The 72089-nt window shown below is 46.8% G+C and overlaps 1 protein-coding gene across 1 annotated transcript; it reads right to left on the reverse strand.

Moving 5' to 3' along the window:
- Nucleotides 1-1213: 1213 nt before the first annotated feature.
- On the reverse strand, nt 1214-59807 carry LOC142578037 (RYamide receptor-like). The gene is made up of 2 exons (XM_075687489.1): nt 59714-59807; nt 1214-2017 (listed from the first exon to the last, which is right to left on the reverse strand). The coding sequence occupies exon 2, from the start codon at nt 1991-1993 to the stop codon at nt 1214-1216; it is 780 nt and encodes a 259-aa protein (XP_075543604.1). The 5' UTR covers nt 1994-2017; nt 59714-59807.
- Between the last annotated feature and the right edge of the window lie 12282 nt (nt 59808-72089).

Consider the following 72089-nt stretch of genomic DNA (forward strand, 5'->3'; position numbering starts at 1 on the left):
TAAACCTCTACATGTGCGGCAAAGCTTGTCGAACCGTATTCACAAAGCTTTTCATTCATAAGTACTCTTTGCAATTAGTCATCCACATTTGCTGATGATATGTACAGCATCAGCATTGTCTAAAAATTTCCTCTTCTGAATAATTTTAGCGCAAGAGACTTTTGTGAATACGGGCCCTCGTTCGTAAGTGCACATTGGTGCAAGATAACGCAGTAGAATATAGTATAACAAATATGTTTGGAACAGTCTTCGTAAAACGAAAACGAAGGACACGTTCTTACAAAAATGTTCTCACGCTAAAATTGTTTGTAAGATCAAATGCCGGCAAATATTGATGACAGACATATTAGCGCAAGCACTTACAAACAAAAAAGCTGTGTGCATTCGTCCGAACTTTCGCAGTGCAGAAGAGCGTAGAGTAAATTGGGCCGATATTCTGAAAAAGTTCTTACGCTTGAATTGTCCGTAAGATAAGATTCTGGCCAAACCTCACGCTGGACGTATTATTGGTACAGGTGGCCAGTCAACGGCAAAGCGCACTTACGAATGAAAAACTTTGTGAATTCGGCTCCTGACATTCGTCTAAACACTTGACGATTCTACTAAGGACGTCGTTTTGCTTAAAATTGAATTCTTCTTACTGCTCCTATCAGCTGATCGATCCCACGATGGATAGGCTGAAGTGATCACATATCACAGTTTGTAATGTTTGCCAAATTTACCATATTTTATAAGGCAGCAACTTGCCACCTAAACACTTGGAAACTGCTAGACCGTTAAGAAAGTTTGACGCCGCCTCCGCGCTGCATTCTTCCTATCTTTCAGGGATAAGGACAGCAGAGCTAGAGCATGAGAGCACGAGTGACAGCGACACCACTGGATCAAATGACAGTCATAGTTGTGCCGTTATTGTCATACTGTGCGCTGACGAGCGAAGCTCACATCAGGAGTACAGGGCGCCTATTAAAATTTAGTAAGTCAGCGCACGCGTTGCAAAGTGTTTTGCAGGGCAGCGTGCTGGGACCTCTGTGAATTATTCCGCAATTCGGAGCTCGAGACATTGCGAGAGATGGAGGTGCGCGCTTTCTCTGTGGAAATTGCGAGAGCCAGTGTTCTCGCGGTTCCCATCGAAAGACAGTCCTCGTCACTCGTGCAGTGGCTTTATCATATTTTGATAAACGTGGCTGCTACACGTGTGAGACAGCAGTGTTTCTTATACCTTTCGTTTGGAGGCAGCCATCCGCTGGTCGCGGGCGTCCTGGGCTTCGCCGGGAGTCTCCTTTCCCCAGACGACGACCGCGATGCGCGTGTACGTGAAGATGAGCACGAGCAGCGGGAAGAAGTACTGGAGTATCATGAGCGCCATGCTGTAGTAGGCGGTCTGCTCGGGCCGCCCCCACTGCTCGAGGCAGTAGTAAGTGCGGTTGGCGCACGGGTGCGGCACCAGCTGCGTCACGAGCGCCGTGGGCAGCGGCGTCACCAGCGCCACGAGCCAGACGAGCGCGATGATGAGCTTGGAGCGCAGCTTGGTCATGCGGGGCCGCAGCGGGTACACGATGGCCGTGTACCGGTCCACCGAGATAGCGATCAGAGTGTAGGCCGAGATGAAGACGGTCACGCATTGCGCGTACGTTACCAACACGCACATGACGCCGCCGAAAGGCCAGTAGCCCAGCAGAAGGTTGGACACGAAAGTGAATGGGATGCAAAGGCAGGCCATCAAAATGTCGCCGATGGCCAGGTTCATGATGAACATGTTCGTGACGGTGCGCATGCGCTGGTAGGCGATCACGATGTAGCAGACGATGCCGTTTCCACCAATGGCTGCCACCGATACGGCGATGTACATGAGGTACATGAGCGCCTGGATGCCCTCCGGCACCTGCGGGGACACGTCGCAGCTGGCCGCCGCCTCCGACTCGTTGCCGCCGCTCCAGTTACTGGACGCCGACGCCTCCTCCACGCTGGACGACAGCTCGCTCTCGGTGGTCATGCTCTCGCCGGAGTTGTGCAAGCCCTGCGAGAAAACAACCGGAAAGTCAGCTGGGCCAGTGACACACGCTTCGCAGGAAAGCTCTAGCCCAAGGAATAGATTTTTGGTTTAGGCGAACATGTTGATAATGCTTTTCTTTTCCTTCTTTTTCTTCTTGCCTTGCGTCACCATCTTTCTCTATTGCTTTGTCAAGCTATAAAGAGGTGCGGTAGAGAGAAGTTCAGAATGGTGATTGAGCCAATGTGCCAACACCAACTGCAGACTTGCAAGTCTTACTGCGATAGCAGCGCATCAGCTCATTCAGACACGTAACAATTATTGAATACATGTCCACGCTGCTGTTCAAACCGAAGCTCTGCTTGCGGATTAATATATATATATATATATATATATATATATATATATATATATATATATATATATATATATATATATAAACGAGAAGAAAGGGGGTTAACCGAGGGGCCCGATTTTTATTAGTCATATCATGAGAAGCCAACAAACACTGACACCAAGACAACATAGGGGAAATTACTTGTGCTGAATAAATGAAATAAAGGAACGATAAATTAGTGGAAATTCAAGTGGATGAAAAAACAACTTGCCGCAGGTGGGAGCCGAACCCACAACCTTCGCATTTCGCATGCGATGCTCTACCAATTGAGCTACCGCGGCGGCGTTTCCCCATCCACTTTTTTGGGTATTTATGTGTACTAGTAGAACCCTGGGAGTGTTAGCCAGCGCCACCACTCATAGACTTTGGCGGCGGACGTGGAACGTCGTTTTTGCCGCAGGCGTCACGAGAACGTGATCTTTTTGGGTGAAGGCAACTGGTCAATAAACCCACATATGCTACCTGAAGGCATCAATGTTGCCGGATTCGAGACCCTCGTTAAGTAATAAACGAGAAGAAAGGGGGTTAACCGAGGGGCCCGATTTTTATTAGTCATATCATGAGAAGCCAACAAACACTGACACCAAGACAACATAGGGGAAATTACTTGTGCTGAATAAATGAAATAAAGAAACGATAAATTAGTGGAAATTCAAGTGGATGAAAAAACAACTTGATATATATATATATATATATATATATATATATATATATATATATATATATATATATATATATATATATATATATATATATATATATGTAAGTTTGACGAACCGAAGCTCTGCTTGCGGATTGATATATATATATATATATATATATATATATATATATATATATATATATATATATATATATATATATAATATATATATCAATCCGCAAGCAGAGCTTCGGTTCGTCAAACTTACGTAACCACCAACGCAAGCAACGGGCGGTGGCCCGCTGCGTTGTCTGAACAGCCCAATCAAATGCCCGTTTATAGGACGCCACTTTTGTTTGCTTTCCAAACGAATAAAATGGCCTACATTGAGCGGTTTTTCTTATCTAATTGACTGACAAGGGTCTATGAGCACGCTCAAGTGGAGAGGGTTTCGAGGGGGCCGAGCCAGCGCAGTGAAAATAGATAATCGGAGTAGGAGGCTAGTGCCGGCGTCTCAGATTGGTCTGCTTACTCTTAGATTGCGGTGGCTGTTCGAAAATCGCGGCGGCGTGCAACAGAAGGTTACGAATGCCGCTAAAACGAGTCCTCAGCAAAGAAGAGTTGGCAGAATGATGCCCTATACGGGTCGAAAGAGCTCGATAACGTTACACCGCCACCCAAAGAGTTAATTATATTGGAATAAAGCCATGCCGTTGGTGAGACGCGAAGAGCCAGTGCCTGAGCGATCGGCGGGCAGCCATATTCTATTTCTTTTGGAACATGGCAGTCTCCGGCTATTCAGAAAAAAAATTCACTTTTCTTCGGCATATTAATAGATCTTTAACGCGTACACGTCACTTTGACGCGGTGCGTTTTTGCGGTTTTGTGACGTCGCGTGACAGGCAGGTGAAGTAGGTGCAGCCCGAAAATTTTTGACCAATAGCCGAGGGCTAATGGCAAAAAGGCGTCGAATCAGAAATAACTATTTTTCTTTTGTTCGGTCAAATCATGCGTAATCATTGTGTACACGTCATATCAGATGGGGAGCTAACGCGGTTTTCGTGACGTCGCTAGACAGGGACGTGAAGTGGGAGTGTTCCAAAAAAGCTTCTGACCAATCAGGGAGGGCTGATTGCAGAAATAGAATAGAAAAGTTTGGAATAGTTTTACGTTATAGCGCCCCAGATGGGGAGCTATCGCGGTTTTAGTGACGTCGCGTGACGGACAGGCGAACTGGGGGTATTGTATGGTATGAAGTGCTTTATTTAGGCTCTGAGGAAACAGTATCAAACAGATGCGGGCCAACCTCGGCACAGAGAGGCCGAGCCCGTCTGCCGTCACACAGCCCTGTACAGACCTGAGTTGGCCCGCCAGCGTTTCACTGTGCAGCATCCCCTGCCACCACTGCTCATGTTGAGAGTCATCACTGGCCAACGCCTCGCAGCACCAAAGCATGTGTTCTAAATCGAGGAAACCCCCACGCTTACTACAACGGACTGAAACCCTGCAGTCCGGATTAATTTTATTCATGACGACCGGGTTAGGGTACGTTCGTGTCTGCAAAAGCCTTAATGTAACCGCCTGTGTCCTATTTAATTTAGAATGTGGCAGAGGGAATGCCCTGCGCCCTAAGTAATAGTGCTTGGTGAACTCGTTGTAGGTTAACAGCTGATCCCTGAACTCAGGAGCGGGAGATCCAGTCCCTTCAGGGAGTACTGGCCTTAAAATTTTTGACGAGTCGTGGAGGGTAGATTGCAGACTTGGAAAAGAAAACTGTGGAATAGCTTTGCGTTATAGCACCCGTTTTAGGTTAAGAGCCCAAGGTCACTGGCTCTGACTACACTTTACATCATGGTCGCTCCTGCCGGGAAACTATCGAAATGAAGCAAAGCAGAATGTCCGAGAATCTGCGCACGTGTCTAGCGTCCCTGTACCAAACAAACACTTTGTTTACGGTCATTGTGAGGCGCCTCATGAAATGCACATGCGAGCCATTGCGTGCAACAAGCCATAGCCGCTCTGAAAACCTCGGTCCGTTTCATGACAATCGACGGACGCAAGACTGTTTCTATCTTTTATGAAGCGAACAAGTGAATGAAGTTTATTTTAAGAGAAGCGGCTCCGCATGGCCGCTTTGTATTCGTCGCGCACCGCGCCGTGAAAGACGAATGCGGCGCTAACGGCCTCTGCCGATACGTGGCTTGACAGCGAAACTGACAAGATACGTCGCGAAACGGGTTCAGCATTTCTTCACCAACGAAGGAGGCTGCGCGCCGAGGAGTTTCAACCCTCAGGAGCTTGAATAGAAGGTGATAAATATTTAATCGCGCCAAAAAGCAATTCGAGGGATTGACCATTGCCTCTCCTTATGCACCAGGATAAAGTGTGCGTGCCTTCATTCACGCAAAGGCGTTCGTTTTATACCTTGCTTGTTTTTATGTACGCCTAGCAAACAGAACAAAACCAAGAGGGCGTTCAAGAATACCACGCCATGCGCGCATGCTACGTCACCTGCCTGTCAGTGCTTCTTCTTCTTTCTCTCACAACGATTTCTCGCAAACATCGTCTCGCCGTGAAGTTGCGAAAACCTTTGGACACTGAATAACCCGGCGCTGCTCACACCCTTCTAATTCTTTATTACTTTCTTTTCCACCGAACAGGCCTTTCTTCTAGTACGCCCCATTGACCATGCGAGGCGAGGCTTCCCGAATATATTATTAATGAATGCTCAACTAAAGTTTACTTTGTGCTGTTGCGCGCCATCCTCGAGGCTTATTTTGTAGCTCTTTCGATTTGTGTGCTGTTTTTGAGATTTCCAAAGCTCAGCGCTTGGTCACTCTGCCAGTGTAGCGTGATGTTTGCCGAAGACGCCTTAATATTGATCTTTTGCCCTCTGTCCTGTGGCGTCGCAATAGCAAATGCACGTTCGCTTTTTTTTTTCTCTCTTTCGTTTGTTATCGACAAAGTTCCGCGCGAAACGCCGTGTTTGCTCGCGAAGTAGAATTTTCGCACTGTGAAAGTGTACAAATACGCGCAAACACCACGAATCTTTTCTTGTTCAACTTCCGCTCGTTGCTTCATCTTCCGTTTAGTTTCGCCTTTTATTCTACGCTATACAATACCATAACCCGTCCTCATCTAGCTAGAACTGGGCTTTCTTCTAAATAGCAAGCATATGAAAAGCGTATGCCTTCACAAATTTTTTAACGATATGTTTTCCTGACACCACTGTCATTTCAGGCATCCGCCCTGCTAATTAGAGTTCTTTCAAACAAACTGATTTTTGCGTTTTTTCCCTTTCCTTAAGTGTACGGAGACAAAGTGCCCATTTGGAAGATGAATCATATAAACAATACGAATACAGGAGAAAAGTCTCGGTATCATGATAGATGCTATAAAAGCTGTATTTACAAAACACTATAAATCGGATAAAATATATTTTATCAATACCCGCCGCGGTAGCACTATGGCTGTGGCTATGGCACTGAGCTGCTGCAGGAGCTTGAAGTCACGGGCGCGACCCCGGCCGCGGTGCCCGCATTACGATGGGGTGGAATGCAAAAACTCCCGTATACTTTGATTTAGGTGCCCGTTGAAGAGGCACAGGCCGTCACAATTATCTCGGAGTTCCGCGCTAATGTGTACCTTATAACGAGATCATGATTTTGGCATGGAAAGCCCCAGAATGTAATTTTATTTTTTTATAGCATTTATTATTATGGTATGCTTTCTTTGGCAAAAAGGGGCTCCTGCCTTCTTACCCTTGATTACGAATCAATTCTTCGGGAAATTAGACAAGGGCCGATATAACGTGACAATTCTTACTGTTCGATTCGCTAACTACAGTATTATAATTCAATATCCTCTAGCGTCGGATCCTGATGACAACTTTGGTAGAGCGCTGCTCGGCGCGGCAAAAGTATACGAAACGAGGTATAATTGAAGTATAATCATCGCGTTATCTCTGCCAGTTCGCCGACTCAATTATTTCTTTTTATTTGTTTTGGGGGGAGAACATGCATACGTAAAACAGTTGCAAGTTAAAGTCAAGTTCAGCAATGCTCACTTTTTAGTGGTAAACTTACTTGGCAGAATACGTGAAGTACTCAGGAAAAAAGACGTTAAATTTTTTATAAAACGCTTTATGACACTAGATGCACCACACGCAAGAAAAGTAGCAGAAGAATACGCGTTTACTGCTTACAATAATTGTGCAAAGGGAATTAAACTATTATCTCACACTTAGAACAACGAAGAACTGAAAAGTAAAGTATGGCGCATTTTGTGACCGACAATAGGATACGTTGCTAGCTCCAGGAGATAGCATGCTCAACGCTTGCAGAAGTGCCGTATTTGCCTAGCGCATGGTCATTGTGACAGGTCTTTCCGTGAACGGTCGTGGGCATGGAAGTAGTTAGTACTTCTGAGCTTAGCTTACGGGCATTTGGCTAAGCAACGTAGTGGCGTAGCTCATTACTAGGGAGGCCGTAGAAAGTTCAGGTTGCATTTTTTCTCAGCGCAAGTTGTTCTTCCTTTGAAAGTGAGCCGCCGGTTTGAGATGAAGCGGAAAGTTTAATTTTTGAGAGATTTTTTTCGCAGTTCCTCGCGGAAGATAGCATAGGTAATTGAATTCTGGGGTTTTGCGTCTCAGAACAACAATATTTGATTATGAGGCACGTCGTAGTGGGGACTCCGGATTATTTTTGACCGCTAGGGGATCTTCAACGTGCCCACAATGCACGGGACTCGGACTTTTTTTTTGCATTTCACCCCCATCGAAATGCGATCGTCGCGGCGGGGATTTAATCCCGCGACCTCGTGTTTAGCAGCGCAACACCATAGCTGCTAATCCCACGCGGTGGGTCAGCATAGGTAATCTCTGCAAGAGCGTTTATGCTGAATTCATTTCAGTCGGCACGCCTAGTTGTCCACACAATTAGGTGACTGCCGAACTAGTTGGCGCGCATGTTAAGCGCGTTGCAAATCATCATAGGCTCGGCTGATACTGGTTTGAGAGGGTGCGAGAGTTTAGGGAAAGGGTAAAGGCGAGGATGTTAGCGGTTTAAATTTTTGGCATCAGCTGGCTGAAAAATTTCTCTTTGACACCTCTCGTGAATAGACGGAGCTTCTAGTTCTACGACATGAACGAAAAGCGCTTCACCACCACCTTGAACGAAAAAAGAAAAACGATTTAGTTGGGGTACTGAGTTGCGTGTAGAAGACCTTAGCTCGGACAAGAAGGTGGGAGGAGTTTGGTGTCGAGGGGCTTCAAGGTCATCAGCAATGATTTCTAGTTGGCAAGCGATTTCCCCGTCGAGTTGTCTTGGGAGAACACATTTCACAGCTTCTCTTGATCGAATGAGCGGGTGTAGGTAGCGATGTGTTCAAGCTTCTCCGGCCATTCATCAGGCTCCTTGCGTGTGGACTTATCATTGCTTCTAGAGAGCGCTTCTTCCACGCCTCTCCATCGTAACGGTCAATGTTCGCACCGCTGATTTCTTTGGCTTCTCGATGTACCTCGCAGAGTCGTCGGACGTCACGTGTTGGTGACGTTAGGCTGGTACGTGGGGTGACGAAGCACAGTTGACAAAATCGCTTCCCAAAATTTGGTACATCAATCACCGGGTGCCATTGTCGGCGGCGGATGCCAAGCGGCCGCGTCAATAGGTGGCGAACGCCTCGTAAGAGTTGACTGCAGAGCAACGCACCTTAAGCACTCAAGTCATTGCACTTAAATGACTCATAGGATATTGCCTCACCATGTTCCAAGTCAGGCCTTATTCTGGAGACCCCTATAGTTTCTGCGGCCCTATTTATGTACCCGCTGAAATTTCTTAGGCGGCGTGTTTAGAAAGTTGATATCAGGGAAATGCATCTCCATCCGCTCAAATAATTTTACTGACGTAAACACTACGACTCACCCTCGGTGAAATTTCGTTCCAGTGCACAAAGTCGCTTAGGTGCAATCGACAAATTCATGACGCTGCAATCGACAAACTCATGAGTCTAGGGGTGCACAACACAATGGAAGAAATCGCGGAGGCACAACAGCTAGCGCAACACGAAAGATTAACAAAATCACGAGCTGGCAGGAACATATTACAGGCAATCGGTGTAGAACTGAATACATCAAGGAGCCCAATAGAGGCTGAAGTAGAATTAAGGACTGACGTTAGGCACAAGATCAGAACCAACCCTACCCCCAGAAACATGCACCCAGAATATAATGGCGAAAGGAGAAAGGCAAGAGCTAATCCCTCTTGCAGGAAATAGAGCAGCAGGACCAACTGGCCGCTATAGTTGATGCTGCCTGGGTGAAAGGTAAAGAAGCATATACAGCCATTGTCTCAAATTATCAAGGCTAAATGCGAAAACACCCTTGTACTTAGATTTAGGTGCACGTTAAAGAACCCCAGGTGGTCGAAATTTCCGGAGTCCTCCATTATGCCGTGCCTCATAATCAGAAAGTGGTTTTGGCACGTAAAACCCCATAATTAATTTTTTTTAAATTATCAAGGGAAGCTGTAAGACGGTATCACTATTTTTACCAAGGACCCCATGGTGGCGGAACAAACGGCAATTGCTCTAGCCATCAGGAGTAATAAGTGGGCCTGCATTTACAGTGATTCTAAATCCGCTATAAAGTGTTTTGATAAAGGCTACGTAGCTGGAGTTGCAGCTAAACTTTTCGAAAACATTGGGATTATGAGAACTGAAATCCAATGGTTTCCTGCGCATATGGGGAAAGTGGACGAGACTCGGGTAAACCTCAATGAGGTTGCTCATGACTTGGCACGGGGACTTGCTAACCGTGTCAGTCACAACCAAGCCGTTAACCATCAAGCCAGGGAATCTAGAGATCACTTAATAACATACAATGTCATTAGCAAACATTAATATTCAGGACGCAGGCAATTACCATTGCCACATTCAAAACTGAACAGGGCTCAGGCAGTCTCACTGCGCTTATTGCAAGCAGGTACATATCCCACACCGTACGCCATTAATAAAATATATCCAGAGAGGGAGATTAAGATGTACTGCAACGGTTGTAATGGCATCATTGGAATCAGCCATATGCTTGCGGGGTGTCCCGCGACTCTCCCCAACCTCGTTGAAGATGGACACAGTGGGAGAAAAGGATTCAATGCCCATTGTTTCAGGACCAACTAAGGGCCGTCCAGAGGGCTCATGATGTCGCTGAAAGGCTTGGCCTTTCAGCGACACACACACACACACACACACACACACACACACACACACACACACACACACACACACACACACACACACACACACACACACACACACACACACACACACACACACACACACACACACACACACACACACACACACACACACACACACACACACACACACACACACACACACACACACACACACACACACACACACACACACACACACACACACACACACACACACACACACACACACACACACACACACACACACACACACACACACACACACACACACACACACACACACACACACACACACACACACACACACACACACACACACACACACACACACACACACACACACACACACACACACACACACACACACACACACACACACACACACACACACACACACACACACACACACACACACACACACACACACACACACACACACACACACACACACACACACACACACACACACACACACACACACACACACACACACACACACACACACACACACACACACACACACACACACACACACACACACACACACACACACACACACACACACACACACACACACACACACACACACACACACACACACACACACACACACACACACACACACACACACACACACACACACACACACACACACACACACGCACGCACGCACGCACGCACGCACGCACGCACGCACGCACGCACGCACGCACGCACGCACGCACGCACGCACGCACGCACGCACGCACGCACGCACGCACACCAGAGACGGTGTCTTTTCTGATGTATAATGCCGCTCGCCGTTATGATCATCAAGAGACAAATAAGAGAAGCTGACTGTAGTAAAACTACGAATACTTTACAGGCAGAATGGTATTCTTCGTTCTCTCCGGCCAGTCACGCCCTTAAAGGTGAATTTTGAAGCTATTAACGAAACCTCACTTAGATCTGCCACATCGAAGTTCAGTGTCGCTTCTCCAGTGTAGTCTTCGTCTTTTCTTTGTGTCCGAGCGTCTTACTTCGCAGTAGCGAGCTGCAATTATTCAATAAAGTGCAAGTTTTCCATCGAAGCGCAAAGACTTGCAGTGGAAGCAACACACAGGGGCTACAAGCGAACTATCCAGGTGAAATGAGGTTCTAGTCAAATAACGAAATGATGAAATTAGGGTCGGAATAATGTAAAGGGTTCTATTCCAATTCTTTTTGTTTTTACGCTTCGTCAGGGGTTCGAACGACGCTCCGCCTACGTTGTCACCAGAACCGGCTGCTCCTTAGCTGTGGATGATAAAAATAGAAATAGAATCGAGTAAAATGAATCGCTGCAATATGCTGGCCTAGGCCGGTATAACGATTCTTCAGGAGCCTCAGTGAGTTTCAAGGGCGGGAGTCGGAGTGAGTCCCAGTGAACTGGAGCTAGCGTGAGTGCGAGTTTAAGTATGTCTGAATCACACGCGATTCCGTATGTATTTGAGTCCATGAAACTATACGCTAGGAGGAATCCACATCATCTCGAGTAAATTTGACTTTGTATTCAGGAGCGGCGTCCGTTAGAAACAGTGATCCTGACAGGAAATGAGAACAATGGGCTCACATATGTCTGATAATTCAATCAAGTGTAACGTGCCTAGAAAATGCGCAAGCCTATACTTTTCTGAAATACGAGCGTTTTGATTACGCTGCTCAGCTGGCATGGACAAGTACAGAACTTCAAGTATTTCTGCAGGGGGTCGCCGTTAGCGGCATATACCCTGCGTCTGTACCCCTTCCCGCCTAAGCCTGAAGAAATAAAGTTATTTCATGGCATGGTGAACGTCTTGACTGACCGTGTCGCCCTATATGATTGATTTGTTTCTTTCGGAACCGGTAACCATAATTTTTTGGCGGTGCAGCGCTGGCTCTGTTTCGGGTTCAGTACCAGCGAGAATCCCGGTTGCGCTACAGTTTTTGTTAAGAGTTCGGTTCTACACAGTGGTTGAAATTCTGCGTTACGCGTGCAGTTATTTCTCCCTCTGTCCTGGTTTATAGAGTGCCACCTACACCGATCGATGACTGCTTTAGGTTTGCAAGGCTCATGGAAAACAACTTCCTGACTGTGTGTTTGCTGAACACTACTTATTTTTTGAGCATGCATGTGAGTCCAATAAGCAAAGACGTTACTGGAGTTCGCTGCACCTAGCAAGTCACTTGGGCGTGGAAAATGACCGCTGACTACATTAGCTAAGAAACATTATCGGAACAGCATATGACTGTTATGGTACTGAGCAGAATGCGCCATCTCCATCTTCTCTCCACCCGACAACTTGCCCACACACGCTTGTTGCACCTGCAGTGAACATTAATCTCCGAGTGCGCGCACAATGACTCTCCTTCTTCTCTCCTTCTTATCTTTATTTTCCCTTTCCCCACGCATAGGGAATCCAACCAGGCGAGACCTTTGTTAACCTCCTCGCCTTGCCTTCTTGTCTCTCTCTCTCTCTCTGCAGTACGCCCATGTAACCCACGGATTATGAGGCCAGTAATCTCACTCTTCATCGAGCTCCGATTCGACTCTTACTATTCTTTCAGTGAGCAGCTTATTCGTAGTACGGGTGAGTTACGAAACTGAGATTCTGAGCGTGCGATTCACTGAATTTGGATTAGTCTGCGAACATGATTCCGTGAAACTATGTGAATTTTTCGGCAACCATTTATTTTGCGCTTTTCGAAAGCTAGTCTTACAGCAGCCATTCATTCTTGGAAAGTTTGTTTAAAAGAAGGCTCTAAATGTGTTGAAATGCTATTCGGGAAGTACATTTAATGAAAATTGGAGACCTTGTTTTTTAAAACTGATCCTTCGTGCTTGATTGCTGTCTTTCTTGCACTCGTCAGCAGAGGCATGGTACCTAATTTTACAGAAATAAATATTCCTGCTGTAAATATATGCGTCTCCGTTTGGCTATTCGACATTCGATACTTACTTTTCGTAATCAATTCGTATGCGAAGAAGTTGGTATTCGCCCACTCGTGCAAAATATGTATTTTTGAAGGAGTGTGATCTGAGTTTCATTTTTCCCAGTTATGGCGTACAACAGGGCGGCAGAAGAAAAGCTGATCTCGTTGAAAATTCTGAGTGGTTTTCGAATTAATTAACTACGACTTCGAACCACTTCAGCTCATGCTTGCTCGAGCAGTGGTGTGCAGCGACGGCTACACATGTAGTGCTCCTCTTTCAGCGGAAGAGAATGAAGATACCACTCGGCTTGTCTTGTCTGATCTTCATAATTGAGCCATGAACTCAAACGAAATAACTGCATGAAGAACACGCTTTCTACCACGCAATGCAGAAGTAAACTTTGACTGCCGGTAAGCTACGACGTAAAAGCGAAAGTTGACGCTGTCGCACCTCCACCTCACGCCATATATAGCTCCACAGTTTTTGCTCTGCGAGATATAGCTATGCCAAACTCGAGCGGTTAGCGTAGGCCCCGCGGCTCAAGACTGCAGCGTAATCACGTTTTGCGGTATAGCTGTTTGGATGGCACTGGTCAGCCATAACCAAGGCTTCGCCGCCCGCACATAACCTGTCGCCTAGGGCACGCTCTTGCCAACTCCTCGTTATAGGAGCAGTACGCGCGCACCTGTTGACAAACACAAGCAACAAAAGGTGCGCCTACGGAAGAAGACCCGCGGCAACTTCTTCAGTGCCGAAGTATGGTCCAGTGCGATTTGCGCGCCTTTATTTATTTATTTATTTATTTGTTCTATTGTTCTTTCCTGGTGGCTCTTTACTCGATCCAGCTGTTCCTGTTCGCCTGGCATATTTCGCTGGGGTTTGATGCAGTTGAGCTGGTGTAAAAAACAAATTCTGCCAGGACGGTGCGGCGTTGCGCTAATTCACAGGAAAAATTACAGCGTGTCTATAGACGGCGACTGGAGCCCGTTGAGTTCAGGTATCTCCTATAGAACATGTGTAGCTGTCTGGACCAATGTGGGAGAAGGTCACGCTTCCAGGTCCTTTGCCTGCGAAAAAGGCGAACCGTCCAATTGGCTGGACACGGACCTGAGAGACTGAAAGTGGGGTCATGACGTAGCCGAGAAGGTGCTCGACTGTAGCTTGACATGTTCAATGTAAGACCAGAGGGCAGCCGACCATTTTAATTGTGTGTTTCCCATGCACCTTCAAGTGTGCGTGTAACTAGTGCTCTCTCTCTCTTCCCTTGTTTGCCTCCCTTTGCGTCCTTCTAGCCTTTTTCCACAGGGCAGCAAACCAGACATACGCCTGGTTAAACCCCCCACCCTTTCTAGCTTCTTTCTCCTTCTTTTCTCGCGAAAACGGCGATTTAAATGGTTTCCAATCCATAAAAGAAGACCAAGATCTCGTCTGAGGAGTGGAAGTGTCACATGCTTATGGTAAAAGAATGAGAATATATTACAGCTGAAATTACGATTTTCTAGCTGTCCTAAAGTGACTGCAGTTGGCGACGCGTACATTGCTTGACCTTGCCGGTGACGATTTTAGCCGATTAATCACTTGCATCATGTTATTGCTCTCGCGGAAGATGCACTTTCTGTGAGCAAAACATCGCGAAGGTAAGTGCCACTCCGACAGTGATGCATGCGGTTCTTTATAATCAGATTGCATGCGCGCTGCCAGTGTTGCGTAGTGCATTATCGAACATAGGGGCACCACCGGCGACTGAATGCACGATGTCACGTATATATTATATGCGTCGAATTGCACCTTTCGACTTGACGACGACTAATCGTGCTGTCAGCATTGCCGCTGTTGCTGTCCAGTTGAACTTTCCACTGCGGGCACAAGTTCGGCTCAGAAAGGTTTCCGTACGTTCATCCTTGCCTGCATTCACTGCCTGCGCCCGTCACATCCTCATGAGAACAGAGGAACATAATATTGTACGGTCCCCGCTGGTAAACGAGAGCGTTTAGTCGACGACTAGTACGAGAGAAGCGTATAGAGCGCAATCCGTTTAATAAACTATAGCGAAAATAACAGCAAAATTAGCCATATGTATTTGTGTGCACTTTGTTCCTAAAGCTAATCTTGGCATTAAGGTATAGCGGTAATATATAGTATATATTTATTGGAACGTAGCACGGACTTTCCTTAACTTTGTAGACAGGTAGTGCTTAATACTGCGAATTCCTTGCTTTTACTGTGCCACCTCCAACATGTTTGTGCTGAACGAATTGGGGAAGTGATTATGATTACAACTTGGGCGCCCAGTGGACCAGTGAAGGAAATGCACATACCAGCAGCTAGCGATTAAAATCATGTACGGATGTGCTTTCTAGAAAGCCCGGTTACTACCAGCAGCTCGCCGCAGCAACTTCACGTCAGGGAGAAAGGGCATTCGTTCTCACGCATTCGAAAAATGGCAGGACGTTATCTTCCGGTGATAGCCAGTCATTGCGAAATTTCTTGCAATCACCCCGCCTTCGACTTTTCAAAGAAGTTTCGCCTGTTTGCACAAAACACCACGTTAGATTTTTGGAACAATATGTGATGTGATAACTTTATTTCGAATCCGGCGATTGGGAGGCCCGGGCCTGGGGCCGCCTAGACGGCCACTGAGAGCTGCTGCTTCTGTGCGGCTTCCTTGGCTCGCTGGACGGCCCAAAGTTGGTCTTGGAGTTCTGAGCTGAGCAGCACGGCCGACCACCGCGCCCGTAGACTTTCTGGGGAGACTGCCCTTTTATTTTGGTATATTTCACATCCCCACAACATGTGCTGAAGGGTGGCTCTAACAGACTTGCATAGCTTGCACATATCGCTCTCGTAGATATCGGGGAAGAAAGTTTTAGTTGCACGGGACTCGTATAAGTTTCTGTTTGTAGTCGCCTCCAAGTAACGGACTCAGCTCTGTTCAGTTTAGTCTGAGGCGGTGGTAATACTCGCCTCCGATTTTGATAGAATTTGGTAATATCGCTAAATCTTGTTAATCTATCTTTTTCTCTCCAGATTTCCTCCTACGCGTTCTCCTGACCGATGGAAGTCACTCTTTGCTCAGCTCGGCGAGTAAGACCTCGAGCTTCGCGGTATGCTACCTCGTTGAGGTTGACTGCGGGAATGTCTGGAGTCGTATGCGCTGGGAACCAGAGCAATTGCCTGCCGTTCTTCTCTGCATTGGAGAATTTTTCTTCATTGATTCTGATGATGTGCCATGCCTCAGGAGAGATCCTACCTTTTGCAAAATTTCTAATGGCCGCTTGAGAATCGCTAATGATGTACTGAGCATTCGTAGAGACCAATCCTAGTGCAATGGCTACCTCCTCTGCTGTCTTGGAATGTTTGGTATTAACTGATACACTTGCAAGGGGTTTTTGGGTGTGATGTACGATTACTGCTACGTAGCTGTTTCTGTGTGGGTATTCAACCGCGTCTACGAAGGTTGCTCTGCCGTCTAACCCAAAGATTCGGATAATTTTCTCTGCTCTACTCTTGCGTCTGCCGTCGTTGTAACCTGGATGCATGTTCTTGGGTATATTTGGTACTAGGAGTTTGTCACGAATTTCTCTCGTTATCGTCCTCTTTTCCCCGCATAGATTGTGGTAATTCATTCCTAGTTTGCTTAGTATATGCCGTCCCGTTTTGGTTTTGGTTAGTCGTTCTGCTTGAGATGTTTGTTGTGCTTCTATGAGTTCGTTCAGTGTGTTGTGGAGTCCTAACTTTAGCAAGAGATCCGTGCTCGTACTGATGGGAATCCCTAGTGCTAGGTTGTATGCCTTTTTTATCAGGTTGTTAATTTTAGTCTTTTCAGCTGCAAACCAATTGTGGAAGGCTGCTATGTATGTGATCTGACTGATTACGAATGACTGTATCAGCCGTATGATACTTTCTTCCTTCATACCCTCGTGCTTGTTAGTAATTCGTTTGATTAATCTCATGGTGTTTGTTACCTTTGTGTCTAACTTCTTTATGGTTTTCCCATTTGTGCCTTTGTTCTCGATTATTAGACCCAGCACCTTGAGTTGGTTGATTATTGGGATATTCCGCACGTTCTTGGTGTGTAGCTTGATTTCCCCACGAGCCTTGTTTCTGTCGTATCCTTCGGGAGGCCTGCCCCTAAGTGTGGGGCGGTACAAGAGAAGTTCAGATTTCTCAGCAGAGCATATGAGGCCTGTTCCTATGAGGTGTTCCTCCACTGTGTTAATTGCAGTCTGGAGTCGTTGTTCTATTTATCCGTCGCTGCCATCACTGGTCCAGATAGTAATATCGTCCGCGTAGATTGTGTGATTCAGGGACTCTATGTGATTTCATTTTTCGGCGAGTCCCATCAAGACGAGATTAAACAGCATCGGCGAGATGACAGCGCCTTGCGGCGCACCGGCACCCCCTATGTCGATCTCGGGCGACGTGAGCCCTCCGACGGAGATGGCTGCTTTCCTATCTGATAGGAAGCTCTTGACGTAGTTATACATCCGTTGCCCTAGTCCTTTTCGTTCGATGTTTTCCAATATGGCGGCGTGGTTGGCATTATCGAAAGCCTTTTTAAGATCAAGGCCCCAGATGGGCCCTTGTAGAGCGCGTTTTATAATCGATTATCTGATGCTTAAGTTGGAGCATCGCATCTTGTGTCGAAAGGTTTTTGCGAAATCCTATCATTGTATCTGGGTATATGTTATTATCCTCTAAGTAGTTATCTACCCTGTTTAAACCTACATGTTCCATTAATTTTCCGACGCAGGATGTTAGGGATATTGGTCTGAGGTCGTCGATCTCAAGCTTCTTACCAGGTTTTGGAATGAGCGTTATCGTCGCTTTCTTCCATTGAGCTGGCACTTCTCCCTTTACCCAACACTCGTTTGTGTATTCTGTTAGTTTGGCTATCGATTCGTCATCGAGGTTCCTGAGAGTCTTGTTGGTCATACCGTCCGAGCCTGGGGCGGATTTGGTGTTTAACTTTTGTAGGGCCGCGCGCATTTCTGCCTCCGTGAGTTCCTCGTCTAATTTTGCGTTTGTATCCCCGTTGTAGCTAGGATAGTTGCAAGGGGGTGCCTGTGTTAAGTATTTCTGCTGTAATTCATTGAGAAATTCCTCTTCTGTGCCCTCATATGCGTGTATTAACTTATTAGTGGCTTGCTTGTGATTTTTATTGTTGTTGTCATGGTCAAGCAAGAACCTGAGCATGTGCCAGGTTTTGCCGGTGCTTAATTGTCCATCCATGGAATTACATATGTCGTCCCATTGTTGTTTGGTCAATTGCTTAGCATGTTCTTCTATTTTTGTGTTGAGGAGCGCTATGAGCTTTCTTAACTTTCTGTTATGCTTCTGACCGCTAAGTCTATTCTGAAGCGACTGCTTAGATTCCCATATGTGGAGAAGTCTGCTGTCGCATTTATCCAAGTTAGATTCAGGTGGTGCTATTTTTGTGGCAGCTTTGACGTCATCACTGAGCTCCTTGGTCCATTGTTCTATGTCTGTGATTGATCGTTGCTGTGTCGTCTCTCGCGTACTACGAAATAGTTCCCAGTCTACTAATTTGATCTGTCGTTCCTTGGGTCTATTCGGCCCTTCTCTGACGTGTAACTCTAATATGCGGTGGTCACTACCCAAATCTGCCAGTGTGTTGTGCCACGTCACCTTTTCAATATTCTTGGTAAAGGTTAGGTCTGGGTTTGTGTCCCTGTTTAGCGCCGTGCTTACTCTGGTTGGAGTGGCGGGGTCTGTGACGAGCGTGAGGCATAATTCTTGCGAGTCGTTCCATAAGTCCCTTCCTTTTGCTCTGGTATATAAGTATCCCCACGTGGTGTGTGGGGCATTAAAGTCTCCTCCTAACACATACCGGATTTTCTCCAGCAAGTCTGAGTGTTTTCTGGAATAGGTTCTTGAATTTGTATTTATGTAGCGTGGGGTTGCTATAAATGTTGAGAATGAATAAGCTACGTCCTGTCTTTTGTTGTGGGATGAGTTACAATAGAATATTGTCAATGTGCGTTATGCCTGTGTTGTGCTGCACGCAAGTTATATTTCTTTTTCCCAGCGTAGTTAATGCCCTGGTGTCCCCTTCGGCATAGCCAAAAGATCTGTATCCTGCTAGCTTTGCAATCCCGTGTGTTTCCTGCAGAATTATGACTTCCGGTGTATCCTTGTATTTTAAGTACTGCTGCAAAACTGACTTTTTTGTTTTCGTAACTTCTACAATTCCACTGCCATATCCAGAACCCTTTTTAGCGCGCCTCATTTCGGGTGCGACCATGGGAGGGAGACGGGAGGTTGGAGAGAAGCTGATATTATATAGCTATGTGGTTGTGAAGTAGGTAAGGATTGTGGTGCTTCTGACGCAACGGAGGGGAGTCTATTACCTGGTGACTGGTTTGCCTCGAGGATGTCTAATCTATTCATAATTTCTGCTATTGCCCCAGCCATTTGATTCATCATTTCGTCCCGTTTTTCATTTGACTTTTGTAACTCTGCTAGGGTCTTTTGAATATCGACTAATGCTTTATCTACCACTGCGTTATCTTGTTTATCACTTCTGGCTTGGGCCTTGCGTTTGAGTGAAGAGGGGTCATCCCCTTCGTCCATCTTATTGTCCGAGATTTCAGATGGCTCTTTCGTGCTCGCGTGTGGAGCGGGAGTTACCTGATTTATTTGCTTTTTCCTTCTTTGAGAATTTTTCTTTCATCGCTCGTACGTGCTAGTAAAATCCCCAACTGCGCGTTCTCGTGTTTTAGTTGCTTTATCTCGTTATTAATGGCAGTCTCCCAGCCAGCCCCCGGGCGCACGCCATCGACCACGTCTGCCCAGCTCACCATGTTTGTCTGGCTTGCTGAAGAGGATGGCCTAGTTCTGGACCTGGATCTGGATCCGGGTCGTGTCCCCGGTGTCCTGGAGCCGGACCGGGATAAGGAACTGGTGGTGGATGGAGAACTTGTTCTCGATCTGGAGAGTCGTTCCCTGGCGTTTGGGAGGCCAGGCGTTCCGCGAGACTCTGCCCTGTCTTCTCTTGAGGTAGCGTCTTCATGTTCTTCTTGTCGTTCTCGTTGCAGTCTGTGCCATTGTCTCTGTTTAACGATGAAGGGCTTTTTGAATTTGGCTTTGCACGTCTTGTTTGCGGTCGGATGGTCCTGGCCGCATAACTGACATTTAGGTTGGCACCTATGGTCTTTATCTGGGTTTGGCGTTCCACATCCCGCACAAATCTTGTTGTCAGGGTTGGGACATACATCTCCTCTGTGTCCAAGTCTGTAGCATTGGTGGCAGAAATCCCCTTGTTTCCTGTACAGGGAGAAAGGGAGTAGCGCTGCCCTGTAGCGGACGTACGTGGGCACTTTGTGTCCTTCAAAGAGCACAATCACTGTGGTAGTATTACTGAGTCTCTTTGCTACTGTCGCCGTTGGGTTTTTGCTCGTAACCTCCGCTGCTGTGCTGTCTCTTGGGCCCTCGTCGAGTGAGATTCCTCTGATGACTCCTTTGGCCGTCATGTCAGGCGCTGTCTCGTAAGCATTGGTCTCGTAAAACGTGTCTTGAATAATGATATGTGCTACTTCCTGATATTTGTTTGCACGCTCTTGATCCGATGTACTGACGATGAGGATATTTTGATAATTGTTGGGGCAGACAATGTCCTCCTCCCTTTCGTCTCGAGGAATTCCTGCCGCATCTTGTACCGCAGCTGTGAGGTGAATTATAACATGTTCGGATATTTTGAGTCCTGCACGCGATCTGATAACAATCTTGTAATCCCCTCTTGGCAAATGTGGCATTCTGCTTACCTTGCGTATTTGCACTAGCCTGCCTTTCCATAGGTTATTGTTGCACTTGTCGAGCCACGTCGGCGACAAGGTGCTCTCACGATGTTGGGAGGTTCGGCGGTCTGATCTTCTGTGTCTGACCTCCTTCCATCCCTTGCTTACATCCATTTCGTCCTAGGATATGCTGCGCCCCTCTAAGGTGACTTCCATCATTGAGAAAATGATCGGCAATTGTTGAGGAAGCCGGCTCCGGCGCGTGGCCTCGCGGCTCTCTCGCCACGAGGTCCGGCCAAAATATTGTCGTAGAGGCTTGAAAAATGGGAATCCTACTCGGTATCCACTTGTTCCTGGGAACGAGCTGAGTCCGTTGGCGTGCAATAGCGGGTGGCTTTTTGACGATTTGCGCTACAAGAACATTCGTGGAATACGGAGCCGACGTGATGTGCATTCGCTTCCTCCGGCTTCTTCTTCCCCTTTGGAACAAAATACAAACCACATATTCTCTAGTTCACCGATCTGTTATATGCAGTTTATACTAAGGTAATTGAAAGAACGACGAGCTAAGAAACGTCGTCCTAATCGCTAGTTGTCCGAAACATTATATACTGCAGTATGCTGTAATTGTTGTTGTTGTTGCCTCAAAACAGGAATGTTCCGGGCTCGCGTGCGCGCCACGGAACATCATCTTCGTTTTCGTCACCTTACAGTCCGGTGGATCTGTGTGCCCTGCTTCACTTTCCGGAGGGGTGTCTCACAGGATGCCCTGGGCGTTGGGTATGCTAGTAGTCTATACCTTAAGGCATCAAGGCTGCCAGAGTCGAGGCACTCACTATGCAGTGAGGGACATGAATCGCCGCTGCGTACCACTAACTGCATTACTTGTGAGCATTAGAACCACTACTTGTGAGCACGGCCAAGACTAACTGTGTCAATTGTATGCGTCGTGATGCACACTGTGCCTGTAAAAACTTTGTGCCGTATGTGTAAGCGTTTTACAACGTTTTCGTATTTTATTTTATTATTATTTCTCTTTAGAGCCGTTGTATGGTTGCCATGCATAATTTGGCTGAATGAAAATTAGTAGTCGGCATCAAATAATCATGCGAACTTTCCTTACGCGAACATTTAGTGTAGTAACAGTGATGTGAACCAACACAAAAAGACGCCAATGAGGGCGAGCAGAAATGCACTACGTTGAGTACACATTTAGTGTATGAAAGCCTCAAGGGTCATACAAAAGCTAGCATAATATGAAGTTATACATTTTCATTGGGCACCAGACCGGCTGCACCAGAACCCGATGTAGCTAGAAGACAAGCGCACGAAAACGATGAAACTTTACATCTCCTTTTCTCACATAGCGATGTCCGCCCGATGCTGAGACATGTATCCCGTCGAGTTAGCAGGAACACATGGTTTGATCAGAAGTCGATGTGCTCAGAGTTATTCTTCATTTTTCTTTGTATTAAAATGCCCATTACATCGAATATGAGCGAGAACATCAATTTTGTAACTTTATTGCACATGGCCTGCGGCTCCATGCAACATATACACGGTGCTTTCTGAACAGGATACAATGAGTTGCCATAGTCCACAGTGCTATTGTGGCCACGCTGTTAAAAATGTGCACCACTTCTCGAATGCCCACAACAAGATGTACTGCGAGGCGAACACTGTAGGCTGATTTAACGTTGCTAGGTCGTCGAGCATTCAGCCTAAAAAAAAAAAGACTTAGCCCATGACAAACAGTGGAATTAGTAGAGCGCTAGTTGCTGTCAATGTCTCGGGGAAACACTAAGATCTTAGTGTTTTTACAGCGCAGCTCTTAGGGGCCCGTTCCAGGGGCGAGCGTTGGCGTTGTCCCTCGTAACCGAGCAAACGAGCGTAGCGAAAGATGAAAGCGAACGGGGAACGTAGTGGGGGATGCAAGACTCGTGGAAGAAAGCGGAAAGGAGGGTGCTGCAGAACCATGAGGTGGAAAGCGGAGGAGGTCGTCGCGAAAGCGTGAGAAGAAAAGCTTAGTGCGGCGGCGATAGCTACGAGATGGCGCCAGAGTAGCGCGCGTCATCTGGGGGGATCTGTCGGCGGCGGCTGCTGTGAATCGCGCCCACACGTCACCCATGCGCTCGCTCTCGTGATCTCCAGATTAGCGAGGCAGGCGCGCCACACTTCGCTCTGTTTGCAACGTGCCGCACGAGACAGATTGTCCGCGCCAGCCAATATATCGCGAAATGAAAACGCCTATAGTGCTGCGCTCAAATTTCGCATTAGGGAGTATCGTAACCGTCGGTGATTTTTTAAAGATATGCATGCCTGAGGAAGTTGTTACAAATGCCTAAATATATCATATCTATACATACGCTACACATCTAAGTTATTTATTTATTTACAGTATCTCATGTATGTGTTTTACACCAGCGTGGGCGAGTGCACAAACTAGTAGAAACGCACAAAATAAACTAATGTAGCAAGTAATGTACAAGACAGCAAGATCATAAGTAACGTATGATTAGGCGTAAGTACAAAGGCATGCTACGTGAATAGCTTTGCGACCACAACTTTACTATTCACATATTTTTCTTGTGCTTGCCTCACTTTCTTTTTATACGTTCGCTTTATCTTTTTTGGTCAATTCCAATATATACTATGTTCACCCTGAAATAATGCCTTGTTGGCACTGCAGGAAATGGTGAATAAATAAAATAAACAAGAAGCTTGCAAAAACGAACATGGAATAATAAGCAAATATAGAAATATACAAATGCGAAAGTAAAAAAAAATTGTAAGTAAAAAGACATCAAACACGATGGACACAATAAGGCATCTAGAAATACGGTAAAAAAGTTCACTGACGATTGCAATACTCCCTAATGCGAAATTCGAGCGCAGCTCTATACGTGTTCTGATCCCGCGATATATTCAGGGAAAGAATTTCAACGAGACATGTAGCAGAATCGGAAATCATCAAAAATCTGATCCGTGAATCAAGCGCACCGGCGCTTCACCCGCCGACATATACGTGACTCGTCGAATTCCAGCGTAATCGCTGGTGCCGAGTGACTTCGAGAAAGCACTACACAATTCTCGTCACGCATACAATCAGATTACAAAACAATCGCAAATCGTGACAATCGAAACAAATGCGAGCGAGACTAACCCAAGCAAACCAAACAAGCGCGAACGAAAGTTGACGCGAGCAGACGATAGAACTAAACGAGCAGTCCGGTTGGGATCAGATATGAGTACGCGTCGAGCGGTCGGGCGGGTGCGCTTGACATCAGTTTCTCAAGTGCTCGTCACTGAAGGGGCTGCTCTCATTGGTCTCCATAGTTTGCGGTCCGCGTCTTTCATTTTTCGCTGTGCTCATTCGCTCGGTTACGCCGCCGCCGCCGCTCGCCGCAGGAACGGGCGCCTAAGAGCTGTGCTCTATAGTAACATGCGACAGGTGCTGCAAGAAGGTGACGTAATCCAGCGAAAGGTGACTCAGTGAACCACTTAAAACGCACAGGATCAGCATGAAAAGTAAAACCCACCGTGGTTGCTTAGTGGCTTTGGTATTCCGCTCCTAAGCACGAGGTCGCGGGATCAAATCCCGGCCAGGGCGGGCGCTTTCGATGGGGGCGAAAGGCATAAACAGCCGTGGTACTTAGATTTAGGCGCGCGTTAATGAGCACCAGGTGGTCAAATTTAGTCCAGAGTCCCCACTACGGCTTGCCTAATAACCAGATCGTGGTTTTGGCACGTAAAACCCCATAACTTGATCAATTAACTTCATGAAAAATAACGCTTACGGGGAATATTGTTCCAACAGACTTCTGCCCGCCTACGTCATGGCAAGTAGGTCAGGTGATCTTCCTGTACACGCGGTAGTGTTCGGTAGGCAAAAATCACAACGCACGCGCGTTGACACACGCTGACAGCTTCGTGTATCGCGGGTGTTTTTGCCTTTATCGTGTGTTTTGCGCGCGTCCGCAGGATCGGGTCGTCATGCTGGCAAGTTGGTGCTTGGTTGGGTGCGTAAATCACACACACAAAAAGAAGTGGGATTGGCTTTTTCTTGTTTCCCAATAGACGAGAAGCGGCTACAAGCGCGAGTGTGTTGGCAACGCGTAGCAACAAATGGCAGCCGTCAGACACCGAAAAAATTTGGGGAGTTCACTTGCGCTTTTCTATAAAACATCGATCGAACTAAGCGGCTGCTGCCTTGGCAGTATCGTGCTGTTTCCACGCTGGATGCTGTTAATTCAGGGAGCGAACGCAGGAGGCAGCAGCCGGGACAAATGCGGTCACGTTCGTGTTTACGTAATGAAAACAGCACATGACACGTAGACAGCTCGCTACTTGACGTGTTGTATAAGCTTAAGGTGAAATCAGTGAACATATGTTTGTTACTGTAGCTAACAAGCATATAAGCCTCCTGTTGCATCGATTAATGTCCTTAACAAACGGACAATTTCAATCGCGGCCGAGTAAGATGCGGATAGAGTGCTGCTACCGGGCCATTTTCGATTGCAATTTTGCTCGATACACATCCCTTCAATCGTCATCGAGCTTCTTGATCACGATCTTAAATGTTAATCGTCTACACTCTCAATGTTCAGTGAGCTCAACCAAATGTCCGCACATGTCCCTCCATGGCGAAGCCCTACGTCTTAAGCGAGCGGTACGATTTATTGCTTCCGTAGTCTATGGTCCAGACATGTTCTCGAGCTAGACATACATGTCGCCGAATCGCACTATCAGCCAACACTTCATATTGCTTTTCCAGCCGTCTATCACGAAAAAAATCAGGGTACTTCACGCCGCAGGTGAGCAACTCCTTGGGGTACCGCTGACGGGCAGTTTCTGGCAGCGAACTCACGTACCCAGGCAAATTAATCGCAGCAGATGCCATAGCAGCCATGGCGCGAGGGAAATGTTTTGCACACCAGTTCCTGGCACCGTCTCACACTTCGCTTTGCTCATGGTTTGTGACGCCAAGCTGTTTACGAGAGGGAGGTGTCCATCGATGGCTGTTTGTGTAAAGAGGGATTAAAAATTAATTGGCCGTTGTTCGTGCATTTGGTCGGTAAACAGCCTTATGGTGGCCGATACGGCTGCAATGACCGCGTTGTGGTTCTATAGAAAGGTCATAAGGTGGGTGGTTGTGATAAAGCTTTGAAGAAGGCGCAGTCTGTATGTTCTGAGGCCCCTATTAAAGTTGGGTACCCTTGCTTTTGATTTTATCATAGTGGCACTTGGGTGATAGGGGTAGTCTGAAAAGATGAATCTGGCTTAACGGTTTTGTTAAGGTTATATTCAGGGGGGTACCAGATCGCGAATGCATATGCCAGTTTATAGGCTTTATAAGGGTTCTGTAGGCTAATAACGTAACCGGGGCGGAGAAAATGCGAGATAGAGAAGCTCGTCCGCAAACTTTCTTACAGTTTGTGGTTTTACGGGTTAGCGGAGCCGTGGACGGCAGAAGCATAGTTTCTTTGTATATGCTCCCGACGGGAGCAGAGTTGCACAAAGATCTGTTATTTTGTTCCAAGGCATCGGTGTTCGATGGTTTCTTCAGAACAACAGTTGGTGCATTGACGCATTGGTGTATCGGACATTCCTAGACGGGAAAAACACGCGTTCGTAAATGCCAAAATAAGCCATAGATGGTAGAGTGGTGTTGTACCCTGCGGGAAAGCCTAGTTGCAACTTGGAGACGTAACAAAGGGTCAAGAGTACGTAGGAGGCATTTAGATACGATCGGAGAGCTCCAGAAAGTTTGTGTCATTGTGCGAGCAAGCAAACTAACTTCTCTGGCAGCGTCAGTACTTGTCAGTGGAATTGAAATGGTATGAGTGCCTCCGTGGGGCAGAACGGGCAGCCTTGTCAGAGAGGTTGTTACAGACAATATCGCAATGACCCGGAAGCCACTGAAAGAGGACATCGTACTTTCTTTTCTGAGCATGAGAGAGTAACCAAGTGAGAGAGAGTAACCATATGGTTACTATCTCTCATTTCAGATATCATCTGCTCATATGTACCGTGACGTAGAGCAGATTCCATGCTTTGAAGAGCGGCTTTTGAGTCTCTAAACACGAGCAATTTCTCTGCTTGTTGGTCTATGACATATATTACAGCGGCATGGAGGGACGCAAGTTGTGCCTCCGTAGATGTCATTATGTGTGACACCTTAAATGTTTATTGTGACCAATTTTGCTGGAATCACAAAAGCGGCTGCTGAGCTGGTAGGTGAGGTCCAATCATTAGTATAAATGTGCATGTGGTCTTCGTATGTTTCATGCAATAAGATAGGTGTCAACTGCTTCAAAGCAACTGACGAATGATTGACTTTCTTAGTAATTCGTGTAACAACGAGGCACATTTGAGACTGTCGAAGGCACCAAAGATTCAGATGGTCTCACCGGCGTTGTAAGTTCTCGTGGTGAGCGCTGATCAGTCACGAAAACGTAGCTCGGGGTCGTTGTGCCGGCAGAAAAGTCAAGTGATGGTCGGGAATCCTTGAAAGATGGCGAATATGCGTTCTTGGCGAGTCGAATGCTCCGTGAGCTAGAAGAAAGGGATCTCTAGCCGTGGCGATTGTTGCTTATTTCGAGGAACATCGAGGTAAACCCAGAGACGTGCATAAAGCCTGTGTGCTCTCCAGAGCGCGAATGTTGCTCGTGCATGTGTTTGATAAACCTGGCAGACTGTAAAGCAGGACTTACAGGAAGAGTGCTCTGTACAGGTGCAACACGGAATGCACATGTGTTTTTACAGAGAGGAATTCCAACATCTGAGCAATACCAGAAAGCTTCTTCTTCAGACAGACACAGTAAGGGCTCCGTGAGAGGTTGCGGTCAATGGCGATGCCACAGAGGCGGTGCATTTTAACATAAGACACAGTTTGGCCTTTGATAGAAACCGGATACGAGTACAAAAATACATCAGTCACAGGCACCCGTACTCATTTCACCTCACTCATCCCTAGCTTATTTTTGTTGTCTGGCATTCATCTCTTTGGTTGCCTTACGTTTGGTCAATCTCTTTCTATATTTCATTTACTCTCTCTCAGCTTTCTAGAGTAGATGTTGTGCCTATGCTCGATGTTTTCATTTCCAATTTGCGCCTTTTGTACTCAACCGATTGATACAAGTCAGTGTCTTTTTGCGAGCCTTATTCACAAAAATTTTCTTGCGTAAGTTCGGTCTGCGAAGGCCACCTGCACGGCGACAGTCTCGTTATCACGGCGATCGTTATCGGAGGCGGTGGGCTCCGTCGCTTCTGGACAATGAGCAGATGCGTATAAGTGAAGTAGCTAGTTTGTAACTTTCCATTACATTTTATATTCTTTCGTTATCACGCGTTGCGCCGAGTGGCCCATCCCAGCGATAACAGAGGCGCAGCAGCGGGAGAGTTGTGTCCGAACCTATTAAATTGATAAATGAAATTCTGGTTGCCTTACGTACCAAAACCACGATTCTGATTTTGAGGAACCCCGTAGTGGGGTATTGCAGACTAATTTTTGATCCCCTGGGACTCTTTAGCGTGCACTTAAATCTAAGTGCACGAGCAGAGTTGCATTGCGGCCTCCCCCATAGAAATGCTGCCGCCGCGGATGGGAATCGATTCCGCGACCTGAAGCTCAGCAGCGCAACACCCTAGTCGGAGCCAATGACGAAGGGCGAGAATGATGAGAAGTTAAATGGAATATTAGAAAATACGGCCCTAGACCTTTATATCGCTTCCGGAAAGAGAAAAGAAAAAAGAAAGAATAGCTTTATATCTGTCTTTGTTCTGCCATTTGTCTCGATGGCTTATTGAAGCATACTTGGAAGCAGAATCTTTGCCTCGTGCCCGTCCACGGTGATACTCGCTCGGATGTGCCCAAATTGAGCGAACGAGCATGCTGGCAGTTGATGAACGCAAGTGGGTGCGCCTTGACGAGAGGCGCGCATGCCGTCGCACGCGGTGCGGCCATGTTACAGTTTGGTCGACGCCTGCTTAAGCCGTAATGCGTCGTTGCCCGCAGCTCCCACTTACTTCGCAACGCCACGCTTTTTCTCCTGCGCAAAACACAAAAGTAACTTTTACGCCAAGTACACACATTCATTACCTGGGCAAAAGCAGCGTAGTTACGCGAAGGTAGCACGGGAATGCGAAAGCAGTGTGTTTTAGCGAGGCTGCATATGCATGTGCACATAATGAGTAAATATGACTCACTCAAAAGGATACACCACGCTTCGCGCTTTACTACCATACGCATCAAGTTAGTTCACCCGTACCTACCGTGATGTTTACGAAAGGGAACACGTGAGCGTGTGCCAAATGGTCTCGCTGTCACTCGTTGTCCATATGTTGCGCGTCAGCGCAGCGAAATGTGAAAGCAAGAGGCGAGAGTGGCGCCATTCCTTTAACCAATTTAACTGGCCTGCACATTTCTTCTTTCTTATCCGACTTCTTGCACATTTCCTCTTTTTTGTGTTAATAGCGCATACACACAGGAACACTGAAACGTTCCTTTTATTGCATGCGATAGCATTTGTATACGGACACTCGAGGCGCGTTCACACCGTCGCTGTCGTCGTGCTGTCACGGAGACGCGAGCGATATGCAGCGTGTTCGGGAGCGAAAACTACGAATCCGAGCGAACGTACCGTCACGCTCTCCTCAATTGGCTCTGCAGCGAAACGAGGGCAGCGCTGTCTTCCGCTGCTGGTGTAAGCGTTGCGCGCACAAACACTAACGTACGTGCTGAACAGTTGTGTGCGTACCACACTGTGGTGCATACACTGGTCTGAGCGGAACGGACAATAGAGAGGTCAAGATAAAACAGTTTATCTCTTTTATTGGGCTCTGACGAACGACTCGTGCACATCGAAGCGCAACGCCGCTGGCGGCGCTATTCATGGATAGATATTTGAGAGAGAGGGATAAAATGAAAAAAAAAATGATAGGCAGGGAGGTTAACCAGCAATGAGCCCGGTTGGCTACCCTACACTGTGGGAAGGGAAAGTGGGAGGAGGAGGAGGAGGAGGAGCAGAAATAGACAGAAAGACAGACAAGTTATCCAGTTCCCAGACCGGCTGGGGTTAAGGGGAACAAAATATAATAGAAAGGAGATATTACAAAAAAAAAGCAAATATGGAAGGAAGAGCAAAAATAAAAGAGAAAAAGGAAAAGAGAATGCGACACTGCTTAAAGTCTCTCTCTAAGGCCAGTCCTCCGCAAGAAGCGCAACAACGCTTTCAAAGCCTTCTGTGGTGAGGACTGTCTCGGCCAGTGTCCCAGGACCTTTTCCACCGACAAAGGGCGTTTGTCAAGACTATCTAGCACTCTTCAAAGTTCTTTCCTGGGCGCACTGAAGCGTGTACACTCACAGAAAAGGCGGGCGATTATTGCCTCGCAACTACAGTTATCAGATGTAGGGCTGTTGGCCATTCCGATCCGAAATGAGTGCGCATTCGTAAAGGCCACACCAAGCCACAAGCGGCACAGAAGCGTCTCCTCAGCTCTAGGTAGTCCCGACGGAAGGCGGAGTCGTAGATTCGGATCCAAGTTGTGGAGACAAGCGTTGGTAAATTCCGTCGAGTTTCACTGTGCAAGTGTAAGTTTACGTGCGAGTGAACGAAGCCCTGTAGCTGTGTCTGTTCTGGATAATGGTATAGCTACAGAGTGGGGACCATCATGAGCAGATTGGGCGGCCTCATCTGCACGGTCGTTTCCATAGACAACGCAATGGCCCGGTATCTACTGATATGCTATGTTGTGTTTTTTCTCTGTTGCGTCGCGGTCAGTGACTGATTGCCCATTCAGTCCATGGCGAAATGGCAACATGATGTCCTGGTGAGCAGCCTTGTAGTCGGAGAAGATTGACCATGCTAGGTGGCGGTTCTTCAATTACGAACTCTAGAGCAGCACGGAGGGCGGCGAGTTTTGCAGCTGTCGATGATGTAAAATGCGATGTCTTGAACTTTATGGTGACGGACTTTGCGGGAATAAGCACTTCTCTTGCTGAGCTTGCTGAAAAAACTGTACCATCCGTGCAAATGTGATGGGGTTCGCTGTGTTTCTCATGCAGGAGCAGTAGTGTGGCTTGTAAGGCTAAAAGTGACGACTGTGTTTTCTTTTGGATTCCAGGAATGGTTAGGAGGGCTTCGAGGGGATGTAGGCACCACAGCGGTAATGGTGGTCTTACTGCAGACGTGAAGTTCGAGGTAAGCACTACACGATGCGAAGCAATAATATCGCTGAATGCAGAGTGTGGCCTAGAATCAAGATGTGCATTCTTATGGCATCGACGCGAATATATGTTGTAATTGGGTGATCAAGCGCGACGACCACAGTGGATGCTGAAGATGCACATCTCGGAAGGCCAAGGCATATTCTCAGTGCTTGAGCTTGAACCGACTGGAGGACGTGTACGTTTGTTCTTCGGGTCCTGCCCAGCACATGTAAGCTGTAGCGCATGAACCCGAGGGAAAGTACGGTATAAAGTTGAAGCATTGCTCGTACAGATGCACCCCACGATTTTCCCGCAAGAAATCTCAGCACATGGCTACCATGGTGACTTTCCTTTTCATGTAGGCAATATGAGGGCTCCAGGACAGGTCGCGATCTATTATTACTGCCAGAAAGTGATGATTCTTCTCATAACTAATAGCCTGTTCATTGATTTTAAGGATGTATGGGCCCATCGCCTTGCGCGTGAAGGCAATCAGATGACAGCTCTAGACCCCGCTCTTGAAGGTAGTTTGACATCAGTGTAGCAGCTCTCTGAAACCTGGCACGTACGTGTAGACGCGTCACCCCTGATGCCCAGATGCAGGTGTCGTCTGCGTATAATGACATATGCACGGACCGTGGAAGTACATCTAGAATGCCGATGCGCGCAAGGTTAAATAGAGTGGGGCTCAGGACTCCACTTGAGGCACATCGCGACCAGTTGCTGTGCCCATACAACCAGCCCGGATTCCGAATCTACAAGATGCAGAATTTAACCTGCGAACGCCCTTTGAACAAACCAGGGGCTGCGCCGAAAGACACAGTGCCTTCTGCCTTGACAAGTCAAGATGCTGAGCCGCCAGACAGCGGTGTCCTGAGGAAAAGCATCGACGAGCGACAGTCCAAACGTGCAACAAAGTGGCAGACAGCCCGGCCCCGTATTTCCTTTTCCCTGGAGGTCACCGCTCGCGGCAACTTTGAAGCTGGTGGCCAGCGCGGTCGCTGGTTGGACCTCTCGGACGACCGTCGAGTGCTGGCTTTGTATTGGGACGTTTGAGTGACAATCGTTTCTCGGGGCTTTATAAGCCCCGACGCCGCCGCCGGGAGAACCGGATCCACCGAACCACCGTGAGCCGAGTGCCGCTCTCGAGTGGAGTGAGATGTGTCACGCGTTGGAGTCTCGCCGGACGTCGCCGTGCGGGTACAGTCGCGTTTGCTGTTAGCTCTCGGCCCCTGTGCCGATCCGATCTTCTCCTGTATAATGACCTGTATATAGTGTATAAAGTCCCTTTCGTTATTCTCACCGACGCCTGAAGGCTGTTTCACATGCTGCGACTGCAACGACGAAAATCGGTGCTGTCGCATGCGTCGCAATGCGATTTTTAGAGGGCTCATTTCACATGATTGCGATTTCAATAATGCGACTGGTGCGACGCCCAGGGTTGCTTACTGCCAGGTTTTGTGGCACACGCTGCATAATTCTTTTATTGTAGTGAATAAAACGTTTACACTATAATATTATTGACTTCTCTTGATTAGAAGCAAATAATATGTACGTTTACTAATTTAAAAACGTTAGGTAAGATTTGTCTTGGAGTGCACGACGGCGGTTTCTGTAGTTCAGTGCGACATCGCGCACGTAAACACCTGTTCGCAGGTGGTTCGGCGGTTCTTTATTCTATGGTTCAGCGCTGTGTGTGTTCTTATCTACCTTCTATGACCTTTTCGTTCTGCCTGCGCTACAACAATCTACAAGATGACCTATCGACAAGTTCATATAGCTACCCTCACCGCATATGCAGTATTCGGAATTCGGCTGCCGCGAAGTTGTCGTGTCACCCCAACAAGATCCTCGCGCTACCCGTGCTGGGCGTCAGCTTCTGGAGAAATGATGCGTGTATATTGCCCGTCATTGCGCATATGTGGTGCCTGCTCCTAGCCATAATCTTACGCCAAACGCAACAAGAAGCACCAACCCGAACGCCCGCGTGTGCCCCTGAACGAAGCCTCAAACGATCTGTGTGATTACGTGGAATGAAAATTGTGTTGTGAAATTCAACCTTAGCGCTAGCCTGGTTCGTCCATCGCCGTGCTTGCGCTGCGAATATATATATGGGAGCCCTCTCTAAGCATTTCTAAAGGCGCAAAAGCCGACGCATCAAATGTTTCGAGCAGTTACCGTCACTTTTGTAGAAACCTGTACGTTGTAACATAGCATTCTAAAAGACACGCTTCTCGTCCACTTTGTTGTCCCGTGTCTCGCGCTGGTAGTATACTCGGAACTTCTAACAAGAAGACCATATCAATACGCGCTATTCATAATGCAGGATCGTAGGCCCACGGCAGGCGCACTTGCCGTATAATTTTTCAGCTTTCTGCTCAGCCTCGCACGCCTCTCACGGTTAGCCTGTTTTGTAGAAATAAATATTATTATTATATTATTAATGTTATTAGATATTATAGTTTCTTCACTGTAATTTATAGCAATCATCCAGATTTCTTAAGCTAGTCATGCATTTAACCTGTATTAGATCAACATTGTTATGACATGCTTATGGAAGTCATTTCAATCTAGATTGCTTAGCCAGAGAAAGTACAAATGCAAGTCTCAATGGTTATTCCACTTTGGTATTCCTAAACAGATTACATTGGCAGAACTTTATGCCTGTTTGCATTTCCTGCAATTGAATGTTCAGAGCTGGAAAAACTGATTCCTTTTCTTGCTGTCGAAAGGCTGCTTCAATGTCGATAGCAAGCTATAATTATTCATTTCGAAAGTGTTAAGCAATGACTATATGTCTAAGCTTATCAATGCGTTTTTGTTCCACGAACACAATTAAGTTTTCTCTCTCCCTCTCATTGACAGCCATGGAATGAAACCGTTCACTTTCATAAGTATCAGGATGCAAACATTCTGAAATTTGTCCTGAGCATTTGTCTGCATCCTATAGTGTGCGTGTTTGTATCAAGTTCTGGGGTTACAATCGCAGTGATCTACACATATTGTTATATTGCAACAAACAAATTTATTTAACTGTGCTTTCAAATCTACAATGTGGCCGTACATAACGACTACATTAATAAGCAAAAAAATTGCAGATTCAGTGCACGTGTTGGAATCTATGCGAAGTGAAGTTTTTGTCAAGTGGTCAATTAAATGCTGTTAAAGTAACTGCGATATATACAATTTGTCTTAATTTCAACAATCGAACATGTCATATTTTGCAAGGTTTGCTTATGCACCGCATAGGTCACAACCTTAATGTCATGTAATCTTTATGCATTACACTGTTCACAAACCATACCGAAACGCAAATGGCAGTTAATGTAGGTGCACGCTGCGAGACATCAACACAGTGACGTTTGTTGAGCAAGGAACGGTGCGAGGTGTATGCAGATGAATGAATGACGTGCTTATGTACTTATTTATTTATATACCTCGCAGGCTGCAAGGCTGGAGTATTATGCGAGGGGGAATAAAAAAGTTGTTACAAAAGGAAGAAGGGCACAACATTAAGAAAAAAAACCAGCAAAAGAAGCAGTACCAATACATTGCACCAACTAGCCCAACGTATTTTACTGGCACAACATTATACAATACTTAACAAACAATAACAGAAAAAGTTACTGCCCATGCACCCTGTACAGACGGTAAACCAGCGAAGCTGAAATGTGCGGCCCCGGTGTTTATCACTGGGTTAATTCCAATGGTTTATTCAAGTCTTTCTATATTATTGGTTATGTCTGTGTTTCTTAGTGAGGTTATGCACATGTTTGGCTTGGGTTTATCACATTGTTTATTTGTAATGCCACACATCGCACTTTGCAAGATCACGATCATGGAAAGTGCAATGGGGGGGGGGAGAGTGGTTCATTGTGTTAATAAAGCGGGTCCATCAAAGTCTTTCTGAATTATGTTACGCACTTGTGTTTTGTAATGCGTTAATCATAATGTTTATGACTCAGTTATGCACTGTAGTTACCAGGTGACACAACGGGGCTGCACATTTCATTTAATTAAATACAGGGACACATTTTTGAACCTATTGGGAAGTCGGAGAGAGACTGCTGCACGCGCGCTCTGCTGCTAGAGCTGCTACTGCTACTCGTGAATTCATTACTATATTGCAACAGAAATACGATGGACAAGAACGAAGTGAACACACAGAGCGCTTCGTTCTTGTCTCTTGTCTATCTGTTGCACTTTAGTTAATAATGAATACACACAAACTCATCTAGTTTTCAGTTATTATGTCAGGCTTATAAGCCCTCTTGTGTCCTGGAATATCTGCATGGCTATGTAGCCTGTAATTTAATTTCTGGGCCATGTGCTTACAAGTCGCATGTCAATCTCCTGATTTTCCTGACATTCTTGTGTGATGTGCAGACCCAGACAGTTTCTGGTGAATCCATGCAGGGTGTTGTGCAGGGTGTAATCTGTACTACAAGTGCTGCTTTGATTGCTTTCAGTTCAGCTTTTCTAGGTGTAGGATGGCTTGGAATGGTACTCACTTATATGGGGTTTAGTTTTATGTAGTGTCATACTACTGTTACACTGCTATTGCCAGGTCAGTGTACATATTATATGTGCCTTATGTTTGCTTGCATCTTCATGATTAGCAACCTCCTCTGTGTGTTTGGCAGTTGCATATAGTCTCCTGGCCTAATTGTTTGCCCCCATATTTCATGGTATGGGCCTCTTGTGTTTCAAGTTCAGGTACTCTTGAGGTTGTATTTCTGAAGGGAGGGGTAGTCGTCTGTGCATCTCACATGCTGGCTGGCATAGCATCTTGGGACGAGGTTCTGAGCTGTTGAGACAAAGAATTTGTGCTGCAGGCTGCAACTGTACTCTGTCTAGGTGCTTGTTTGTTAGCTCTTTCTCATAAAGGTTTTCAAGCATGGTAAAGTTGGAAAGACCTGTTATTACTACCCGATGCCTGTATTCGATGAGTTGTCTTTTTTGTGTGCCGCTGGTAATTCATACTGTACCATACCGTGGACACAAGCACAGCAGCTGCGATTTTCCATAGTATCCACTCGTCCACCCCCATGATTTCGAGATTATTCTTTTCACCAGGTGTGGAAGCTGCGTCCAGGCATTGCATAATTGTTTCACCCACGTGCCGTCATGGGCTTACACTAGCTGAGGATTTGTGGATGTTGACTTGGGGGAATACTTGTCCAGCTATGTGGATCACAATGTGCAATCTGGGGTAGTTCTTGATTCTAGTCTTTCTTTTTTTTCGACGCCAATATGAGCTGGACTTATCAGAAAGCGAGAGGCCAGACTGGTCAAGAAAGTCTGCAGTGTTGTCGAGGGCTTGTTGCATCATTCTTGATTTCTATAGAAGATAGCTTTCCCATAGACTGTAATACACCATAGGCTGTAGCGTTTCTTGTAGTATGCCCGTGTTGTTGGTGTGTGTGGGCCAAATGTACCTCCAACTCTCACCTGGAATTTTCTATCTTTCAGAAAGTTACTGTTTAAGTGCTCTACCAGAAATTATTTTGCTCATCGTTCCTCTTATTAGAGTAGCATGAGGCAGTACTGCTGTTAAAAGCCTCTTCACTCTCTTCATTCTTTCATAAGCGGTATTACACAATGTCCTGCAATAAAGTTTCTGCTGCTTATGGCCCACTCATATCTGCCAGAAGGAACAACTCTTGAAAAAGGTTTTCTTTGTGCTATGTGTGCGACGCAGTATGAGCATTCATGCCTTGACATTTATACATCTGTAGAACCAGCTTCCTGACAGAGTACTTGCTATACCTGATCATGCTTATTTGTGCAGAGCTGTTGAACAATACATATTGATGCAATGAATATTTACACACTTGAATTATCACGAAAGATGGTTGTTTGACAATTCTGCCCTTTGCTTTCTATTGGTGTTAGATTTTGCATAAGTATGCCCCCCCTATGCAATAGTATTTTGAAGTTTAAGGGTTCAATAAAAGGTGATGAACTAAATCTAAGTGCAAGAGCTTTTTTTTACCTATGACTACCATCGAAATGCGACTTCCATGGCTGACAAACCAACCCCTCGCCTTGTGTTAGCAGCAGAATGCTATAGCCACAGTGGCAGGTGAACAAATTGAAGAACAATATTTCTGTCTATAATTTTTTTTTCTTGCCTGTATGTAAGTAAAGTTTGGAATAAGTTTGTCATTGCAAAAAAAGCCCAGTTTGTGGTCCTTTATTGAATAAACCACATATTGTGTATAGTTGAAATGCAGAAATTTGTTCTAAAATTCTCGGGTGATATATGTTCTTGCAAGTAGCATGGTTTTCATTACTTATAAAGATAGTAATCGCAGCGGATATCGTTATATGGGTTTACACACTAATATATGTGATCACAAACTTATTAGAAACTTACTAGAAACATGTAAGGCATGAATGTTTCTGCACACTTGATCAGCTGTGAACGTGCAAGAACTGCTTGTACTGGCTGACTTCACTGCACAGTTTTGATTTACTTTTCTTCAGCGTGTCGTTTTATACTGCTTTATCCCCACAAGAACAGGCCGCTTGCCTGCTTTTCGCATTGTTGCACGAGTTCTACATGATTGTGCAGGAGGGTACGTTGTCACTGTGCCACTATAGCAAGCAATTTACTTAATCTACTAGCTCTAGAGTTAATTACCTTTTAAAGCAAGTGTTAATACAGACGCAGTAAGGATACAAAATCCGCAACATAGTCAATGTTTATTGGTTTCTGTGCAAGAAAAAAAAATTCTCCAGAGAAGAGGTGCAACTTAACGTGCATGTAATATTTTATTCAAGCCACGGATTTAATGCTATCGTAGCAAATTCATTACGATAGCCGACACTTTTGCTCTGTCAAATTTAATACGAGATAAGATAAGCTTTCAAGATGCATAGGAAAATTCACGCTTGAAAACCGACAAGAAAATGCAACTGAACGGTACCGCGTTCAGCGCAACGTTGAAACTTCGGGTACTTTGCTGTCTTGTCATTTGCCTTTGCCGAGGTTGAAATAATTCAAGCTGCTCCGTAAGCGCGATTTTTGCATGCTACTCAACAAAAGAAAATTGTGACGACCTCGTCGTCTGCTGGGGATAGAACACCTCCTAGCACTGACAACTCGCAAAGGCGTACGAAGCAAACGTGAAAATGCACTTTATTTGCTGCGTAGCATGTCAACAAACGTACATAAATGGGAGAATCGAATATGCGGTACAAGTTATTTATTCTCCCTTCGCGTACGTACCGAATTCTACGATCCACGTCTCCGCGCATTGCACTTGTCGTGCGAGACGCCATTTTCCAAAACAAACCGGCGGAATAGCTCCGTTGTCAGCTCTCCGCGCAATTTCGACGGAAAATCGCAGCGATCGGTGCGACGGTGCGACTGTGCGACCAACCGGTTGGTCGCAGCCGAAAATGGGGGGGTCGGCACTGCGACTGCGATTTTCATCGCAAACGACGGAAATCGCATTTCCGGTGCGACGAAAATCGCATCATGTGAAACAGTCTTGACTCGGAGTCTTCGCTACCAACGCTCTGTCACGAAACGGGTGACGAGCGCTACGGGACCGCCTCAAAGTTGTAATAAAGTACAGTAGTGCATTGTTGTACCATCTTCTGTCTGTACAAAGAAGGTTCTGCCCTTCAAATACCTGCAAATCCATTGGTAGACACGTCCCCCCCTTCCCCAATCCAATGTTCCCCAAGGTGTCCAGAATAGCTCCATGCGATACATTGTCGTATGAGCCTCTCACGTCCAAGATAATCGGCGAAGATAATCTCTTTAAGCTTTTTTTGGTTACTGCACAGACGAGACAAGGTCAATCACATTATCTACAGAAGACCGTCCACGCCGAAAGCCGGTCATAGCATCAGGGTATATCTCGTTATGCTCCAAGTGGCACTCTAGGCGAGTCAATACAATCCTCTCCATCACCTTTCAAAAACAGCTGGCTAGTGCGATGGAGCCACAGGAGGCCAGGCCCAGGAGATATTTGCCTGATTTGAGTAGAGGAACGAGCCGGCTGGACTTCCACGAAGGAGGAACAAATCCGTTGCACCACGAGTCCAGTGTATACGATTAGAAGGACACGCCGAGCTGGTCGACCGAGGTTACATAGGGCCATGTAGGTGACATCATCAGATACAGGAGATGAGGAAAGGGCATTCATGAGAGTTTTTACCATGGCTATGACTTCCTTATCTTGATTGTTGCCACAGACTCGTTCCGAAGTGTCCTTGTACGAGCGATGTTGCAACTCTGCTGGCGGGTTTATCGACGGCAGGGCCGGCCACACGTCAGGTGGGCCAATGAAACTTGTGTCCTTCTCAGGGTGCTTGTTGCTGGCATTGCTGGACGCTTGTGCTGGTGGGTGGACCGTCCGTGGGAGAGGCGCATCCCTAGCTTCGGCGACAGGTTTTCTAGAAGGCCTCCGGCGACGAGAGCGCCGACGTCGTACCTCGGATGTAGCTCCTCTGTGGGTGGAATCGTCTCTGGCCATTTGCTTCAATACTTGCATCTCCTTCTTCACGCTTGAGAAATCCTTTGAAGACGCATCGTGAGGGCCGTGACAATTGCAGCACTTGCAATGTTTTGCATGGCAGGCGTCTGTACTGTGTGACTCTGAGCATCGCGAGCACACGGCAGCGTTTGTACAAACAACGCTGACGTGTCCCATCTTACAGCAGTTCCGGCACTGAAGTGGTCTTGGCACAACCAGCCACACTGCATGTCAAAAATGACCAACTTTGACTTGTAATGGAAAGATGTCTCTCTTGAAAACAAGTCTTACACATCGTGAATTGCCAAGATGACGGGCTTGCAACATGAGAAGACCTTCTGTCACCGGCTTGATGAGAATCGGAAAGTCACGTTCGCCGATGGAAGTGTCGACATCGTAAGTAACACCTACCGTAGAGTCCTTGCTGTCTGGTATGTAAGAGCGTACATTGATGTCCCCCAACACACTGACTTTGTTCAATACATCCAGCGCACTACGTTGCGTAACGTCGATAGCGAGAACGTTCTTGTGACCATTGATTCTCACATCTGTGATTTGTCCCGGGGCAATGGCCTCAAGAGACACAGACGTGGCTTGACGATTAAGCCGGTTGAGACTATCAGCAGCATTCACCGGTACAAACAAGATAGTGTGAACCGGTGGCTCTTGCGTAATTATGGTATCCTTACTTACTGGAGGAGAACACATAAGTAGTCTTCTCTTTGCTTTACGCCTTGTCACGGGCACAAAGACGCCTCTGAAACGGGGTGGTGGTGGATGCCACCAAGCTCGCCACTTTTACAATCCTGCTGCTTCTATTATCAACCTTTAAGACCCATTGCTAGGATTAATAAATCAGTGGCCATGAAAGAAACTTATTACCCAAAAATTTATTATTTGTGCTGCCTGCTTTTGCGACACCAATATTCCAGTCGGATTTTTCTGTTCTCTACCATAGACTTATTGAGACACCACAATGCCTCGAACAATGTTCCTACGTCCTTATTGATCTCTGAATGGATGCTGCGACACACTGACAAAATATGCCCAATGGTTTATGCGCCGTCTCCACACGCTATGTAAGTATAGTCGTCTTCGGCAAGTTTTTTCCTATAGCACCTTGCACTTAGAGATCCTGATCTCCGTTAATTGGAACAGTAGAGCACTCCCATTTCAATTGTTGTAAAACTTTTGTTTTCGTTTGATTCTTTCCTGTTCAATATATTTTTATAGCTGGCTTCTTCTTCATCGCACCTATCCAGCATGATCTTTCTTCCTCTCTAACTTTACGTTTAACACCTTTTTCCTTATGCCTGCCCACACCGTTAATGTTACGGTGTTAACACCGCGTCAGTGTTGTGAGACGTTTGGTAGCTGGCAGGGCGTTGTTTGTGCTGCGCCACAGCACTTGCCACGCGCAATGCGTCGCGCTAACATGTCGATCTCGCGTATTGTTAGAACATCGTACGTGGAGCTCGAGCACAATGTTAAACCTTGCTATCGCTTTCAATGCTGCCAATTTTTAGCCCGGAGCGATATATGACTCGGATCCCGGGATTTCTTCGTCTCCGTCGACAAAATAGTCGATAGCAAACCATTCCACGAATTGAAGCAAAAAGTGCCTCTCTTCATTGGAATTTCGCTCTCGTTCCCAGAGATCGCGAATGTAGCAGGTATACACGCTGTTTTATTTTCTGCACCAAATAACACAGGGTACTGCAGTGATAACTTCTGATAAGCGCATTTGCACATCTGCTGTCAGACTGTAAGGCTTCGCAGCCAATGCAGATGCAGCATCGTTGAAAATGTGGCTCACAATTAACAAATATATGTTAATAAAGTTTTAATTAGCGACTTTAGAGTCAATACTGCATGTGCGAAATTGAAGCCTAAGAGTCATGTGCTGCCCAACAACAACTTCACAGAAATCGTCGTAGGTACTACGGCGTGCAGTATTTTGGGTATGGGCAGCCATTAACCTAAACGAAAATGAAATAGCATGTCAGTGACGCTGATCTCCCCACCGTATTAGAAAACGCCAACTGCTTCCTTGCTGCGCGGACGCCAATGCTATGACAATTACGAGGGCTCTTCATTCTGATCCATAAATCCTTTTTTTTATTTGCTGCTATTGGCAGACGTGATTATCCGAGCTGCGGTACCGCCAAAAGATTGGGAACAGAACAGAGCACGCTTCGGTGAAGGGGGGGGGGGGGGGGCGTCGATTACTGGCGTCACCAGGCAAAAAAAAAAAAAAAAGAAGGCCGAGATGAATCCCGTGCCAGCGGAAGCTTGCGCTATTCTGGGTACGCACTCGCAATAGAGAGTATGGAGATATCGACGTCACTGGTTCGCTATTTCATATTTCTTTCTGTACTGCCATACTGGGCCGCCCGCAGTGCAAAAGTACTGCAGGCTCTAGCACCCAAGACAATTTTGTTTAGAGAAGTTTTTGTTGAGCTAACAATATGAATTTGGGTATTCAATTGCCGTATTGCAATGTTGCCTCTATAATTCCTAATTAAGTAGTTATTTAGGATATTCTTATTAATTATCGGCCATATTTTGCACAATACTGAGTTCCTAGTGGTAACAAAGACACATAAACTGCTAGAATATTGGAAAAGGACTTCACAAAATTCACCTTTTTATAAAATTCTGTGCTGCTGAAACACACCGTATTTGTCGCGTGAAGTCACGCAACAACAAAATGATAAAGAGACGGTTAGCTAGGACTATAGGAGGCAGTGTTTTCAGTCAGCATCGCAAAACTGATAAAAAATGATACAAATTTACAAAACTGATAAAGGGAACACTATGCATACTAATGAAACAGAAACCATTTAGCGAATGAAATTTTTTAGCCCGCACATTCGCGGGGTGCAATTATTACGTAGGATGTTGATAAAGCCGCAGCAGACACTTCTGCGGCACTATACACATCTGGTATACCAGGTACATGAGCTCTGTCTGCTGTTTACCGGAGCATTCTTTTACCATTTACGCCCAGTGAAGCCGGCGGATAGAAGGGGTCTTCAGTCATATATGACTCCCCCAACTGTCACCCGAGGCCCACGCCCCAACCCCCGTTACTACGCCACTGCTCACCTTTAAAGATTATTTTATTGTCTAAAACTAAAGGTGTTTTGATCGAACCCTCGATCAAAAGCATCCCCCCCCCGCGAACTGGCACCCGGGGCCCACGCCTCACCCCCCCCCCCCCTCCTCCCGTTACTACGTCCTTGCGTTTGCATAAGCTGCAGTTTCTGGAAAGCGGCAACTATAGCACACGAAGCAGGGAACGACGTCACTGCCCTTTCATATGTGATAGAGCTCGCCTAGCAACTGATTTCATTTGTGTTGTGATAGCGCTCTAAAGTAGCAACGGAAAACCTTCTTGTGGTTAAACTCTCTGTCATTACCTTCTCCTTTCTAGCCCCAAAAACACTAAAGCATGAAGAATCTAAAGCACCCAAATTTGGATGTTTTAGATTCTTCGTTTTTTTTACACGATGAATGTGGCCGCATACCCGCCATCAACGGTATCGCGAGGAAAGCCCACATAAGGGATAACTGTCAAAAACGTTTCGTCATGCCATGTAGGTGACGCACTGGAATGGAAGACTTAACCAAGCGGCTATATAATATCGGTTACAAGGCCACTCGTGTCATTTGCACGGGATGAGAAGAAAGAAACGCCTTTCAGCGCAGATTACTGATCGACGCGTTTTGACGTTGTTGGATGCCGGTGAACAAAAAGAAGGGGCGCAAGAAGCCACCGAGCCGCTGACAGCTCTCACCCGCCGGTTCTTGCACGCGTTAACGCATTGCGCGTTATCAGAATGGTTAAAGCCGCGCCGCAAGTGCTAAAAAAAAAGAGCGCCAAGTATTGGCTTTATCTTCCAGGCCCTAACGACGATTATGGTGCACGCGAAGTATTAGTGAAAGTAAAGTGGAAACGAGGCTGACACAGAAGAGGACGGGACACGGCGACTTTTTTGAGTAGAAGATTAGAAGTGCATAGGAAAGGGTTACTTCGAGCCCTCCGGTCTTGTCACACCATGAGGAGCGTTACACCCTGCGATAAACGTGTTTTTCTCTATGTGCCCCACTCTCTTTCGTTGCTAGTTATGTATGGCGGTACCTTTTTGCTGAAATGTCACCGAGAGAAAGTGATCGGCAGTTTAAGCAGACCGGCTCGTTTACAGTGTTTTTTTTTTATTCTGCTCATAACATTATTTCCCAGCGTACCGTATCTGTCCAGCTTTAACCAGCTATACGAGCGTTGTGCTCGCTACGTCATCGACAGCACCATGACGACCCGCGTGCACGTATGGGTAAGATTTTTGCATAATGATGGAAGGCACTGAATGCACAGTGATTATTCAGTTGGAGGTATTCGCACTACATTGCGTTCAGGGGTGTCCTCATATGTATGTATTTCATTTCATTTCATTTCATTTTATTACCTTAAAGGCTCCAATAAATGGAGCGTTACATAAGGGGTGGCAAGAATAAAAATACATAGTCACAATAACAGGAAGTTTTTTACATTTTCGATGAACTTGGATGGGCACATAATGACAGCAACGTCGTTAGGAAGGCCGTTCCAGTCTGCAGCTGTGCGAAGAAAAAAAAGAATTTGAAAACGTGACAGTGCGTGAGCGTGGACGGGCAACCTGTAGCTGATGGCTGGTGCGGTGAGATATGCGTGTAGGAGGAAGGATATAAGGTGCGATGCGCATAGGGCTATGAAAGAATTTGTGAAATAAAGATAGGCTGGCAATGCGACGACGGAGCGATAAGGGGCATGTATGTATGTATGTATGTATGTATGTATGTATGTATGTATGTATGTATGTATGTATGTATGTATGTATGTATGTATGTATGTATGTATGTATGTATGTATGTATGTATGTATGTTTTGCCCACGCGGGGAAATCAATATCAACCGCCTACCGTTTGGCATTTCGTCGGCTACCGCCGTATTTCAGCGTATTATGGATAACGCGCTGAAAGGACTGAAGACGTATTATCTCAATGACATACTGATCACGGGCCGCACGGAAGCAGAACATTTGTTTAACCTTGAAACAGTGCTGAAACGGCTATCAGAACGCGGAATGCGCCTCAAACTTTCCAAGTGCGATTTCATTCCGATGAACTGCAATACTTGGGTCATGTGATCACGAAAGACCGTGTTTGGCCGGCAGATGAGAAGTTGGTCGCAACACGAATGCACCGACTCCGACAGATAAGCAGCAACTGCAGTCGCTACTACGGCTCATAAATTGCTATGGAAAGTTGGTTCCGAATCTGTCATCTACTGTTTCCCCTGAACAAGCCCCTCCGCAAGACCGAAGGTTGGGAATGGAATGCCGCTTGTCAGAGTGCGTTGGTACATGTAAACAAACTGCTAACTTCAAAGCCCACTTTGACTCACTAAAACCCCAGTTGGCCACCGTGTGATGCTTCCGCCTATGGAATAGGCGCTGCAGTTCTCTCGCACATTTCACGTCGGCAAGTTCATCCAATAGCGTATATGTTTCACGCACACTCACAAAGTTTGGACAAGGTTATAGGCAAGTAGAGAAAGAGGCATCAGCTCTTGTGTCTGGTGTCAAGAAGTTTCATTACTACGTTTACGCACGCAATTTTACATTGCTCACAGACCATAAGCCACTTCAGACGATATTTGGCCTCAAGACAGGCATTCCAGCGATAGCAGCCTCCAGACTTCAGCGCTGGGCAATCTCTTTCTCTATGGCGGGGCAGTCACACTTTCTGCATATTCTTTTTCTTTGCAGTATCGACATTCAGCTCAGAATGTGGACGCTTATCGCGCCTTCCACTTCAGCAACCTGGCAGGGATGGGGCCGAAGAAAATTTTTTGCTTTTTGGGTTTGGACAGCATGCCTGTCTGCAGTAAACAAATCGCAGAAGAAACTGCGCGTGATCCAGCTTTTCTTCGAGTAGTACAGCACATTTTGTCAGGTTGGCCGACTAACGTGTCTGCAAACCTGAAACCATTCTTCTACAGGAAACTAGAGCTTTCCTTATAATAAGGTTGTGTCATGCTTGGAACGCATGTTTGGTAGCACAAACGTTTCGTAAATTTGTCCTAGATGAATTGCATGAGGGACATCCAGGAATGGTGCGCACGAAGGAGTGGGCAAGAAGAGTTGGCATGTGTGGTGGCCAAATATCGACCATGACAAAGATGTGTTGCGACTTGTCAAACATGCGCTGAGACGTAGTTTACCATTGAAAGCAGCGCTCCATCCTTGGTCCTGGCTGACGCGTCCATGGCAACGCCTGCACGTTGACTTTGCAGGTCCGATAAAAGGTGTTTCATACTTAGTAGTAGTCGACGCTCATTCGAAGTGGCCAGAAGTATGTTCCATGACCACTACTACTTCAGAAGCAACCATCGCACCCGCCGTGGTTGCTCAGTGGCTATGGTGTTGGGCTGCTCAGCAGGAGGTTGCGGGATCGGATCCCGGCCACGGCGGCCGCATTTCGATGGGGGCGAAATGCGAAAATACCCGTGTACTTAGATTTAGGTGCACGTTAAAGAACCGCAGGTGGTCGAAATTTCCGGAGTCCTCCCCTGTACAGAAAGGAACTATCATGGGCTTCTTCAAAAGTAATCTTTACTTGCTTGGAATTTTTTGCTCATTATTCCAAAGCTTTTGATTGGATTAGTCATAGTGATCGTCTTAATAAACTTGGTCGTTATGATTTTCGAGCAAACATTTAATTTTATAACGTAGATGTCTACAGCAGCGTCACCAGTAAGCACAATTAAAAATAATACTTTAAATCTCGCCTTAATATAGTTGTGGCGCTTCTCCGGATAAATATTATAAGGTACCTGCTCTTTAATTGTATCCCGTCGTTGGTGGCGCCGTTACGGTGGCGTTGCGCTGCTATGTCCGAGGGCGCGGGATCGAATCCCGGCCACGGTAGCCCCATTTCGATGGGGATGAAATGCAGAAACGCCCGTGTACCGTGGATCAGGTGCATGTTAAAGGGACACTAAAGCGAAACAATAGATCAGTTTAGACTAATGAAGCATTGTTTGAGAACACTGCAGGCAGTCATTAAAGAATAGTTTGATTATTAGATGAGAAAATGAAAGTCCATGTATCAGTATTTGAATTTCGCGCCGAAACCCCAGCGCCGGTACGTCAGCGTGACGTCAGGGATTCCCAAGTATTCTTTCGCATTTGGGCCGCGTTGGCTGAATAAAGGTTCCCGAAACTTACCATGTTTAATATTTGGTTCCTTTAGAACACAATGTAGTCAATCTGTACCGCTATATATAATTAGTAGGCCCTAGAAGATGCCATCAAAATCCGAGACGTCGGAGCCCCCAGGTGCGGGAACTTAAGCAGGCGTCGCCACCCGCATTTAGTTCTTGCGCTTTTTCTGGCTTACCAAACGTCTTATCGTTTTAAGAGTGGTGTTTTTGGTACTGTAGAACGGTAATTTACTGATGCAGAAGAAATCATTTTTCACTTTAGTGTCCCTTTAAATAACCCCAGGAGGTCAAAATTAACCCGGAGTCCCCCCTCCCCCCCCCTCACGACGTGCCTCAATGAAATCGCGGTTTGGCACGTAAAATCTCAGAATTTAATTTTCTTTAAATGTATCTGAATGGCCTAGTGAATATTGACCAAAATGTAAAATTTAGCTTGTATGGAGACGATACTAGGTTTTCTTTTTCGGATTCACCGGTACTTATGGATTAAGTGAATGATGTACTTGATCAGTTGCGCATGTGAAATACAGTAAGCTCAGTGACCATGAAACTATTAAAAACAAATACTGTGACAGTTCGTGCTAAAATCAAGACAACTATATATAACGTATGCCTCACTTCTGGCTACTACTGCGTCGAAATTGCTCCTATCGTGGAAAGCCTTGGTGGTCTACTTCGTGAAAAAAAAAAAGCATTGGAATGACTAGGTCACGAAGATTTGTTTAAACTGTCAGTGACAAAGGTTTTGGGGGGATTCTACTTCTCCCATCAACCCCCCCCCCCATATTAAGCTGTTAGTTTATACTTATTTCTTCCGTTTCAACGTCATCCTATATTCAGTTAATTTGGGACACGACTATACCATTGCAAACCTAGCACAAATTACAGATTGAAGAAAACAAAAAAAAAACACTACAGGCGACTAATCTGAAAGCTCCGAGTAGTTTCCGCATTAAGACTACTTCTGGTGACCTCAAATTGATACCTGCTTTCGAACTATATAAGTCAGTTCTTATCAATAGCTATAATGGAAACGTTTGACACAATGGCCCAACTACGCGACGCTATACCAACAGGGGCGTTCAAGGCGGTGCCGTCAGCCCGACGCTATTCAACCTCGCTCTTGTTCGACTTGCTGAATACTTGCCAACTACCATCAAAATTTCAATATACGCTGACGACATCTGTGTCTGGACTTCGGCAGTCACACGTCCTCAGATACGTGCGCGGCTTCAAAGAGCGGCCACTTTGACAGCGAACTACTTGCGTAAACAGGGTCTCAAGATATCGCCAAAAAAATGCGCACTAGTAGCATTTACTCGCAAACCGATGACGGCTTATGTCATCTCAATCAATGGGCGGACCATTTTCTATGTCCGGACCCACAGATTCCTTGGCGTAATTATAATAATAATATTTGGGGTTTTACGTGCCAAAACCACTTTCTGATTATGAGGCACGCCGTAGTGGAGGACTCCGAAAATTTTGACCACCTGGGATTCTTTAACGTGCACCTAAATCTAAGCACACGGGTGTTTTCGCATTTCGCCCCCATCGAAATGAGGCCGCCGTGGCCGGGATTCGAACCCGCGACCTCGTGCTCAGCAGCCCAACACCATAGCCACTGAGCAACCACGGCGGGTGGGCGTAATTATTGACCGAGGAATCGGGAAAAAGTCTGAACTGTCGTCGCCTGTGCTGAAACAACTGTCTCTGCTTCTTCTGCACGAGAGGTACGCGGACAGTGAACACATTTATACTGATGGTTCCACAAACATCCAGTGTTCGTCCGGTGCTGTTGTTGTCCCAGCAAAAGCTATTACCATCAGCTTTAGGACTGACCACCCTACAACATCGACATCTGCTGAACTAGCTGCTCTTCGTGCTGCACTTTGTTTCGTCAATCGGGTGCCACCTCGACAATGGTCAATCTTCAGCGACTCAAAGGCAGCCCTACAATCTGTACTATCAGCTCTGCGTCGCGGGCCATTCGAACAGCTCGTATTCGATATTAGATGCCTACTCCATACATCACAGGAGAAAGGACACCACGTGACGTTTCAGTGGCTGCCAAGTCGCTGCGGCGTCACTGGAAACGAAGACGCCGATAATGCCGCTCGGGCAGCTCTTGAAGACGCACAAGAAGAGGCCATACCGCTTTCACGATCCGACGCAGCTAGCAGACTTCGAGTGCTTGCACAGAAGATCACGTTCTCTCTATGGTGCACACCAAACAGCCAGACCAACCAGAGCAATCGTCAATACCACCTGCCCTCTTTGATGCATCTTTATATGCCAACTGGATTCCGCCGAAGAGAGGCGACTCTGCTTTATCGCTTATGGCTAGGGGTGGCTTTCACGAAATCGTACTCATTTCGCATTGGAATGGCCGACAACGCTCTCTGCAATGCCTGTCTTTGCGAGGAGACGCTGGAACACATTCTGTGCGACTGTCCTGAATATAATGTTCAGCGACAGTCCCTGGCATCCGTTCTAGCGCACCTTGACACTAGAACATTGTCCCTCGACACGATTTTCACATGCCGCCGACAGAAGACATCGCAGGTGAAGGCGACGAGGGGGCTACTTCGGTTTTTGAAAGAGACGGGATTGGACAAGCGGCTGTGACAGTGATATCACGTACCATGCCAGATTGATGGACTCTAACGGACGATGTGTGTGTGCTGTGCTGTGTGCTCTCTCTCTTCCCCTTCCCCATCTTTCATCGCCCCCATCCCTCTCCCATGTGTAGGGTAGCAAACCGGTTAAGCTAAATTGGTTAACCTCCCTGCCTTTCCTTCTCCACTTTTTCCTTCCTTCCTTCCTTTGACACAATGACCCCTTTATCTCATAGCTGGTGAATTTAACAACAGGAAGGAGTATACAGTTTGTTTCTCTGGCGAAGCTTTACCACATCCACGTGCGCGTTACGAGAATGCAACCAACTCAGTATTGTTCACAGTCATCTTAAAGCAACTCAGCGTATTTTTTTCGATGAGCTTGCGTAATTAACAATAATCATTTGCCAACTTCTTAAGCATTCCTTTAAACGCAAAATCTTCAATGAAGAAGTGGTAGGGTCTATTGACAAACACCCAAATAATTTCTTTCCGTGATGAGCTGCTGTGATTTTAATTTTTCCGGGCTGTGAAAACAGTGCGCCAGATTTGAAAGAAATCAACGACGATTACGAGACTCCCTAATGCGAAATTTGAGCGCAGCTGTATAAGTGTTTTGATTTCGCGATATTTTGGCTGGCGCGGACAATCTGTCGTGTGCAGCACGCTGGAAATCTAACGAAGTGTAGCGCGACTACCTCGCTAATCGGAACATCACGAGAGGCAGCGCGGGTGACGCGTGGGCGAGATTCAAAACAGGCGGCGCAGACAGACCTCCGCTCATGCAGCGCTTTCTTTCCATATATGGTATTGGTGGCATCAGCGATGGCCAGACGACGCGCGCTGCTCTGGCGCCATCTCGTAGCAATCGTCACCGCAAAGCCCGTCTTGCGCGGCCTTTAGCTTTTCGTATCACCCTTTCGCCATATCCTGCTCCTCCGCCTATAGAGACGCCACTGATAGCCACCTAGCGGGCGCTTCCAACAGTACGCGCAGGAGCAGTAGCAGACGACAACGCTTTGCAGCAAGGACGGCTGAAGTTCGCGGCTGCGATTTCTCCTTTGCTCGGGTGCCAGGCTGCTGCTTCTGCGGTGACAGTTGTAGGGAAGACGCTGACCGCGGTGGGAGCGGGTATGAACACGATGTTACCGGTGTTTGGGGCAACATGATCCACATACGTGCCAGGTGCGTCCCGCAGCCAAACGCCGTGAACCCCATTTACATGAAGTGGAACTCATGTTAACTAGCCGATAAATTTTGTTGAGTAATGCGATCTCTCGATCGTTTTTTTAATTCTACCTTGCCGTAATGCTGCTTCTGTATCTCAATAATTACCACCCGTCGTTAGTGCAGACTTATATCAAACAAATGCGCACGATGCGATGTCTGTATATGCCGTTATGATTTTTCTGCCGATGAATACATGTGACATCGCCGAATAAGTGCAGTCGAAGTCGCCTCAAGAAGAGTAATTGCGAATTTATTGATGGAAACGCTACACTAGTCAACGAAGTCACTAAACGCACGGGTTAATAAAAGCGCGTCTTAGTGCTGCACCGCCGATGCAATTCTGCTGCACACGCCGATGGACTGCCGTTACCGCTGCAGTGTTTGCAATTTTAAGATCCCCAAGGGAGCTGCTTGGAAACCTACAAAGCTAAATTCTAGCTAACTTTTCAATACTTTTTTATATTACTAGAGAGAGGTACTACATGATATAATTAAAGGCAGAACAGCGCCAGTCAAAGTAGATGAGCGCTGGCGGCAAGGCGGGGTCTAGTCCTCTGCAGCGTAAGCATAATAAGAAAGAATTCAGTTGAGTACAAAATTCACATGCAAGAAGGACTACGTCGTGAAACAAACAAATCGCTCGACGTGTTATGTCTGCTCAGGCAGCATCGAGGTGTGATGACTTCCCGAACGCCACGCGAACTTTTCAGCGAGAAATGGAACAAAAATACCATATGCAGCAACTATTAGCAATTCTCGCCCTGAACTACCTATCTTATAAACACATTTAAAAAAAAACACACGATATCTAAGATGCCCTCGGGCGAAAAGAATAAAGCTGTTAAAGAAGCACTTCCTTGGTATCATTCCGATAAGACACAGCGTGATTTATACCCTTTACAAACGAAGCAGGGTGAAAACCTCGCAGCTCAAAAGAATCAACGAGAGTTATGCATAAAGCACGTGCGAAGCCACGCATAAAGTAGATGTAAAGACATGAAGTGCGCGACAGCTGGTGCGAGGATTTACCGGGCCACATAAAACTGACAATTTCAGTTCTTGCAAACTTCAGTAGCTTTAACATACAACACAATGCGCTCGTGCAGTCGTGCTGCCTAGCTAGCGCAACGCGGTAAAGAAGCGGAAAACAATATAAGCGGCAAACGACATTCCGAACTTGAGCGAAATGCCGTCTGCACTGCAGACGAACTTCGTCGCTTACGAGTCTAACTATGATCGAGTAAAAAAAAAAAACACCGACGAGACAAAAGAAAGGATGAGAACAAGAAATTTCTCGCCGAAGCGACGATCCATTCTTGCTACTGTTGCTCCCGCTGATGAAGCTTTGCGGGGAATGATTAGAACCGTATCACCGGCACGTTTTCGCCGGTATTTGAGCACCCCACCGTGTAACAATTCTTCGACATTCCTTGAAGCTTTGCCACCCCACACATGCGAAGTGTGTAGCCTATTTTGCTCTGAAAACGTGAATAAGACGAAGCGCCGTCAACGACACAACAATACTACGGCGCGCGCCTGGGTCCTCTCCCGTGTGTTCTGCGCAAGGCCGCCACCAGTGGCGCGTCCATCGGCGCGCACTACGCGTATAGTTCCGGTGCGCGCTCCTCCTCCGCTTTCCTCCTCGCGCGCTCTTCGCTATCGCCGTCTTTCATCCGCGCTGCGTGTTCGCGCTTTTCATCCTTCGCTGTGTTCGTTCGCTCGGTTACGAGGTCGCCGAGGGCCGACGCCGACACTCGCCGCAGGAACGGGCGACTAAGAGCAGCGCTTTAAATGTACCACGTGACTAGTCGCTTACGTACTGCGGCGTTAGTGCCCTCGAACATGCTAGGAGCGAATGTTCCATGTTGCACGCAAACTGAAGACATGACAGGCCTTGAGCAACAGATGCGGATCGAATGTAGTGGTCCTGGCTTCCACTTTTGCTGAGATATCTGTCAAACCAATGAATGAAAGGGAACCATGGGCTTTGCCATAAATAACGCATGATAATTTTTGAAGCACTGTCAGCTTTCTTGCTACTTACAGACAGCATAAAGGGCGAGGAGGTTTTAGCGGTGGATGGTGATGTATTGGAGGCTAGGCCATCACCTATCACGTTTTGCTTGAGCCCTATTCGTACCTTCGGTGTGCGTGCAGCATCGACCGTTCGTTTTTGGCGGGCTTGAGGGCGCTTATTCCCGGCCACGGCGGCCGCATTTCGACGGAGACGAAATGCGAAATCACCCGCGTACTTAGATTTAGGTGCACGTTAAAGAACCCCAGGTGGTCGAAATTTCCGGAGTCCTCCACTACGGCGTGCCTCATAATCAGAAAGTGGTTTTGGCACGTAAAACCCCATAATTTAAAAGGGCACTAATTTTGCTGCACGCAAGTCCCTTCTCCCGTGGTATTTAAAAAAATCTTGGGCACTTTCCTTGCAGCCCGGAAAAATGAAACCACAGCAGCTACAATCACGGAAAATATTTTATCTTTGCCAATACGCTAACAACTTCTCCATTGAATATTTTGTGTTTAAAGGGAAGCTTAAACACTTTTCCAAAAAAAAATGAGTTCTCTACGACATTCTACAGTTTTGAGTCCCCTGAACACGAATATCTGCTTCAAAAAGGGCGGAAACAAGCGCAAGCGGCTGTTTTTTGATGAAAACGCGCACCAGCGCCTCAGGGTATCGCGCGAACGCCGCTGTTGCCCGTGATTGGTCGGGGCCGCTGTGACGTCACTCTCGGCAGTCGCCGGTCGGCGCCGCCGTTTCAGAGCGTAGCACGCTGTTCTGTTCTGGCTTCTTAGCTGGGTTGTAAGCATTATGGAACGTTCTCGCTGTCTCGAACAGCTTGTATTTTCGCCGTACTTACATGTTCGAACCGACAGCCGATACGGAAAACGATTGCGGCAACGGTGGCAACGGCGGCAACGACGATGTTGAGTGTGCCAAAAGCGAGAGCGATGTGTGCACCTTCTCGCGCGTTGGAAATCTTAGCTGGTACGTATGTTTTTTTTTTCATGTAGCTGCACGTTCCAATGACGGGAGAAAAAATGCGCTAATGTGTCACTGGGAACTTGCTGCTGGAAGAATGCCGAAGCACTAACTTCTCATTAGATTGTAAACACGGGTGCAATTCCGCGATGTCAAGCACCTTGCCGCTGCTTGTCTAAAGTCCCGTGGTTTTTTGAGTGTTGATACACGATCGCGAACATAAGTGCCGCTTTTCAAAGCGCGCACATGCAGTGCTGCGAGGTACAGTCATGGAAGTTGCTTATCATACACATCCAGAGATGGCCAGAGGTATTATATGCGCAATATTCACACTATGATTCGACGACTTTGCGATTGTCGCTCAATCAAGAATCGGTATGCGTGCTCCATGCTAGTGTTGACATAATGATATTAGGCAGTTTTAGCACCGCCGTGTGGTAAACACGATAACTGCAAGCGTACGTCGAATGTCACTAGGCAAGCCTATACTCCATTTCATACCTCAGGTGCAACGCTGTGGAAGCTACGCACGAAGTCCGGTCACCAAAATTTATTACTGCGCGCGTTTCCGTCTATGCTTCGCAGCGTGCCAGCGGCGTTTGCTCGCACGAGCATGCATGTGAAGCTGCCGCGACGGGCTGCAATTAAAAAATGCCGAAAAGAAAATTGATTTAAAAGAACGTGTTAGCAGCCGTATTGTTTCTATGGGTAAATTCTTTTTTTTCATTCAGAACTGAGCTTATATATGAAAAATTTTCTCAAAAATCGGGTCAAGAAACACCGAACTTTTTCTAAGTGCGAACGCAGCCACTGCAAGAAGTATCTCAAGCCTCCACAGCGTTGCACCTGATGTATGAAACGGAGTATAGCAACGCTAGCAACACCGCGTTTCCGCATTTGTCGTAAGGCTATCCGGCTATCGCGGAAATGGTCCGAGCACAGCACAGTTGATTTCGTCGGCACGAACTTATCTCTCCTCACCGCACTGCGCTGCAAGCTTCTTGTCCTTCGGGAACCTGTGAAACACCACATCGTCTCGCCCGCCTGTGTTCGCGCAGCCGAATGCTGCACAGAACGAGGGCATGTTGGGCGCCCTTGGCTGTAGGCACTCACGCAGCACCGAAGGAAAGAACAGTTTACGAAAATCGCAAAAGAAAACAAACGTGAGCGGCGGCGGCGGCGGCGGCAAATCTCTCGTAGCGTCGTTCAGTAAAGCGCAGGACGGTAAGACGCATGCCAGCACATGCCAGCACGCCGTTCCGGCAGCTCGGTCCCCGCGCGTGACGTCACTCTCGACGGTTCTCTCCTCTGGCAACCACCTCACCCGGCGCTCCGGGAAGCGATGGGGGCGTGTCCGCGGGGGTGATTTAGAAAGCGATTTCCGCCTCTTATATTAACAAAACGAAGAAAAAAATTTCGGAACCGTAAATTATTAGGTCTGTTCTTCCCAATCCCAGCAATTCATGGAAATTGAAAACCGTTTCAGCTTCCCTTTAAAGCAATGCTTTAAAAGCTGGTAATTGATTATTTTAATGAATTACCTAAGCTCAGAGTAAAAAAAAATGGCATGAGTTGCTCAAGAGGACAGTGAACAATACTAAGTTTGTTGCATTCTCGTAATGAACACGTGGATTTTTAAGGCTTGGCACGATTTTGAGGCTTGACACGAATTTTACGGCTTGGTACTGTGTATAACGCGCGCAGGCTAGGTAATTAGAGAATTACAGTGTTTATACTTTTTTTAAAGGAGAAACACTGGTAAAAATGATAACGCACGTGTTGTCAAGCGCAACCAAAGCTTTTTAATAGTAATAACACATAATTCCTCACGTAGTTATTAAATTCAACCCTTTTTTCTTTTCCTTCTTTTTTTCTGTTTACTTTTGCTCATATCCGTGTCAACTTTTCTATACTTATTGCAAAGTACCTTTTTTTTTTTCGTCAGGTGCAGGTTGTAACGCGAACCGAACATGTTGTGCGCCCTGCTGCCTCTCTGCTCTTCGATATGGGTGTAGGCCTCCCTTAAGTCTTTTGTGGCTTTTGGTCTACATCCCACGAGCATCAGTATACTTTTTTGTGCTGTTTGCTGCAATAAAAGAGAAAATGAAATCCCAACCACGCACAGAACTACCGCCAACACGGTGCGGACCCCCTCACACCATCTACTGCCACCGCGGTGTTCCTCCATAATGGAGGATTGATTTTCCCAGAATGAAGAATCGGTCAGAAGCACCTATACGCCGGTGCTAGCCACCAGGTGCATCAATGTGACTACGTGTATGCTGCTCTGAGAAACTTCTGTTTCTTAATGTGATCCCAAGATAGCGACATTATTTTGTATTTCGCTGCTCATGTGGTCTCTCGAAGTTTCCCACTGCGAAGTGTCAGCCTACACTGCCCTATGAAACTGGCGAGAATAAAATACACACACAGAAGCATAAATGCAGATTCTGGGACGTAAGGTTTCCTTCGCATGTCTCGCCATTATGTGTCGCTCAAGCGTGTATTTCTCGCCTTGTTAGTACTCACCGCATTTCTTCGATGTCTCGTCTGAGGAGATTGCTTTCTCCGTCATTTCAAAATTTCTCTAGAAACGTTTTTGGCCAGGTTAGTTCACGGGGCTGATCTCTATTGACGGCCTTCACCGCACTGTGCGAATGCTTTGTGCTTCGTTGGTGGTGGAGTACGAGGTTCCTGTGCTCCCGTCGAAGCGCGAGGTGTTTTTTCGTGACTCTCTTCAAAATTCACCTTTAAAGGCTGTGTTTCTTTCATATAGGTGACAGGAGTACACTGTTTACTGTAAACTATGTATTGTTATCAGGTAGAACGCTTTTGTTATTTTCCTAATTATTGACAAAGAGCCGAGTGGGACGCTGTCAAATAGGCACCGTTTATGGCATACTCTGCATTTCACAGAAAAAAAAATGAGGCATTGAGGTTTTTCCCAATTGTGTGTACATATGCTTGTTGATTCCTATCCTAACAGGATAGCAACGTTCCGTAAAAATGGAAGACCAACTACCTGACACTACTCGTCACAGCAAAAAAGTCTCTTCTTGAGCTCAGGCCATTCCGCCCAAATGCACTGGCTGCGTAGGGAATGTGATGAAACGAATGATACTCGCCACAGTGGACTGGTATCTGGAGTGCTACAAAGTTTATTCCTATTACTCTATAGCTTACCCAAACGCCATCACCGGTTATCGACTTTTCCCTTGCTCCGTTCACAATACCGTCGATTTGATTACTTACGTTCAGCAACAAAAACATTCGGTAGAAGGCTATCCGTCGCTATGTTCCTTGAAGTAAAAGGATCATGCGACAATGCTGTTCATAATGCCATACTTGATACTTTTGACTCGGTTGTCTTTGGTGGTCGAGTGTGTCTCTAGGTCCGCAGCTTAATATTACATGTGAGTTTTATTTCCTTTGTGCGCACTCAAGGCGGCCCGACCTATCAACACTCCCCGCGCCATGGTACTACAAAAATAATTAAATTATGGGATTTTACGTGCCAATACCACTTTCTGATTTTAAGGCACGCCGTAGTGTGGGATTCAGAAATTTCGACCACCTGGACTTCTTTGACCTGCACCTAAATCTAAGTACCACGGGTGTTTTCGCATTTCGCCCCATCGAAATGCGGCCGCCGTGACTGGGATACGATCCCGTGACCTCGTGCTTAGCAGCCCAACACCATAGCCACTAAGCAACCACGGCGGGTCGCCATGGTGCTCCACAGATGTGTTCCGAGTCCTGCATTCTTTAACCGTGTACTCATCGGTCTTGTAGAAAGCCTACCAAGTTGCATGTGAAGTCGGCACTCGGATAGTCAATCACTTTGACGGGACTACTATAGCACCGGCTGAGCCAGTGAAAGTAACCGAGACATCGATGTAGATATGCGTGTCGTTGCGGTACAGTTGATAAAAATAGAACAAACTGAGTTGTTGAGCTGCGCCAGTAGATATATCAGAATTCTCCTGGATCCTCAGAATCGTAAGGTACACTTAAGGGCCACTAAGGCACCCCGATCTTCCCGCTGATGCGAAGCCCGACGTAAGAGATCACGACTGCGAAGATTGCACTACTATATGAAACAACACTGAGATCTTTTTTTTTTCTCCCTCTTGCCTTCCACCATCTTCAAAAGCGATATTTACCGCTCACACCTTTTCACACGGGCTCGATAGGTAGCTAAGACTTGCCATAACCCTGCTGTTACAGAAGATTTTCGAATTAGTCACGGCGGTAAACTGCACACAGTTGTCAACTCGCCAGAACAAATGCATTTTAAAGGTTCAGCAGAAGTTGCATCGTGGTTACTTTAGCGTAACTTAATAAAAATAAAACTATAGTCGGATACAACTTTAGAAAAAAGGGGGCGTTTACTCCTCCGAAGCGGAGACACACGAGCACCCACCAATGGGCGCGCACTCTGGACTAACGTCATGAGCCGGACGGCCGGTGACTCCGCCGACGGAGATGGCTGCCCGCGCTTCGAACTGGGCGAGGTCGCGTCAGCTGTGTGCTTCAGCCCCTCGTCAGAGTGAATTCCAGAACTGTTTGTGATGGTCTATCATGTCGGAAATATTACTGCGAGCTTACGATGCGGCATTTGTGCCACATGCGTTTATTTTGAGCCGTGATCCGGCGAAGGAACATTGCAGCGAGCATCGCTGGCGCTGCGCTACGCTTTGCCTGAAAACAGGATCCCGCGGCGACCGCTACGAAAACACATCCTGCGTGTTTGTTCCATGTTGTTTTATTTCGCTCCCGAGTGAAGTTACGACGAGAAAAGTTTTCCAAAGACCGGTGCCTACTGTTAGCGGCGGGTGTGTTCGTGTACTCTGTCGCTGCGTTTTTCGACGTACGGGGTGAAGTGATGGAGCAAAACCATTCTCAGGAGAAATCATAAAAGTGTGCATGCATGAATCAAACCTACGAGCGTCTCAACAGAAAATATTTACAGAAGAAGCCTTCAACGCAAAGATTTGTCGCCGTCAACTTAGCGTGAACGATCATTGTCAGCAGTGAGATAGCCGAGCGTCGAGCGACGGTGTGCGAGCGTTGTGTAGCACGGTCGATTGATTTCTGTCCACCAATGCTCACTGCGCGCGCAAGCTGTAGAATGCGTTCTGTGCAATTGCGAAAACACAAAACCAAAAAATATAAATTTTATACTATTTAAAACCTAAAGTATTTATTTAAAACGATGAATGAAGCATTTTTGTACCTTCCTGCCTCGACCGTATTCTCGCCCCAGGTTTGTAATGGTTGCGATAAATGCATTGTTTTATATAAGTACTTTTTCAATAGCAACTGATCTATTTTAGGCTTGCAAACGAGTAGCAGATACACCGTGTACATGTGAACAAGCGCAAAAGCCTTGGAGAGCTTGCTCTTTCTACTTTTGTGACTTGCAATGAAGCTAAAGAGCAGATGACGGGCAGCGCCGTAATAGGCCTGGGGTTATATTTCAGTCGCTATCCGGCATGTGCTGTAGCACATGAGAGCTCTACTAAACCAGTCATCAAAGTACAAAAGTCTTTATTTATACCAAGAATTACGCGTTTCAGGAGCACGATTTTTCGAGTGGGACTATTTTAGTCGCGGAGGCAATCAGCTGTCGCGCTTCGGTCATCTGGGCGGGGCCTCCCCTTTTTTCTAAAGTTGTATCCGACTATAGGATGAGTTGGTGAGTTCGCGCAATTCGACTTTTAAGAGCAATGCCGGGAGCTGGGATACCCAAACAAGAACCACGATAAAATTAAAATCAAGCTAAACAAAACTAAACTACTCAGATGAGCTGTAGCGACTACACGATATGACCAGCTTTTTGTCATTTCTGTCCAATCATATTGTGTTGCGGTTTGCTTCCAGATTTTCAGTAGTATCTGAACACCTAAGCAGGGTAGGCGTTCCAACGGACAAATTGTGCTGTGCATACCTCACCGTTCACAAGCAAGCCAGTTGTGTGAGCTCGAGATTGTGGCTACTTGTAGGGTGAGTACGTCTCCGTAAGCTGGCACTGATGTGGCTGTGAAAAGCTGCGTAAAGAGAGGGAGAAAGAGAGAAAGAGAAGAGCAACGTTAGCATAAAATGTGGGTCTCATGATGAAATTCACCACATTGTATAGTTGCCCAGTTTTGATATCCTTCAGCCTTGGCCAGTCACGATTTACTCTCGAGTTCCTTGTGACCACATTAAAGAAAAAGACACAGTTTCGCCCGAAAGGCGAAATTGTACGAAGTAAGGATGGTAGTTTTATCGGCCATATAAACTCGCAAACGTTCGCTTACTAACTGAATTAACAAGCATGGTGCCATGGCGCACAGGCAAAAATGAACACAACACAGTCGATGACCGCAGATACTCGTTGTCAAAACGCTGGCGCGAGAAAGCGCGGCAGCAGCAGCGAGTGAAGTAACCTTCGTGCCGTCCATCGCTTCAACGCAAACAGCGGCGAGAAGACAGCACGCGCAAAGGTGTGAGCTGTCTGTAGATCGCTTTCAAGACACGGCGCACGCGACCGCGTGCCGCCGCGCAAAGATCGCAGTTGATGGGGGAATCGAAGCCGTTCCCCCTCCGTCCCGCGCTGCCTCGCCACTTTCCGCCATCTTACGCGCGAGCTTGAGCCGCGATCGTCAGTTCGCCTTGCGACCGGTCGCGAAATACGCAGTTGCTGCCGGAACCCAACGCCGCGCCGCCTCCCTCCCTCCGACCCCCCACGGCCTTTCGCGCGACGGAAGACGGCGCGTTTGCTCTCCTCCTCGCGCGCACAAGATTGAGCCGTTCCTCTCGCGTGCTTTCACTCGCTGCGCGGCGACCGTGTTATCGTCCTTGGACTTAAAAAAAAACATTTAAATTAGGGGGTTTTACGTGCCAAAACCACTTTCTGATTATGAGGCACGCCGTAGTAGAGGACTCCGGAAATCTCGACCACCTGGGGATCTTTAACGTGCACCTAAATCTAATTCCACGGGTGTTTTCGCATTTCGCCCCCATCGAAATGCGGCCGCCATGGCTTCCTTGGACTTAATACGGAACATCATGGTGACGGCGACGGCAAAAACGCGCCTGGAGCGTCCATATAATTGCTATCACAATGAAAAGGTCCTTTTGTGTGTGAATTGCTGAGACGACGGTTCACACTTGGTTTTAACTGGTTTTGCTCTGTGCTGTAATCCCTTAATGCGCAATTTATCATAGATACAATGCGACATTTTGATGTTGAAATTTAAAATGTTGCTTTACATTTGTTACATTAACCGTCGATGGCATAAATCAAGATGAAAGAAGTAGCGCATGCTGCTTTTCACAAACTTTGAATACGAATTGTCTTTGATGCTGAGAATGCCACCACACGGCCTTCGTGCTCTGGCAACTATGCGGTGAAAGTCACTGATGCCAATAAAAACACAAATCCAGTTATACTATGGCACACTTGTATCGCCCAGTTAGACAGTTGACACAAAGACGCTACTGGGTCACCTTATAGGAACAATAGTGCAGCATGCGTACCTTGCGGTACCCGCCGTGGTTGCTCAGTGGCTATGGTGTTGGGCTGCTGAGCACGAGGTCGCGGGATCGAATCCCGGCCACGGCGGCCGCATTTCGATGGGGGCGAAAACACCCGTGTGCTTAGATTTAGGTGCACGTTAAAGAACCCCAGGTGGTCAAAATTTCGGGAGTCCTCCACTACGACGTGCCTCATAATCAGAAAGTAGTTTTGGCACGTAAAACCCCAAATATTATTACCTAGCGGCATTAGCATTGCATTAGCTATCCTTCTGGCTCAGTAAAAAGATTCTCGTTAGCGTGGTCGCTCACGGAAGCACGCCGCTGAAGACGAAGCAATGGAACACAAAAAGGAACGCCGTGTACGTTTACAACGTGCACGACGACATGCGGATGAATACCTAAGCGAAAACATTTTCCCAAAGCGACTACAATGATTTCGCGTTCTCACACGTAAGTGTCGCTGCCTAACTTTTTGAGGAGAGGGCAGCCTTGTGCCGGCGCCATACCAGAGTTCTGCGTATGCGCAGTACCTTTCCTTCTCCCAGCTCCCAATTCCTTTCCTACTTCGGAGATAAAAGCAGTCGCATGCCCCAAAATAAAAATTTTTTCTGTTCGAGCAGTGTGCGCCTCGAAACTGCTTCAGCCCGCGTGCCGTGGCTATGCTACATATTGACAGGTGTACTTATTTATCGGACGACCACGTTTCACCGCCTAACAAATGTTATCGCACAGCGCAGGACGCGCCTGCATGTCTAGGAAGTTTCTGGAATGTTATCGATGGTTCCATCCGCTGTCTGGGACCGAACCTTGTGTAATCTGATTGCATGTATGCGCGACGCGAATAATGTAGAACTTTGTGAAAAACACGCGGGTCCCAGCGATTACTCTGGAACATTCGACGACTGATGTATAAAAGCCGACGCGCTTGACCCGCTGATCAGATTTCGACGACCGCCGATTGTGTTCGCCGCTATTGCTCTCCTTTGAGCGTAACTTGCTTGTGGGCACAAGTTCGCCCAATAAAACACTAGTTTCGCCATTCAGCGTTTTGCTTGCTTCACCGTAACTACCACGTGACAATATCCATCATTGAATTTCAACGCTCAATGGGGACAATATGGAAACCGAGCGCGCCCCGCTGCTACGCCAGACGGAAACGCTCCGTGACGAAGTTTGAATGATGAGATATAGCGATACGGCACGCCTCGGCCGATGTTTGCCAGGCAAATCTTGCATTATACAGGCGTTTTCACGTAACTTGAATCAAGGATTAAAAGAAGATAAGTGGGTAACCGCAACTGTATGAAACCAACAACATATGGTTTGCCGTCATGTGGCGCTCCTTAGGATATAGTGAACAGACAGTGGCAATACAGGGCCAGGAAATTCCTCGCGTAAAAGAATATAAATATCTTGGCATATGGATAAACGAAGGCAGCAGATATATGGAAACAAAGGAGAGAGAGAGAAAATTATGCATAGAATTGCAGGGAGGTTAACCAGAGTAGTTCCGGTAGGCAACCCTGCACGGGGGGAAGGATTAAGGCGGATAAAAAGAGAAAGCGAGAGCAAGGGGGAGATAGAGAAAAAACAATAACGGTAAATGGAAAGAGAAATTCAGCCATAACGAAGCACAGAGCGCTATAGGGATACAATAGGTACGAGGTGTTCCTGGGTATGTGGAAAGGTGTAATAATTTCAGTTTCAGTTTATTGATGCGATTGAAATTTTCTACACAACTCTAGGAGGTCCCATAGTCAAAGACTGGGGAGGGACCTCCAGGACTTACTTCTTGAAATGCGGTTGTTTGCTTGAAATCAGGGGTACAACCAGGACTTGATGGCAGCCAAGGGTCAGTGGGACGCCTCGCATTGGGCGCTCACGAGAAGACTACAAACGAAGCTGCGCAGGGTGATATGGGCTGGGCAAGTTTTGAAGTGAGGGAAGCTCACAGTAATATTGAGTATGAAGAACGACTGGGGAATATGGAAAAAAGTAAATGGGCTGGGAGAGTGTTGAGGTATTTGTAAAGGAAAAAAAATGATTGACAGTGGAGGAAAAGAACTAGGAAGCTTACCAGCAAGTATGCGGCCTTTAGGGTGAGCAACACAGCAACAAAGAACGTCAAGCTTGGAAAGTAAGAGAGGCTGAAATAATCTCATGGGTGGCAGCAATGAAAAAAAATCCTGCCATGAGTAACTACTTATGAGGAAAAAACGAAATGAGGAAAGAAACAATTTATGATCACTCAAAGGGCAGCTCATTACTTTTCGAAGCGAATTTTTTGTGCTGCGTGGTGATCTTTTCCGGCGTTTAAAGAAAGCCCGCGAAATATGAAATAAAGTCACGCGACTGCGCTCGTGCGCTATCGTATTGCAGCGCGCTAAACCGTGCGTCGAGCCTATCGCTTATCAGGGACGACGGTGTTTCCTTTCCGTATGCCACCATCAAAGACGCTGACGAACTGTGAAGCCGATGCCTAGAGCCGCGGCCGATCACTTCACCACGGTGCGCACGCACGGTTCTTTCGCACGAAGCGCGGTTGAGAGCGCTGCAATACGGTAGCGCAGGAGCGCAGTCACGTGGCTTTAATTCACATTTCGCGGGCTTTCAGTAAACGCCGGAAAAAAATCACCACGCAGCGTGAACGTTGCCAGAAAAAATCGACTAAGAAGGAGGAGGAGGAGACAAAAGAGAGGAAAGACAGGGAGGTTAGCCAGTGTAAGTACCGGCTGGCTACCCTGTGCCGGGGAAATGGGTAAAGGGAATAAAAGGAGAAAAAAGAAGAAGAGGAAAAAATGGAAAAAAGGAAAATTCACACAGTAACGAGAAACTACGCGCTACAACGTTCAAAGGCGGTCGCACAATTCGCATGTCCTTAAAAACTTCAACAGAGCCCTTAAGGCCTTGAGTGCCGAAGCCCGTCTGGACCAATGTCCTAGAGCTTTTTCCTCTGTAAAGGGGCGATTGTCCAGTTTTGCGAGAGCGGTCACGAGCACTTTTCTTCGCACTTTGTAACGGGGACAGTCACAAAGTTCGTTTCCTCGCAGCCGCAGGTGTCACAAGTAGGGCTGTCGGCCATTCCAATGCGGAATGAAAGGAGTTCGTGAATGCCACGCCGAGCCACAGGCGGCACAGAAGTGTTGCTTCCGCTCGTGGCAACCCTGGTGGTAGGCGGAGTTGCAGACGTGGATTCAATCTGTGGAGACGTGCGTTCGTGAATTCACTGGTGTTCCACAGATTCTGTGTAAGCTCGCGGGCGAGGTAGCGAAGACTTGTGGCTGCATCTATTCTTGACAGCGGTATGGGTATAATCTGGGCACCATCATGAGCCGACCGGGCAGCGTCATCCGCACTGTCATTTCCTGAAATTCCGCAGTGACCCGGTATCCACTGGTAGATGATGTTGTGTCCCTTGTTGATTGCGTGATGGTGGAGTAGTCGGACGTCTGCGACTAGTTGCTCATTTGGTCCATGGTTGAAAGGGGACATCAGACACTGAAGAGCTGCCTTTGAGTCACATAAGATGGACCATGAATGTGATGATTTGTGAACAATAAACTCCAGAGCAGCACGGATAGCTGCGAGTTCTGCAGTCGTCGATGATGTAATGTGAGATGCCTTGAACTTGAGGGTGACACACTCTGCGGGAATCACCACTGCTCCAGCTGAACTATTAGAGGAGACAGAACCATCTGTGTAAACGTGGATGCGTCCTCTGTGCTTTTCATGTAGCACTGAAAGCACGGTTTGCTTGAGGGCGAAAGTTGACATCTCTGTTTTCTTTTTGATACAGGGAATAACAAGAAGAGCCTGGAGTGGATGGAGGCACCACAGCGGTTGAGATGGTCGTGCTGCAGGCGTGAAGTTTGACGGTAAAGTTCCATGGTTGGCGGCAATAATCTTGCTAAACGCTGAACGAGGTCGAGCGGCAGGAAGGGAGGCGAGATGATGCGATGGAAGTCGGGCGAAGTGCCTGATATGCATCCTTAAAGTGTCGACTTGAAGATACGTGTTGATGGGGTGGTCATGTGCGATGGATATTGTTGCTGCCGTGGACGCACATCCGGGAAGACCAAGGCAAATTCGCAGAGCTTGAGCTTGTACAGATTGGAGGGCACGGAGGTTGGTCTTGCCAGTCCCACCCAGTACAGGTAAGCTATAGCGCAGGAGACCGAGGAACAGTGCGTTATAGAGTTGGAACATCGCAGTCACAGACGCACCCCATGACTTTCCTGCAAGAAATCTGAGCACGTGGTTTATCATGACTAATTTCCTTTTTAGGTAGGAGATATGAGGACTCCAGGAAAGGTCTCGATCTATTATCACTCCTAGAAAGCGGTGCGTCTTCTCGTAGGCAATTGGCTGTCCATTAATTCTGATAACGTACGGTTTCATTGCTTTACGCTTGAAAGCGACTATAGAGCACTTCTGGCAGGACAGCTCCAGACCTCGTGGTCGAAGATAACCTGATGTTAGTGTGGCCGCTTTTTGAAGTCTGGCGCACACCTGAGGACGCGTCGCTCCTGATGATCAAATGTATATATCGTCTGCATAGATCGACACATGGGCGGATTCCGGAAGGGTATGAACCAGGTCGAGGAGCTCCAGGTTAAATAGAGTTGGGCTCAAGACTCCGCCTTGTGGTACGCCATGGTAGGTGTTGCGTTGTGATGACGCACCGTCCTCTGTTTGCACAAAGAATGAACTGTCCTTCAAGAAGCTGGATATCCACCGAAAAACAAGGCCGCCTAGGCCGACATCGCTCAAGGCGTCCAGGATGGCTTGATGGGTTACGTTGTCATATGCGCCTTTAACATCCAGGAACATCGCCGCTGACAGTCTCCTGAGGCTTTTTTCGTGCTGAACAGACAAGACAAGATCTATGACGTTGTCTATAGAAGAGCGTCCGCGTCGAAAACCTGCCATAGCGTCAGGATATAACTTGTAGCGTTCTAGATACCACTCTAGACGCGTCAGCACCATCCTCTCCATCAGCTTTCCTAGACAACTGGCCAGAGCAATGGGACGATAAGACGCCCCGTCTAGGGGTGATTTACCTGGTTTGAGCAAAGGCACAAGGCGGCTGGACTTCCATGCAGCAGGAACTTCTCCTTCACGCCATGAATTATTGTACACGTCTAGAAGTGCATGCCGGGCTGTTTGACCGAGGTTTCCAAGAGCTGCGTATGTCACCCCGTCAGGCCCAGGCGATGAGGAACGTCTGCACGCTGCCAACGCCGCCTGCAACTCCTCGATGGAAAACAGATTGTCCATACGAGAATCCCGCGAGATTGGAACATCACGGGGATCACGTGTAGCGAACGATGGCTGTAGACCAGCAACCTTGAAACAGAAGTCCTCCGCTACGTCGATCTCTCTGCGACCTTGGTAGAGAGCCAGGCATTTGAAGGGGTGGCGTTGTTGCGGTGATGTTCGAAGACCACGCACTGTTCTCCATATATGTGACAGGGGTTTATGCGGATCAAGGGTATCACAGAAGGTTTTCCATCTTAGAGACTGCAGGGAGTTGATCCGACGCTGGATTTTCTTCTGTATGCGTCTCGCCTCCCTTAGGTTGTAGATGGACTTGGTGCGCCTGTACCTTATTTCCGCGCGACGGCGGATTGCTCGAAGCCGCTCCAATTTTGCTTCGAATTCAGAAAATTTAGGAATAGGCCTAAAAGATCTCGTGGCTTCTTGAGCAGCGGCGTTAATTAGCTTCTCGATGTTGCCAGGCAAACAGTCCTGGATCTTTTGGCAATTCTTCTCCATGAGCAACGTGTATTTAGGCCAGTCGATGTGATGAAGAACTGTAGTATAGTGTGACTTGCGTATGCCGTCGATTTTAACATATGTTGGAACGTGGTCACTACCATGCGTTTCGTTGTCCGTGAACTATTTCACACTGGCACTGAGGCATCTTGAAACAAAAGTCAAGTCCAGGCAGCTGCTGTATGTCAATCCCCGCAAAAAAGTGGGACTGCCATCATTTAGGCAGCAGAGCTCATGGTCCGACGCGAAGGATAGTACACGTCTTCCTCGACAGTCCATCTTTAAGCTTCCCCATAGCGGATGATGCGCATTGAAGTCGCCGGTAATAACCCATGGTCCAGGTGTCGCTGTTAAAATTGCACCTAGTATTGCGTTGTCAAATCGACTCGAAGGCGAAATGTAGGCACCTATGAGCGTGAGTGCGACGTTCTTGCATTTTATAGTCAAACACACGTACTGATTGTCGTCATCAGGTGCCACTGGGTGTAAAACATATGTGAAATCGCATCTGGTATAAACGATGACTTTGCTGCGGTCGCTACAGGTGGCAGACCTGAAAGCTTCATATCCTGATAGGCGGATGGCGCTCTCAACGTTTGGTTCACAAATGACGATTATTCGAAATTTGTTCTTAAAAACAAACGGACGAAAGTCCGAAATACGCGATTTAATGCCTCTGACATTCCATTGGAAGATAGACGTTTCCTTGACCTCTTTAAGGAACGAATGTAGAGGAGCACCCATGGTGCTTCGCAAGACCGGACAGTGCCGGATTCAGGGCATCCAGTACTTGAAGTGCGCCTCGAGCCGCCAGAGTGTGTATGGCGGTCAGTAGTGCTCGTAGCGTGTAGCTGCACCTTCTGGCAGCAACCAAGACAACGACAAACAAGTTGTCACCATGATAAGGGCCCTTATCGCCTAAGAAAATGCCTGTCTTGAGGTAAGGACATGGATAACTACGGTTTCCTCAGTCAAGAACGGTTACGCCTTAATATTCTTCGGAGGAAGCTTAATGCTGCCTACTAATGACATTCGAAGGTGAACGGCCAGATGAGTTCTCTCATTCTATTTCAGCCAGAAGAAGCCATAACAGCGCGCCACCTGCTTCTCTACCCTCTTAGCGGAGCTAGGAAAGAAAGAAAAAAGGAAGCGGTGTAAACCAAGATGGCGGCTGGTTAATGAAAGCTTCCTTGGCCTCCAAGACGAGAGCTTTCTTTTTCATGTTGCTAATTGGCGTTAAGAGGATAGGCAGAATAGATCGGAGGGAGCTGAACGAAATATCTATAAGTGTACACAAAACATCCAAGATTGGCATGGCAGTCTCCAGCACTTCACGCGCTGTGTTACTGCTCACGCTGCGCCACATTATCGGATTCTGAACGGTTCGTGTACTTGTACATGCTACATCATTTCCTGAGTTGTTATAACAGTGGTCATAAAGATGCACTTCTCCGTCATCTTTACTTGAGCGTTTATATTTATTTATTTATTTATTTATTTATTGTGCCGTGAACCTTATAAGATCACAGAAATTGAGCAGCCGATGCCTCAACCTTTCCGAAGATACCGCTTATCACAGAGCACCGATAAGACCCCGGGCTGATTTGCACATCTTAGGGCAATCTTATAGCGCCCAGTTTCTCTTGAGGCATGCGCATCCAACAGATCTTGTTTTTTGTTCTCGGAGGGAGCGAGAGTTGGGGAAGAGAGCGATGACATTTGTTCTTAATGAGGGGTGGCGACTTCCTTGTAGGTTGGAGCCCTTATTTCAGGGTCCTATTAGCTCGCACCACTCCACGTGCCAGCTGGATCAGCCGCCGCTGCTCCTGCGGGTCTAAACTGGTCAGCGTAGTCTCCCAGGAGGAAGCTGGGAGAACGCGAAAGTTCATGATCAGATTTCCTACTTTTACCCCCAGGCCGACGTCGTTACATATTTGCCCACCGGCGTGTGCATCAGCACAATGCGAAGATGAAAAAAAGAAAAAGAAACATTCCTACGTAGGTCCTATACTGGCGCTTTTTGCTTGCGGGGGCTTTTCCGTTAGTGGCGCCACGGACGCGTCAAAGCGGATCTTCAGCGAGCAAGTTTACCTTGATTGACGCACGCACTCTAAGCGCCTGAGACAGCCCGAAGTCTTCTGTAGCCCTACCTGCCCCTGTCGTGCACACTTTTTGAAACTATATACGTTCCATGAAGCTGACTATCTTGCAATTCAACGTGTATTTGGCCTGTCACCGGTAAAGACGTTCTTTCAGAGTTTAGCAGCGAATCCGGAGTGAGCAGAAAGATCTCCGTAAACCTCGACATACCCGCATCGTACAGACTTGAATCGCGTGCATTGTTTTACTTTCCTTTTCTTGCCGTGTGTTTTGAGCCCGTGTATACGATTTATCTATCTATCTATCTATCTATCTATCTATCTATCTGTCTGTCTGTCTGTCTGTCTGTCTGTCTGTCTGTCTGTCTGTCTGTCTGTCTGTCTGTCTGTCTGTCTGTCTGTCTGTCTGTCTGTCTGTCTGTCTGTCTGTCTGTCTGTCTGTCTGTCTGTCTGTCTGTCTGTCTGTCTGTCTGTCTGTCTGTCTGTCTGTCTGTCTGTCTGTCTGTCTGTCTGTCTGTCTGTCTGTCTGTCTGTCTGTCTGTCTGTCTGTCTGTCTGTCTGTCTGTCTGTCTGTCTGTCTGTCTGTCTGTCTGTCTGTCTGTCTGTCTGTCTGTCTGTCTGTCTGTCTGTCTGTCTGTCTGTCTGTCTGTCTGTCTGTCTGTCTGTCTGTCTGTCTGTCTGTCTGTCTGTCTGTCTGTCTGTCTGTCTGTCTGTCTGTCTGTCTGTCTGTCTGTCTGTCTGTCTGTCTGTCTGTCTGTCTGTCTGTCTGTCTGTCTGTCTGTCTGTCTGTCTGTCTGTCTGTCTGTCTGTCTGTCTGTCTGTCTGTCTGTCTGTCTGTCTGTCTGTCTGTCTGTCTGTCTGTCTGTCTGTCTGTCTGTCTGTCTGTCTGTCTGTCTGTCTGTCTGTCTGTCTGTCTGTCTGTCTGTCTGTCTGTCTGTCTGTCTGTCTGTCTGTCTGTCTGTCTGTCTGTCTGTCTGTCTGTCTGTCTGTCTGTCTGTCTGTCTGTCTGTCTGTCTGTCTGTCTGTCTGTCTGTCTGTCTGTCTGTCTGTCTGTCTGTCTGTCTGTCTGTCTGTCTGTCTGTCTGTCTGTCTGTCTGTCTGTCTGTCTGTCTGTCTGTCTGTCTGTCTGTCTATCTATCTATCTATCTATCTATCTATCTATCTATCTATCTATCTATCTATCTATCTATCTATCTATCTATCTATCTATCTATCTATCTATCTATCTATCTATCTATCTATCTATTTATTTATTTATTTCATGTACCCTCAGGGCCATTGGCATTGGAGAGGGGAGTGGTTACAGGCATACAAAACAAGAAAAAATAGGAAATGTGATACAAGGAGTAGGAGTATTGCAATAAAGTTAACAGGTGTGTCTACTCATACAATATTAGCTAAGGCGTTCTTGAAAAGCTGGTAATCTTTGATGGTGGCTGTCAGTGCGGGAAGGTGATTCCACTCTGCTGCTGTACGAGGTATAAATTACTGGAAGAAGGCGTTAGTTCTACAAAATGGGACACCGACCTTGTAGGCATGATCTAATCGCGATGATAGGTGACGTGGGGGAGGGATTAATTCGCTACGCAGGTGTGGATGATGAAACATCTTATGGAACAGACGGATACGAAATGCTTTGCGGCGTGAGGCTAGGGATGGTAGATTAAGGCTTGATTTCATTGAAGATATGCTAGCGGTCCTGTTATAGTTGGAAAGAATGAAGCGAACCGAGTTATTTTGGACCATTTCTAGTGAATTTATTAGGTTTTCATGATGAGGGTCCCAGATGGATGCGGCGTACTCTAGTTTCTGACGTATTAACGTTTTGTACAACAGCAGTTTGAGGGATTAGGGCGCTTTAGAAAAGTTGCGGCGGATGTAACCAAGCATACGATTAGCATAGTTAATTATGTATGTGATATGTGCAGACCAAGTGAGAGTGGAAGTGATGTGTACACCAAGGTACTTGTATGAGCCTACCGATTCTAAGAGGACATGATCTAAGGAATAAGTGGGGATACTGTTGCAAGTTCTTGATACGCGAAGAGATTTACATATTGTGTTGTTAAGTTCCATTAGCGATGTTTTACACCCCAATGAAATAGCGTTCAGGTCAGTCTGAAGAGCGGTTACATCGTCACTGCTTGTTATTTCTCTGAAGATTACGCAGTCATCCGCGAATTAATGGATATGAGAGGAAACGGAAGAAGGCAAATCGTTGATGTAGATTAGAAAAAGAAGAAGCCCGAGGACGGAGCCTTGTGGGACGCCGGAATGGACAGGGTTTAAGTGAGAGTTAAGATTATTAGCTGACACGTATTGCGAACGGTTTTTAAGGAAACACTCAATCCAAGCAAGAAGTTTGGGGTCAATGTTCATGAGCTGTAGTTTGTGAAGTAGCAGTTTATGAGACACTTTATCGAAAGCTTTGGAGTAGTCTAGGAAAATGCAATCTGACATTGAACGAGTATCAAGAATTAGGTGTAGCTTATGTATGAAGGAAGCCAGCTGGGTTTCACAAGAATATGTTTTTCGAAAGCCATGCTGTGAACTTGAAAAAAATGAGTTTGACTCAAGAAAGTTAGCAAGCTGTGAATATAGGATATGTTCTAATATTTTGCATGGGATACTGGTTAGTGAAATAGGCCGATAATTGAGAGGAGAATGCTTGTCACCTGATTTATAAAGTGGAATCACCTTACTGACTTTCCAATCAAGGGGAAGGTATCCTGTGTCAAGCGATTGTTGAAAAAGTTTTGCTAGTAAAATAGATGAATAAACAACAGTGCTGTGCAAAAATTTCACGGAAATTAGGTCATGGCCAGGAGCAGAGGAGAGACGCAACGGTTTAATCACGGTTTCGATGCCACAGGGTTTAATTGTAACTGGAAACATAGCCTGGTAATCATAACAAGGTGCAGTGGGTGG

Source organism: Dermacentor variabilis, chromosome 1, assembly GCF_050947875.1.
Source record: "Dermacentor variabilis isolate Ectoservices chromosome 1, ASM5094787v1, whole genome shotgun sequence".
Lineage (NCBI taxonomy): Eukaryota > Metazoa > Arthropoda > Arachnida > Ixodida > Ixodidae > Dermacentor > Dermacentor variabilis.

Coding starts and splice junctions, on each gene's coding strand:
- LOC142578037 (XM_075687489.1), bottom strand. CDS start 1,993: ATGACCACCGAGAGCGAGCTGTCGTCCAGCGTGGAGGAGGCGTCGGCG.